Genomic DNA, 72,089 nt, shown 5'->3' on the forward strand with positions numbered 1-72,089 from the left:
AGCACTTAGCACAGTGTTCCACACCCAGTAAGTGCTCATTGAATAAATGAAACTGTCATGAATTTTACTCTGAATGCTAGCATACTAGTTAGTCAATCAGTCAGTTAGTCGTATTTAGTGAGCACTCACTGTGTGCAGAGCACTATCCTAAGCGTATGGGAGAGTACACTACAAGAATAAATGGACACATTCCCTGTGAGCCCACTGTTGGGTAGGGACTGTCTCCATATGTTGCCAATTTGTACTTCCCAAGCGCTTAGTACAGTGCTCTGCACTCAGTAAGCGCTCAATAAATACGATTGATGATGATGATTCCCTGCCCACAACAAGCATACAGTCTAGAGGGGGAGACAGACATTAATATACATGAATAAATGATTAGATAACTAGGAGAGGGTGGACATTGGGCTGTGTTGGAATGAGTGCCTTCCCGCTAAATGAGAGGACAGCTTTAATGAGCCAGTGTGTTGAATATTAGCGATCCTGTCCTTTTGTGTATGTTCCTGCTTCTCTGAGATTGTGAACAAGGGAGGTCGAATAAAGAAGCTTGTATTCTAAAATGACGAGGTGTGTCTGGTCTGTTTAATCCCGGCTCATACCGAGGGTGAAAGCATGATGCTCGAACTGGTGTCTTAACGACTGGCAACAGTGCACACACTAAAATGACATCAAACAATATGGGCGGTGAAATCAGAGCTGAGAGATCTTCTGAGTTAATGTGATCACAAGTATATCAGGGGCACGGCCTGGAGCTCTTGGGAGATGAATGACTGCCTCCTCTATGAGTCCATTTTTATTTCACCTGTTTTATGGATAACTTTGTGGATTTAACACTTCACACAAAAGAACCAACTGCCGCCATCTCTCTGTCTTCCCCTTAAAAGCTGATTAAGTATTGAAGTTCACTTGCCCAGGGCAAACTGTGGATTTATCAGTGTGTGCAAGGTAGGTTTGGAGACTTTGGCTCAGCAGGGACCTTTGCCAGCTAAAGGGCTAAAATAAAGATCTATGATTTCGTACAGATGCCGTGATGTTGGTCCAGCGCACGGGGCTGAAGTAAGGGCGATTCGACTCCAAGTACTTAATGCCTGAGATGGAGGCTAACAAAGAGGCCTGTCATTGACTTGGAATAAATCTGGGCACCACACTGAAGAAACTCAAGGGCTCAGTTTAGAAGTCTACACGTTTTCAGGTCACCGTGTCACATACACACCTGCTGTGGGGTTGTTAATTCAATTGTGGAAAATAATATGCAGTTCCTTTGTGGCCTTGTGGAGACAGCATGGGCCTGGGAAGCAGAAGGGTCTGGGTTCTACTCCCAGCTCTGCCACTTGTCTGCTGTGTGACCTTGGGCAAGTCAAATCACTTCTCTGTGCCTCAGTTACCTCATCTCATTAGACTGTGAGCCCACTGTTGGGTAGGGACTGTCTCTATATGTTGCCAACTTGTACTTCCCAAGCTCTTAGTACAGTGCTCTGCACACAGTAAGCGCTCAATAAATACGATTGATTGATTGATTGTAAAACGTGAGCCCTTTGTGGGACAGGAACTGTGTCCAACTCAATCGCCTTGTATCTACCCCAGAGCACTACAGTTCCTGGCACTTCATAAGCACTTAAATGATACAACACTTATTACTATTATTATTATTCTGGTGACGCACTGGACTGACTATTCTGAGTCATCCTTTTGCCTGCATTTCTGGGGGATTTTCCTGATGAAATGGGTTTTTGCAGACATCCCGGAGAATATCATTTCTCTGAGAAAAATTCCATCTTGATTGAATGTAAAATATCCAGAAATAATCATAAGGTAAGGCAGAAAAAGGAAAAGAAAACCACCATAATTAAGAAGAGATGGGAAAGATTATTCTAAATGCTGTAGCAGTACATATGAATAGTAATTATACTCCTAGCAAAAGATGTTTTGAAAGAGTGACATAATAAAGCTACCAAGCTACTGGGTATAATTTCCCCTGGCACCCAGGATGCATGAATAACATGGACACTCAAACAGAAGAGTAATCAGATTTGAAATATTTCTTTAATAATACGTTTGCCAGATCAAATATTAAAAATAGAAGATGGAGAAAAGGAACGGAGCCTCCCCAATGATATCAGCATCATAAATATTGCTTCATTAAGCTGTCCGTGCTTGTTCAAAGAGATGAATTTTAAAACATAGCCAAGGTTCCAGACTGTTTGTGGAGATTAGGTGTAAGGCTCACAGCTGCCGAAGTCACAGAGTTGCTGGGCATTGTGTGTGATCAATTAACAGCTAGAGCCAATATGACATCTGTCCAAAATAAACGTGTTTATTTATTTGGAATTCAGCCTTTTCCATCAGCTGCTGAAGCAGATCCTGTACCAGCCAAACAGAGGGAAATTAATAACGATGACACCTTGATTTTCTTTAGACCTTTCCTCAGTGGCTTTTGATGCTTCATATTCCTCCTGTCTGATGCCTTCTGAGGTCAGGACAGGGACAGATCCAATCTCCATTTTTCATGAAGGGAAATGGAGGCTTGGTTACTTGACCTCAGGCAAAGGGGAAAGGGCATAACCCAAATTAGAAGTCAAGTGTTCTAATCCTGGCAGCAGATCCATTCAACTTCACTGCTTTCCATCAATAAAATGCCTGTTGCTTCTCCCAAATGGTCATATGGACTTTGTATTACATGTGAAGAGCTCAAAGCAACCTGCACAGGGAAATGTGAACAGTTAGTCTCTTCAAATCCCTACTGAGTTAAGCAGTTACCCATTCAACAAATACTCAGCAGAAAAGGAATCCAAGCCTGTTAACGGAAACAACCAAAGTCCAGTCTGTTGATGTTCAGGAAGATGCATTAGTACTTATTGGTATTTGTTACGTGCTTCCTAAGTGCCAGACACTGTGCTAACTGCTGGGGTAGTTACAAGATATGCAGATTGCACACAGTACATGTCCCACATGGTGCTCACAGCCTTAATCCCCATTCTACAGATGAGGCTGCGGGGCAGAGAAGTGAAATGACTTGTCCAAGGTCACACAGCAGACAAGTGGTGGAGCTGAGTCTGGAACCCAAGTCTTTCCAACTCCCAGACCTGTGATCTATACACTTGGCCACAGTGCTTCTCTTGTCAGTCATTGTCTGTATGTCCCTTTTCTATCATTTCCATTTGAATTATGTTTCACAAATCAAGAGGAGAAGGATCATTAGTCAATCAAAAGATAGGCTCAAGGTCCATTTGCAATTTGTGACTAAACTCCTTCTGGGCAAAGATCACGTCTGCCAATACTATTATATTGTACTTCCCCAAGCACTTAGTACAGTGGTCTGCACACAGTAAGTACTCAATAAATATCATTGATTGATTTATCGATCTAACTCATTTTGGTGTGAAATGGGGCCGGTGGGGCGGGGGAAGGAACATAAGAACCTAAGGGAATTGGGTTGGGACTAGTGCTAAATTTGGTTAAGGAACTTGGATTTTGTGGTGAGCCCACAACAAGCTGCCTTATTTGTAATTGTTTGTGATCCCACACACAACAACAAGAAAAAGACTTTGCAAAGCCACTGATGAGCTCTACCTGGGACAGGTGATTGCTGGCCTGCGGGACTAGAGCATGGAGGGAGGTGTGGCCTTCTCTCCCTGTTCTACCTGGTAATGGGCCTGGCCCAATCAATGACTGCCAAATAGAGCCACAGCTGCAATGCCTTAGGAAGAGCAAAAGGGACACACCTGGAGAGAACATGGAAGTTTGCTGAGATGCAGAGAGAAACAATCCTCGGAGCAGTAGGAGAGCAGCACTTGGAAGCAGAAAGAAGAAGCATTGGTAGAATGGGCTTCTTTGACTACAGAATGGTATTGGATCCTTGGTGGAGTAAGTGTGTGTAGATGTCACTCCCTTACACCCTGGTAAAACTAAATATAAAACTTTCCGCAGTAACCTTGGTGATCAGAGGAGTGGTTTGCCTTCTACTACTTGTCACTGAGGCTCCCCTGGTCCAGGAAGGTCTCTGGTTGGTATGAACCATGGACTCGTGATGGATTTGAGACTCATTCCAAAAAGTTTTGTGGGGCAGGTGGACCATGAGAAGAGAATGGAGCATAGTAGGGTAACCAAGCAGCTGCTTTACTTAGGACAGGTAGTGGACAAACTCAAACATGGAGGGCCCAATCAGTGCTTTAAAAAATGAAGCGTGCTGGGAGACAACTGAAGCAGGCTGACCAGCCTGAAGGGTGGCATTCAGGAGTAGGGAAGGTCTCCTGGAGCAGAGGCAACAGGAAAATTGGGAGACCAAAAGACAGATGTTGCAAGGGGCACATGCACTGGTGCAGCAAAGGACAGTATTTATCTGCACATAATGTGCAATGAACTTTTCAGCTATATGTTCCATGCATGGATATAGCTCACTTTCAATTGCTCCTCTTCAAATCAGCTTTGGTGTGTGCACAAACAGTTGGAACTTTGAGTCCCATATCAGCTTTCTCAGTGACTTGCAGTCCTATTGGTGAATTGACATCTTTGAGTATTGAGCCCCCTCTTTTTCCCCCACTTTTTTCCCCCCCTTTTTCCCCCACTCTCTCCCCCCATTTCCCCCCTCTTTTACCCCCCTTTCCCCCTTTTCCCCCCTTCTCTCCTCTCTTCCCCCCCCCCCTTTTCCCTCCCCCCCTTCCCCCCTCCTTTTCTCCCTTGTATCTTCAGTAGGCAGAATGGTATTTCCATTATTTGACTTTGGGCAATAGAATAAGGGCATATCTGAAGTTAGTTCCCAAGTCACCCTATCTGAGTGTCAAATCCAGTAAATTAATCTGCCTTCCACCAGTAGTATGCTTGTTGCTTCTTCCTGGTAACCATACAGACATTTGCATTCAGAGTTGGTGGATAGAGGTGGAATTGTGAAATTTAACAAAAACTCTTTGGCCAAAATGAAGACATCACTATTACTTGTAGGAAGTTTAAGATTCTCATGGGAGTCTTACCTGACCCTGACCTCTTAAGAACAAATCATCTGGTGCCCCAGAAAGTGACTCTAGTACATGAAAGCATCGCTAGCAGAGGAATTCCCTGAACATTATACAAGAAATTTCCTGAATGTTATCCAATATTCATTGCATAATATATATTAGGGTCAGACTGTCAGTCAGCCATTATTAAGGTACCACCTAACGCAGATCCTGTTTGCAGAAAGTGGTCTATGAGTACTCAAGCTTTCCAGAAGCCTCCCCAGAAACTGTGACTTTCACTGGCTGCTCTGGGCAAGCCCCAGCCTGGGGTTGAGAAGTCATTTTCCTTTTAATAGTGAAACCTGGAGTACGTGACAAGCCTTCAGGAATTTCACTCTCTCATATGGTCTTATACTTCCTGGGGCACAAGGGCTCTGAATCCATAGAGACTTGATAGTTTCCAGGAAAGGGGGTCAGGTTAGCTCTGCCTTGGATTTTCATTAATGGGTGCAATAATATGCCTACAAAGCACATATTGAATCTGTCTCTGGCTTCAGTGGACTGACATGGGGCCTCAGCCTAAGGTTTTAGCCTTTTGGCCTTGTTGACTGTACTGTGGATTCTGAATAGAGAACGGCTGCGGGTTCAGCTTCTTGATATTTGTCGTCCTGGGAATATGAAGGGAATATGTTTGTGAAATGATTCGGGCTGACATAGGCAGGCAGCCTGGTTAAAAAGCCATACATCAACATGGTGATAAATTCCCATTCAGAGACATTATAGGGAACATTCTTTTTGCCAAGATTTTTGAAGTTTCTATCTCCAGAGAACATCCAAGGAGCTGTCACTTAATGATATGTAAGGTGTATGCATAATAATTGTTGATGATGATGGTATTTATTAAGCTCTTACTATGTGCCAAGCATTGTTCTGTTAGATTGTCAGCTGTTGGCAGATAATGAGGTTATTAGTTTGTACACAGTCTACATGGGGCTCAGAGTCTAGGAAGGAGGGTGTAGGATTTAATCCCCATTTTACAGATGAGAACACTGAGGCACAGAGAAGTTAAGTGACTTGCCCAAGGTCACACAGCAGTCAGGTGGTGGAGCTGGCATTGAAGCCCAGATCATCCCACTCCCAAGCCCAGACGTTTTTCACTAGGATACACCACTTTTATATCCCATATATTTCACGGATTACCGTGAAATGTCCTACATGAGAGAACACCATGTCTAATTTTACACTGAGTATGAATGATTTGTCATGCAGAACTGTCCATTAGCTCCAAACCATTACTAAAAACATTCAGGATAATAAATCATCATTTTGTATTAAATGAAGAAGCAGCACCTTTCTCAGTGTGGTTGTTCACTCATAATCATGATAAATGGAAAATCTAGGACAGGTAAATTTTAATAGGCATACAAATGCACTTAGATTAATTAGATTACATTTTAAAAAAACTTTTCTCTTTTGCTTCATAAATTCAAATAGGCACCTTAAAATATAATAACTATCCATGTACTAAAATGCATTATGGCATCATAAAATATTATCGATGCACATATGCAGTGTTAGATGTTCTACTGAACAGGCCAGGCCAGCAAGGAATTGCCATTGTCACTTTGAAAAAAATAATTGCAGACTCTGTTTAATGTCATTTGTGGGTGAAGTTTCTCCAGTCCAGTATGGAGTGAAAGAAACCTGGAACATATTTCTGTCCTTTCAATGGTGCATTTCCAAATGCCTCATTTTCACTCTTCCAAACCTTTAAGAAAGCTTGGAGGTTAGGGTAGAGGTACTGGGGCTGACCTGATCATACGTCACAGCTCTGAATCAGAACTAAAGGACATAGATCAACAGCACAAAATGGACACTGTTTGGAGAAAAAAAAAAGGATCAGACAGATAATGAGATTTTTAAAGGCAGCTGGCCTGGCCAGACCTCTCAGATTTAGCAAGAAAGTTGCAATATTTTTGGTAACACAAAGCCAAAAAAGCCTCCTACAAGTTTACCAACTTTGTTATAGTGTACTCTCCCAAATGTTTAGTACAGTGCTCTGCACACAGTCAGTGCTCAATAAATATAATTGATGAAAAAAAAAATACCGAACAGTCAGCCACCCAGGAATGTTAATGGCTCTTCAATTAAAACTCAGATAGGGGAAGTAACTACATTCAGAGTTTTACCTAATTGACAGCTCAGATTGTTATCAATATTCAATTCCAATATGTTCCATGTTTCACTTAATGGTATTTGTCAAAAAGTGACTTTGTGCAGAGCACTGTACTCAGTGCCCAAGAGAGTACAGTAAGTTAGACCCAATCTCTGCTTTCAAGGAATTTATCATCTAATGAGGTATGGGGGACAGACACTGAACTAAAGCTTAACTCCTCACCCAGTTTCAATGATGGCCAACTAGGATTCAAACATAAGGAGCAGGAGGCTAAAAGTATCTACTGCTATTTCATTCTCTGGAGTGTTTAATACATAGTAAAGCAAAGAAGTGCGGCCTAATGGGTAAAGCAAAGGCCTAGGAGTCAGATCCCCTCAGGGTCACAGCTGGAGAGTTTCCAGAAATCTACCAGTCTCGACTATGAGAGGGAGAGATGAGGAGAGGCATAACCAATCCATTTCTAAGGCAATGTGCTACCAGTCAAAACCCACCTGTGCTGGGCAGCAGTGGCTTAGGAGAGAGTCGAGGGCAGAGACTCATGTGCACTGCGTGGAAGGAGGCAATGGTAAACCACTTCTGTATTTTTGCCAGGAAAACTCCATGGATCCACAACCAGAACGATTGCAGATGGAGGTGGGGAATTCTGGGGGGGAAGTGTCCATGGCGTCGCTATGGGTCGGAGATGATTCCACAGGGTAAGACAAGACAAGGAGTCAGAAGGACCTGGGTTCTAATCCTGGCTCCTCCACTTGACTGCCGTGTGTGACTTTGGACAAGTCACTTCACTTCTCTGTGCCTTTGTAATGTCATCATCATCATCATCAATCATATTTATTGAGCGCTTACTATGTGCAGAGCACTGTACTAAGCGCTTGGGAAGTACAAATTGGCAACATATAGAGACAGTCCCTACCCAATGGTGGGCTCACAGTCTAAAAGGGGGGGACAGAGAACAAAACCAAACATACTAACAAAATAAAATAAATAGAATAGATATGTACAAGTAAAATAGAGTAATAAATATGTGCAAACATATATACATATATATATACAGGTGCTGTGGGGAAGGGAAGGAGGTAAGATGGGGGGATGGAGAGGGGGACGAGGGGGAGAGGAAGGAAGGGGCTCAGTCTGGGAAGGTCTCCTGGAGGAGGTGAGCTCTCAGCAGGGCCTTGAAGGGAGGAAGAGAGCTAGCTTGGCGGATGGGCAGAGGGAGGGCATTCCAGGCCCGGGGGATGATGTGGGCCGGGGGTCGATGGCGGGACAGGCGAGAACGAGGTACGGTGTCATCTGCTAAACGACGATTAAGACTAAAATCCCTATGTGGGACATGGACTGTGTCCAACCTGCTTACCCTGTATCTACCCCAGAACTTCGAACAGTGTCCAACACATAGTAAGTCCTGAACAGATACCATAAAAAAGGGTTCTGCAGGCAGAGGCACTCGATAAATACTACAGGTTGATCAATTAGCCACCCAGTGGATCAGAGCATTTTAGGTCCCCATAGGAAGTTCATCTAGCTTGTTGAACAGTTTCGTCAATGCCCCAGTGAACAATAAAAAAACATTAGATATTAGGATAAGAACATCAGCAAAAGTTTCTGGAGTAGCCAAGTCACCAGCTTTGAGGCAATACTCATAGTCACCTGGTGACTCTAGACAGATCATGCAAAGAGATTGGTGGGTGTTTGGTAGATCCTGAATGTGTGAAAGGAAATGGAGTAGACAAATGCTTTACAGACATAGGGAAGCTCAGTCTAAAACATTATGGCGCACCAGTAGACTGTTGGAAGAAAACTAAAGTAGAAAGACCAGCCTGAAGAGCATTGTTCAGCCCTGGGTTTGAGCATGGAGACCAAGATGCACATGGAAGCAGTGTGGCTTAGTCAGAAGGACCTGGGTTCTATTCTCAGCTCTGCCACTTATCTGCTGTGTGACCCTGAACAAGTCACTTAACTTCTCTGTGCCTGTTACCTCATCTGTAAAATGGGGATGAATGTGAGCGCCATGTGGGACAGGGACTGTGTCCAACTGGATTAAGTTGCATCTACCCCAGTGCTTAGAACAGTGCTTGGCACATAGTAAATGCATAACAAGTACCATAATATTATTATGCACAGCTTAAAACGGAGACAGATACTGTTAGTGGCGAATGCATCAGCATGGCCAAAAGATAATCTTTACTTGCCCACTGCCGCCACATACACACTACACACACAGATTGAGAAGCAGCATAGTGTAGTGGATAGAACACAGTCCTGGGAATCAGAAGGTCATGGGTTCTAATCCTGACTCCATCAATTGTCTGCTATGTGACTTTGGGCAAGTCGCTTCACTTCTCCGTGCCTCGGTTACCTCATCTGTAAAATGGGGATTGAGACTGTGAGCCCCACATGGGGCTTTGTCTGACTCTATTTGCTTGTATCCACCCCAGTGTTTAGTACAGAGCTTGCCACATAGTAAGCATTGAACAAATACCATTATCACCATCACCTTTTCAGTCACTCCAGCATGAGAGGTGAGGTCCTCATTGACAGTATAGTCATCTTACTCTCAACAGCATCATTTTGCCTCAAGACACGTCTGTTATTGAAAAAGGTACTCTTCAAAGCATAAGGAATATTCCATCATGTAAAGACGTGCCATTCATCCCAACTGTTGAGGAAGTTACAGCCTTAAAGTCAAGAAAAGTGGCAATACATGTGGATCTGGTTGAAATATGTGAGAGCTACAAGCTTATTTGAGCACTGTCCAATGTCCTAGAGATGGTCGTTAGAAAAGCACCCACCCAAAAAGACATTTCAGTTATTAAAAACCATTTCACCAGATCAGCCAGGCATTAATTATAGCTTGACCATAGTCTAAAGTAAACAGAGATAATTAATCAATCTGCACCAGAGAAAGCCATATGCACAACCAAAAATCAATATAGGTAACACAGAGCTAATTACTGCTCCAGAATTCTGTTACCTAGACAGCTAAGTGACCAATAATGCAACAGTCAATCAATCAATCAATCAATCAATTGTATTGAGCGCTTACTATGTGTAGAGCACTGTACTAAGCGCTTGGGAAGTACAAATTGGCAACACATAGAGACAGTCCCTACCCAACAGTGGGCTCACAGTCTAAAAGGGGGAGACAGAGAACAGAACCAAACATACCAACAAAATAAAATAAATAAATAGGATAGAAGAGGTATGCAAGCAAATCAAGAAGGCCGGGGCACCTTTAGGGAGTTTATCAGAGTGGTGGCAATAAGGCATTAGACTCCAGACCAAATTAAAGATCTACTGACCTGTAGAGATGCCCAACCTTCTTTTCTGATGCCCCAAATAACTCCTTGAGCAGTTCCAGGAATTTAATTTACCGGCCAGTCTCAACATCAGATGTTAAACAGCAACAACAAAATCCTGTTGTTGCTAGGCCAGCCTCCTAGCGTTACGGATATGCTTACCCCAACACAACTTCCCTGGATAGGACTCGTGAGGGGAAATGGATGAGAGTAAGGTACCCCAAACAGCCGCTGGATATGATGAACTGAAAGCGAGACGTTGAAAACAAGCACGACCGATGAAACATTTTAAGGCTACAGTAAATCAAAGTCTCAGACAATGTGGCACCTCAGCTGAAAAGGGGGAGTCACTTGCCACAGATGAACGAGATGGCACTCTGTAGGCAAGAAAGGAGCAGTTCTTTTCTAGCGGAAGTATTTTAAGGATTTTGAGACAGAGGCAAAAACCAAAGTAGGCACTGCAAACAAACAAATAAAAAAAATGTTAGCACAAGGGACGGTCTTTGTGTGCGTAGAGTGTGACTGGAGCTGTGGATCCTGCATTGGCCTTTCAGTCCCACACGCATCCGTAGACATCAATAGAGTCTTCTTCAGTCACAAAGGACAATTGTACATGTTTAAAAGCATCCTCTTGGAATACAGTCTGCTGTAGTGAGTTCTTCCAAAATGCATCTTTTCACTGTGCATTTTTGATAGAACACTTAGGGAATTAGGGAACTTTCTTCTCAACTTTCTATGCTAATAGAGAAGCAGCGTGGCCTAATGGACAGAACACAGGCCAGGGAGTTAGAAGGACATGGGTTCTAATCCTGACTCTGCCACCTGTCTGCTGTGTGACCCTGGGAAAGTCACTTAACTTTTTGGTGCCTCAGTTACCTCATTTGTAAAATGGGGATTTAGACTATGAGCCCCATGGGCGACATGGACAGTTTCCAACCTAATTAGCTTGTACAACTAGGTCCCTAACCCCAGCACTTAAGGCAGTGCATGGAACGTCGTAAGTACTTTAGAAATATAAAGAGTGGACAGAATCCAGGCCTGGGAGTAAGAAGGACCTGGGTTCTAGTCTCAGTTCTGCCACTTGGCTGCTGAGAGACCTTTGGCAAGTCACTTGACTTCTCTGTCCCTGTTACCTCATCTGTAAAATGAGAATTAAGACTTTATGAGGGACAGGGACTCTTTCCAACCCAATTTGCTTTTATCCATCCCAGCACAAAGTACAGTGCCTGGCACAAAGTAAGTGCTTAACAAATACCATTATTATTATTACTGTCGTTATAATAATAATTGGGTAGAAGAAGATGTGATGTTGGAAGAAATGGTTGTATGCACATGTGTGGCATCAGGCAAGGCACACATATTACACCCCGAGTATTTCTTAATGTGGGATTCATCCCAGCATTAAGCACTCCACTAGAAAATATTTAATGGCTTACATATTTATACAAGACATATTTAGAAGGAAAATACAAAGCTTTTCTGTTCAAAATGGCATGTGGCTTCCTTCATTCCCCTGAGCTTGTTGAAGTAGGCTTCTTAATCCAGAAATAGACACAAAAAAGGAAAAGAAAAAAAATAGAAAAAGAATTGACAACTGGATCTACAGCCATATACCGTGCAGTGTATTGGTGAAAATACTCCTCTTCCACCCCTTCTCCTAATTGTCTTTCCAGTCAACGACTGGCTAATTGAAATCCATGATCGATATTCAGCCTTGTTGAAGGCCAACCCTGTTTGAATAGACATTTTCTAATCAGTCCAAACGTCTTGGCCTATAGGAAAATCCTATTATTCCTCTGGTATCTTTCTGATCAAACGACTCTCTACTGAGGCAAATAGAATGTGTGTGTCATTTCAAACTGCAGACAATATTTGTTTCTCTGCGTTCCAGATGTTCCCACCTCTTTTTGTCCTGATAGCATCTGCAAAGGATACAATACGTATTAGAATTATATTTTGAATCTCTCTCAGTCTCTCTGATCTATTGCCTCTTACGGAATTATACCCCACTGTTTAGTTTTTCAACCAGTTGGGCAATAGTTTTCTACTAAAAGGCTCAGCTAAAGTGAGTGTGTATATTTAAACACCATAATAAAGGGACTGTCACTCAGAACTCCCCTTCCAGACACCATCTTGGAAGTTTACAGGTTGACAGCTTTGACTCAGGCTCTATTTTGAAACTTGACATCTCCGTCCTCAGCTTAGAAACAATGTTTTTAGTTATGTAAGTTCACTTTTACTTTCAAAAACATGAACGTGGGAGCCCAGCCCAGTGCATGAGCAGCTATGTCAGGAAAGTTGTATGAATTCTGGCGAGCTCCAGGGAAAATCCACTTGACCCAAACTCCATGAGACATGGTAGCCTTAGCGGAGGATTCGGATGGTGGGCAGAGTTAGACACCTTAATCCAGCAGGCTGACAAATTCCCAATATGCCAGACACAAGGGGTTCTGAGGATTGGTAACCACCCGGTGATGTCACTAGGAGATAGGGTGGAGAATTGACCCATAGCTGCTGATCATCCCATTTCTCTCTGGGAGAATGTCGCAGTGGACTGTGGCCATCCGACCAATTAAGGTTGTCATTCCACCGCTTGGAGGAAGATATGTTAGTCATAAGAGAGAAATTTGGTCCATTTGATACTGACAGGATTTAGACTAGAGCCCCCTTTTTCCTCTCTTCCTCTTCATCCCCCCACCCTACCTCCTTCCCTTCCTCACAGCACCTGTATATATGTTTGTACAGATTTATTACTCTATTTTACTTGTACGTATTTACTATTCTATTTATTTTGTTAATGATGTGCATCTAGCTTTATTTCTATTTATTCTGATGATACCTGTCCACATGTTTTGTTTTGTTGTCTGTCTCCCCCTTCTAGACTGTGAGCCCGTTGTTGGGTAGGGACCGTCTCTATATGTTGCCAACCTGTACTTCCAAGCACTTAGTACAGTGCTTTGCACACAGTAAGCGATCAATAAATATAATTGAATGAATGAATGAATCCCCACAGCAGGGCTGGTTAGTGGTACAGGGCACAGGATTATATGTAAGTTCGTTATGGACTTAAAATTTGCAAGTCAAATGGAATTCTATACCTGGGATTACCCTACTAAACAGTCCCCCGTTGAAGGAACATTTAATATAGACAAAAGTTCCCTCTAGACTGTAAGTTCATTGTGGACAGGGAATGTGTCTGTTTAGTTGTACTCTCCCAAGCGCTTGATACAATGTTCTGCACACAATTAGTGCTCAATACGTACAGTGCTAAAGGCTTAGTATGGTGCTTTGCACACAGTAAGCACACAAATATGATTGAATCAATTGGTATGATTGAATTCATTCGTTCATTCAATTATATTTATTGAGTGTTTACTGTGTGCAGAGCACTGTACTAAGTGCTTATAAAGTACAATTTGGCAACAAATAGAGATAATCCCTCCTCAACAACAAGCTCACAGTCTAGAAGGGGGGAGACAGACAACAAAACTAGGCAGGCATTAATAGCATCAATATAAATACATAGCATTATAGGTATATACACATCATTCATAGAATAATAAACATGTAAATATATACATAAATGTTGTGGGGCAGGGAGGATGTTAGAGCAGAGGGAGGGAGTTGGGGTGATGGGGAGGGGAGGAAGAGCAGAGGAAAAGCAGGGCTCAGTCTGGGAAGGCCTCCTGGAGGAGGTGAATGAATGAATGGCCCATCCAGACCAATATTCTTTTTCCAATTGTGGCGCCAGGCTGTTTGGAGGAGTGGATGCCCCATCACCTATCTCTAACTCTCTCGTTTCCATCCCTAACTTTCCTCTCAATCATTCACTATAGATCTACTTCCCATGAATTTACATCCAAATCGCTGTTGAATCTGTAAGAAACTTTGTGTGATAGGCCATTTCTGGGTGTCAAACAAAATCAAAACACACTGAAACCTAAAATCCTTAGAGGTAGTGTCCAACACTGCTACGGACCTGCGAGTAGACATTAAGCAAGACACTGAACTAATCTGTGCTGTGCAAATTCATGAAATTACTGCTATGTACCTACTAGTTGAAAAAACCAGGCCTATACCCTCTCCACTGATCCACAAATGATGGATGGGCCGTCAATTGATTCTTAAAACTTTATTAAAGGTCAATCTTTGTAATGAATTCACCTTAGATTAAAAGGTACAAAACTTCAGCTTTCGCTAAAATGTAGAAATAACGAAGGCAGGGTATTTTGTAGAAGGATCTGCCATGAAGTCCATACGTTGGGTAGTTTCCGTATTTCCTGTTTTCTCAACTGGAGAATATTTCCTCCATTTAGTCCAGATCAAAAGCCAAAGATTACATTTGTCCTGTTTGATTGTTTCTGCCTCTTTCGGGTGCAGAGCTCAAGATGTGATTTATTTGATCTGCTGCAGTCCATAACCCAACACTGTATATTGTTTTTGAACATGAACGAAGAATTCTCTAGGGACTTCACTTCCTGGTGTCTCAGAAGGGAAGAGAGTTGATAGAATTGGTTCCTTGGAATTCCCTTTGTTTCTCCTGAACTCTCTAGATTTCAGAAAAAGATATTTACTGCAAATACATTTTTTTTTTGTTATTACTGTTGTTACATTATTCTCTTTTTTAAAATAAAGGGAAAGGGGCAGAGTTTAGGACATTGGAGAAGAAAACTGCCGTTGGGAATGTCTGGGGAAATCCAGCTGTGGTATGTTCAGGGTTTGTAATGAAAATTCACCCTCTTAATCCAACCCCAGGGAGATGTTTTGGCTTTTTTTATGGAATTTGTTAAGTGCTTACTATGTGCCAGGCACTGAACTAAGCTCTGGGGTAGATTTAAGCTGATTGGTTTGGACACAGTCCATGTCCCATGTGGGGCTCACAATCTTAATTCCCATTTTACAGATGAGGTAACGGAGGCACACAGAGTTGAAGTTACTTGCCCAAGGTTATATAGCTAAGATTAGAACTCGGGTCTTCTAACTTTCAGACCTTTGCTCTTTCCACTAGGACACTGGTTATGAGGGATTATGTCTATTATTTCTATCATACTCTCCTATATGCTTAGCCCAGTGCTCTGCACACAGTAGGTGCTCAACAAATACTATTGACTAAATATCCCCGAACTCTAAAATGGGGAATGTTCTGACCGGTAAAGAACTGATTGGCTATTTGGACACGGCTTAGCAGGTGGGAAGAGTGTTGTAGACAGGGAGATTGCATGTCCAAATCAGTGTACATCTCTCTCTGTTCGTAGTGCAGAAAAGATGGGAAGGAGAGAAGCAGGTGGAGGGACTTCAGCAGCTCACGTGAACTCTGAGACCTGGCAACCTAGCACATAGTTAAATCAGGTCCTCATCCTCTGACTCTGCTGATGCTGGCACCAGGAGAAAATGGTTGAAGCTTTGGCAGTCACTCTGGCTCATCTATCCTATCCTGGGCAAGCTGCCTTAGCTATTGTGATTTGGGTCATCATGGTGGTGGCAGAAACAATAAGAATGGCACTGGAGACTGAACATTTTCCTTTTCTAGACCATGCCCTCTCCTTTCCCCCCCCCCCCTCCTTCATTTTCTCATTTTATTCTTCCTCCTTCCCCCTCTACCCACTACCCCTCTTCATTTTTCCTACTTCCCCTCACTCTTCTCTTTTCCTTCTTCCTTCATCTGGTTTCCTCTTCTCTCTTATTCCTTCAATCGTATTTATTGAGCGCTTACTGTGTGCAGAGCACTGTACTAAGCGCTTGGGAAGTACAAGTTGGCAACATATAGAGACAGTCCCTACCCAACAGTGGGCTCACAGTCTAGAAGGGGGAGACAGAGAACAAAACAAAACATATTAACAAAATAAAATAAATAGAATAAACATGTACAAATAAAATAAAAAGACTAATAAATATGTACAAACATATATACAATTATACAGGTGCTGTGGGGAGGGGAAGGAGGTATGGCAGGGGGGATGGGGAGGGGGAGGAGGGGAGAGGAAGGAGGGAGCTCAGTCTGGGAAGGCCTCCTGGAGGTGAGCTCTCAGTAGGGCCTTGAAGGGAGGAAGAAAGCTAGCTTGTTGGATGTGGGGAGGGAGGGCATTCCAGGCCAGGGGGATGCCGGTGGGACAGGCGAGAATGAGGCCCGGTGAGGAGATTAGCAGCAGAGGAGCGGAGGGTGTGGGCTGGGCTGCAGAAGGAGAGAAGGGAGGTGAGGTAGGAGGGGGCAAGGTGATGGACAGCCTTGAAGCCGAGGGTGAGGAGTTTCTGCTTGATGCATAGGTTGATTGGTAGCCACTGGAGATTTTTGAGGAGGGGAGTAACATGCCCAGAGCATTTCTGGACAAAGACAATCCGAGCAGCAGCGTAAAGTATGGATTGAAGTGGGGAGAGACAGGAGGATGGGAGATTGGAGAGGAGGCTGATACAGTATTTATTGAGCACTAACTGTGTGCAGAGCACTGTACTAAGATGCCCCCACCACACCCTTCTTCCCCTTCTTTCCACATATTTCACTTTCTCCTTTCCTCTTCTTCCATTTTCTCCTCTTCTAAATTTTCTTTTTCCACACTTTCAACACCGCCCCCTCCACCCCAACCTCTGTCTTTCTCTCTACTCTCCTGTGGCCTCATCTCACCTATCCTCCCTAGACATGGTCAGGGATCATGTCTACCAACTATGTTATATTGTACTCTCCCAAGTGCTCAGTACGATGCTCTACAATCAGTCAATTAATCAATCAATGATATTGAGCAATTATGTGCAGAACACTGTACTAACTACTTGGAAGAGTACAATACAGCAGAATTTCTCTGCACACAGTAAGTGCTCAATAAAAGATTGATTTACTACCTAAGGTGCCCTGAATTCCCTTTTTGGGTTCTTCTCCCAGTGCCTTTATGCTTTGGCATTGAAATCCCCAAATTTGTCCTCTAGCAAGGAAGCTGTAAAGCCTAGAGGAAAAGGTGGCCCGGGAGTCAGGAAACCCAGGTTTTAGTCTCTGTTTGGCCTTCAGCATACTGTGTGACTTTGGGCAAGTTACTTAATTTCTCTGAGCCTCAGTTTCCTCAAGTGCAAAATAAGGATGACAGGCGTGAGCTCTATGTGAGAGGGACTGTACCCTGTTTGAAAGCTTTGCCTCCTACTTCAGAGCTTAGCACATAGTAAATTCCTGATAAATGCCAAAATTACCAGCTTTATCATTTTTATTATAGACAGTGCCGATCTCAGTGGGTGCTTGTGCTAATCAGTGCTATCACCACACTGGATATATCTGCTCAGCAGACACAGCAACGTTTAGTACAATGCCTGGCACATAGTAAGAGCTTAACAAATAAAGTTAAAACCCCCCACAACAAACAGGAAGTAACAGGAGAAAAAGGAGAATAAGCCTACACAATATGAATGAATTCCAGATTGAGACAGCACACGGTAGCATCTAGGGTGGGGCAGTGAGTTCCCCATTTCATACGCCTTATGGTAGGAGGACAAATTGTCACCAATTCAAAGAAAAAGGAAATGAATGTGCCTTAAACTTATGAATCCAGTAGTGAAGCGACACCCATCCAGCCCATCCTCAGGTGGAGAAGCTGCCAAGGGCTGATGAGGTGAGGTAATCACTAGCCACCTCTGCTTTGTCTGAGTTTAACGAGAGCAAATGGAACCTACCCAAAGCCTTTGTTCGCCAGGCAATTTGTCAGGACAGTAACAGCAACTTGAAATTGCTGTTTCACGCGACAGCCAGAACTGCGTGTCAGTGAGGAAGCAGGAAGAACAGCCTCACACCGGGACACTGATTTGACTTCCAGTCCCGAGGCCAACAGAGCTGGAAAACCAGCCTGCTCCAAAGTGGCTGCATTGGACACACTTGCTAATTGCCTGTGTTGGAGAGCCAGCTCATCTGGGAAAGCTCCACTGTCCACAGAGTGAATGGGATTTAGGCCCTTTATAGGCCGGGCCAAGCCAACAAACATGGCAGGGTTTCTGAGTCTCATCAGGAGGAGAGCCCAGAGAGGCACTGAAACCAAGTCACATGGGAATGGAAGGATAGACACCTGCTTCTTCTAGAGACACTCCAGAGGGGGTGACCCTCTAGGCAAGAAAACTACCTCCATTTTCCTCACAGCTTGAGAGCACATCTCTGCTCTGGGATGTGGTTCTCCCAGGCAGCATAGCATAGTGGATAGAGCACATTCCTGGGAGTCAGAAGGTCGTGGGTTCTCATCCTGACTCTGCCACTGATCTGTTGTGTGACCTTGGGCAAGTCATTTCACTTCTCTGGGCCTCAGTTCCTTATCTGTAAAATGGGGATTAAGACTGTGAGCCCCACGTGGGACAGGAACTGTGTTCCACCTGATTTGCTCATATCCACCCCAGTACTTAGTACAGTGCCGGGCTCATCAAAGTGCTTAGCAATTATTATCATCCACCATGAGTTCCCAGAGGATTGAGTGATTGAGCTGAGTGAACAGCCTCAGTTTCCAAGCTCCAGCTGAGGATAAGATTCTGCTGCTCCCAGGCTCATCCTCATCTCTAGTCTACAGAGGATTGGTTGAGAGACTGAGAGAACATTTCTCCCCAGAAACTCCAGTGGGCCTAAAGGGGGTCCAGGGTGATATGCTGGAGACTACCATCTCCCATTCCATGGGAGACAAAATCTGTCTTCCTGGATTAACATTGGATTTCTTGGATTCATTGTTCAATCAGTTCATTTATTCTGATTTTCCCACTTTTAATGTTCATAAATCTGTTCCCCTGTTAAGCTCTTTGTGGGCATGGTATGTTTCTCATACTTCTATTGTACTTTCCCAAGTGTTAAAACATTAAATTGCTCTGATGGATGCTCTGTAATTACCTTTACTAGTACTACCACCACTACCAACTAACTTTTGCTACTACTACTATCATTGTTATTATTATTTTTAAGTGCTTACTGTGTCAAGCACTGTTCCAGATGCCAGAAGAGATACAAGTTCATGTTGGACATAGTCTCTGTCCCACAAGGGGCTCACAATCTAAACAGGAGGAAAACAGGTATTGAATGCTCATTTTATAGTTCATGAAACTGAGACTCAGAGAAGTGAAGTGACTTGCCCAAGGTCACTTCGCAGGCAATTGACAGAGCCAGGATTAGAATCCAGGTACTCTGACTCTCATGCTTGCACTCTTTCCCCTTGACCAAACTGATTGCAGCTGATTGATTGTAAGATCCTTGAAGGAAGGGATTATATCTATTATTATACTCTTCCAAGAACATAGTACAGAGCACTGCACACTGTAAATACTCAGTAAACACCATTGTTTGATTAATTGATTTTGAGAGCAAACCCGAATGTGTAGTAGACAGCACTATGGAGGGCAATTTTTCTCTGAAGCTGACGTCCCCTCAGAAATTAGTCAAAGGAAGGCCATCTTGACTGATATTGGCCAGAACTCCTGAGTTGAATCATTAGAAAAGCAGCGTGGCTTAGCGGCAAGAACACGAGCTTGGGAGTCAGAGGCCGTGGGTTCTAATCCTGGCTCCGCCACTTAGCTGTGTGACATTGGGCAAGTCACTTAGCTTCTCTGTGCCTCAGTTACCTCATGTGTAAAATGGGGATTAAGACTGTGAGCCCCATGTGGGACAACCTGATCACCTTATAACCTCCCCAGTGCTTAGAACAGTGCTTTGCACATAGCACTTAATAAATGCCATTATTATTATTATTCTCTGTGCCTGTTACCTCATCTGTAAAATGGGGATAAAGACCGTGAGCCCCACGTGATTACCTTGTATCTACCCCAGGGTTGGAACAGTACTTGGCACATAGTAAGCTCATAACAAATACCATCATTATTATTATTATTATTATTATCACATTGGCATTCATCAGCTCTAAGACCCTTGTGACATCAGAATGTTTGGCCTTGTACGGTACAAAAAAGAAGCTCAAATGGGATCCCTGGGCTTGAACTCTCCCAAACCCTTTAGCTCTGAACCAACGAAAGATAAAAGGAAAAAGAGAAAATCATCGCCAGGTCCTCCACACCCAATTTATCTCCTCCTCCTTGGTAGTCTATTCCATCTTACCTTGGAGGCAATATAGGCAGCACCAATTGAGAAGCTAAAATTTTTTCATTAACTTTAAAAATACATCTGTTTTTAGATACCTGCAATCACCAATTTTCTATTTTCAAAACATTCATTGAGAATAGAAAAGTATTATCGACCCTCTCAAGGATGTAAAGCAGATACACTGGAAATTTTCAAACGCAAACAGTACTTTTGACCTTCTCTAAGCTACTCAAGGAGTAAAGAATTCCTGTAATGATTAAGCCAGGAATATCAATAGTTTTCTGAACAGGAATATCAGGCAATGCAAAAGGATTACATGACAATCAATCATATTTATTGAGCGCTTACTGTAGGCAGAGCACTGTACTAAGCACTCAGAAGAGTACAAAATAAAAGCTGGTAGGCATATTCCCTGCCCATGGTGAGCTCACAGTCTAGACAGAGAGATATTGATGTAAATAAATTATGGATATGTAAATAACTGATGTGAGGGTGAGGTAGGTAGGGGTGAGTAAAAGAAGCAAATCAGTGTGACTCAGAATGGAGTGAGAAGCCTCTTGGAGAAGGGCCTCTTGCCTTCAATAAGACTTTGGAGTTGAGGAGAGTAATTTCTGTCAGATATGAAGAGGGATGTGAGGCAGGATGTGGGCTAGAGAAGCAAAGTAATATTGACTGTGGTATTTAAGCGCTTACTATAGGCTGAGCACTGTATTAAATGCTGGGGTAGAGTCAAGATTTCAGGTTAGAAACAGTCTCTAAAGGAAGAAAAACAGGCATTGAATCCCCATTTTGTACAATGGGCAAGCAAAGCAGAGAGAAATTAAGTGACTCGACTAAGGTCACCCAGCAGGCAAAGGACAAAGACTGAATCAGAACCCAGATCATCTGACCTTCAGGCCCGTGCTCTCTCCACGGGGTTACTCTGTTTTTCACATTGTTCTTCCATGCCAGAGGTGAATTTAGGCTTTTTCAGTTTCCCGGTCTTCATCTTTGAGCAAAATTTACCCACTTTCCTGGGTAAGACAAAGAGAGACATCGTGGTCTTCTAGACAGACCATGGGCCTGGGACTCAGGGGACCTGGGTTCTAATCCTGGCTCTGCCGCTTGTCTGCTGTGTGACCTTGGACAAGTCACCTAACTTATCTGCGTCTGGGATTAAGACTGTGACCCTCATGTGAGACAGGGACTGTGTCGAACCTGACTAGTGTGTAACTACTGCAGCACTTAGTACAGTGCCTCGTTTATATTAAGTGCTTAACAAACAAAACAGAACAACAAGAGCTGCAACAAAACCGAAGAATGGACTATTGGAGAACACCTAAAGAAGCCCCCATTGTAGGAATGTGCAAGTAGGGAGGGTGAAAGAAATGTTGTGAAGCAGTCTCAAACTACGGTGGTAACATGTGAGCGGACTTGCTTAGCGGGTAGCATTCAGGAAATCGATACCAAGAGGAAAAAACAAACCAGCAATTAGCAAATGTCACAGCACAGAAAAATGGCACTGTGGAAAGGACTGTGCGTTATGTATCATAGCCCACATATAGGAAAAACGCAGTGTGGTCTAATGGAGAGAGTGCGGGTCTGAGGTTAGGACACTTGGGTTCTAATCCTAGCTCCACTTCTGGATGTGACCTTAGGAAGGTCACTTAGCTTCTCTGTGCCTCAGTTTCTTCATCTGTAAAGTGGGGATCAAAATGCCCATTCTCCCTCCTCCTTATACTGTGAGCCAGCCCCATGTTGCCAACTTGTACTTCCCAAGCACATAGTACAGTGCTCTGCACACAGTAAGCGCTCAATAAATACGATTGATTGATTGATTGATTGGAACAGGGACTGTATCTGATTGGATTGTAGTGTATCTACCCCAGCACTTAGCATAGGGCTTCTTGTCTTGTCTCACGCCATCGGGTCATCTTTGACCCATATCGACGCCATGGACACATCTCTCCCAAAATGCCCCACCTCCACCAGCAATCGTTCTGGTGGTGGATCCGCAGAGCTTTCTTGGTAAAAATATGGAAGGATTTACCATTGCCTCTTCCTGTGCAGTAAATTTGAGTCTCCACCCTCGACTCTCTCCCATGCTGGCTGCTGCCCAGCACAGGTGAGTTTTGACTTGTAGCAGATTGTTTTCCACTCACTAGACACAGGCCAAGCTGGGAATGGAATGGATATGCCTCTGTCTGACTCTCCCTCCTGTAGTCGAGACTGGTAGAGTACTGGAAACTCTCCAGGTGTGACCCTAAGAGGGGAGCACAGGGCTTAGAACACAGTAAACAATCAACAAATGCAGTAATAATAATAATAATTGTGGTATTTGTTAAGCACTTATTATGTGCCAGGCACTGCACTAAGCACTGGGGTGGATACGAGCAAATCAGTTTGGACACAGTCCCTGCCCCACATGGGGGTCAGTCCCCATTTTCCAGATGAAGTAACTGAGGCCCAGAGAAGTGAAGTGACTTGCCCAAGGTCACATAGAGGAGAAGTGGAGGAACCGGGATTAGAATCCATGACCTTCTGACTCCCAAGCCTGTTCTCTATCCACTATGCCAGGTTTTTCCCAGATGTCACAATCATATCTAGTGTCAAAGATAAAATCAAACCCTTTAGTGTCATCTTCAAAACAAAACAGCTCGGTTAGCGTGCCAGCACATGGATTCATGTGTATGTGCACACGTGTCTACTCGTGTGTATGAACATGCATCTTTCCCTTAACAGTTTCTCCCAAATGATTTTAGCCAGCAGAGAATACAGATTTAATGATGACTGGCAAAACAAAAGAGCGTGGGTGGCACTGCCTAAAGCCACTAGCTCTGTAAAGAGCATGGGCCTGGGAGTAGGAAGGTCAAGCATTCTAATTTTGGCTCTGCCACTTGTCTGCTGTTTGACCTTGGGTAAGTCGTTTCACTTCTCTGGGCTTCAGTTACCTCATCTGTGAAATGATAAATGAGACTGTGAGCCCCACTTGGGACAGGACTCCAACCTGATTTGCTTGTTTTCGCCCCAGCGCTCAGTAGAGTGATTGGCACATAATAAATGCTTAACAAATACCATAATTATTATTATTATCATTGTCCCATACCCTCACTTGCCATCCATGCAGCTCACTGTGGCTTCGTGGAAAAAGCCCGGGTTTGCGAGTCAGAGGTCATGGGTTCTAATCCCGGCTCTGCCACTTGTCCACTGTGTGACATTGGGCAAGTCACTTCACTTCTCTGGGCCTCAATAGCCTCATCTGGAAAATGGGGTTGAAGACTGGGAGCCCCACGTGGGACAGTCTGATCAACTTGTATCCTCCCCAGCACTTAGAACAGTGCTTTGCACATAGTAAGTGCTTAATAAATGCCATTATAATTATTATTGTTATTATAGTCAACATTGTTCCATTAAGACCCTGGCTCAGTGATAATAATAATACTTGTGGTATTTGTTAAGCTCTTCCTATGTGCTAGGCACTGTACTAAGCTCTGGAGTGAATGAAAGCAAATCAGGTTAGACAGCATCCCTGTTCCACATGGGTCTCATGGTCTTAATCCTCATTTTACAGATGAGATAAAAGGCAAAGAGAAACAAAATGACTTGCCTGGGGTCGCACAGCAGACAAGCGGCAGAACTGGGATTAGAACCCAGATCCTGCTGGTTTCCAGGCCCATGCTCTAACCACTGTGCTAATTGTGATTTCTGCATATTTGCTTGAACCGTGGCCCTTAAAGTGAAAAGACCGTGACCAATTATGTAAGACGAAATGGGAAGTTAGCTTATTTAGTCCAGTAAATCTATTTACAGTGAAGTTCCTGCAGAATTTTTCTGGAGCAATTTGTACTTCGACAATAACAAACAGGATTGAAGGTGAGTGAAATTAATCCGACAGACTGAATGGCTTATTATTATTAATATTCATTAAATAGCACGAAACAGCCTCAGGGCAAGTCCAGTGTTCTGTATCAGGTAAGGGCTCAATCAACACCATTGATTGATTGATGGATTACCTGTGACCATCATAAGCCTTCTCAAACTTGGCTCAGTGTGACCAAATCAATCCTTGGGTCTTCCCAAGTGTTGTCTTTCCTCTTCTCCCACTCCCTCTGCGTTGCCCTGACTTGCTCCCTTTATTTGTCCCCACTCCCAGCCTCACAGCAACTACATCCATATCTGTAATTCATTCATTTACATTAATGTCTGTCTCCCGCTCTAGACTGTAAGCTCCTTGTGGGCAGGGAATATGTTCACTATGGCAGTATCTCCCCAGTGCTTATATAATGCTCTCCACATAGTAAGCACTCAATCAATATGATTGACTGACCACTTAGATCCCCAGACACCGGATTGCTACGAAGTGAATCCCTCGTCTCTCAACATCTTATTTGGTATAGGCACACCCGTTTCCCTCTGAGGCTAGAGGGGTGAGGCCCGGAGAGGAAATTCAGAAGGGTTAAGTGGATTGCTTTGGGGTCCATTAATCTATTACAGGTTCAGGATTCCTGTTTTCAAAGTCCTTGGCCATGAGCAGTTAAGCCAGATCGTGCCTGCGGGGTGTTCCAAACATGGCCTCCGCTTTGAATTTCATGAAGGAATCGATTTCTTGGCTCCTTCTTAACAAACATTAATTCTCTCAACAAAATTGTCTGTTAAAGCAGCATATGGCTCATTCATCAAGTTGAAATCTTCTTCCGTGGTGAGTAGAATAATTGTGACTGAGGAAGAACCCTTGGTTTCCAAACCTCCTGATGACTTGGGAGGGGGAGGGGGAAAAAGACAAGAAGGTAGGGGTGGAAGCGGGAGAGAGAGAGACAGAGACGAGTAGATGAGACAGAGAATGGGAGGGAGGGAGGGAAAGAGAACATGTAAATAACAATAATGCAAAAGGAAAGGTCCTAGAATAATAATAATTGTAGTATTTGTTAATCACAGCGTGGCTCAGTGGAAAGAGCCTGGGCTTTGGAGTCAGAGGTCATGGGTTCAAATCCCAGCTGTGCCAATTATTAGCTGTGTGACTTTGGGCAAGTCACTTAACTTCTCTGGGCCTCAGTTCCCTCATCTGTAAAATGGGGATTAAGACTGTGAGCCCCACGTGGGACAACCTGATCACCTGCATCCTCTCAGTGCTTAGAACAGTGCTTTGCACATAGTAAGTGCTTAACAAATATCATTATTATTATTATTATGTGCCAGGCACCGTATTAAACGCTGTGGTAGATACAAGCTAATCAGATTGGACACAGTCCATGTCCCACATGAGGCTCACAGACTTGATCCCCATTCTATAGGTGAGATAACTGAGGCCTAGAGAAGTTGAGTGACTTACCCAAGGTTACACAGCAGACAAGTGGAAGAGCTGGGATTAGAGCCCATGTCCTGATTCCCAGGCCCATGCTCTATCCACTAGGCCATACTGTTGCTCAAGTAAACTTTATTATTCGTATAATACTTGTTAAGGGCTTACTATGTGCCAGACACTATACTAAGAGCCAGGATAGATGTAAGATAATCAGGTCAAACACAGTCCCTGTCCCACATGGAACTCACAGTCTAAAGGATGCAGGATTTCCCTCCAAATCACCTTCCCCAACTCCATGCAGTGTTTAGCTCCCTAACTACCTGCAATCCCAGGAAGTTTGGAAGCAGAGAGGAACAGCATGGCCTCAGGAAGCAGTGTGGCTTAGTGGAAAGAGCACAGCCTGGGAGTCAGAAGACCTGGGTTTGAATCCCATCTCTGCAACTCGCCTGCTCTGTGATTGTGGGCAAGCCATTTCACTGGTCTGTGCCCCAACTTTCCTCATGTGTAAAATGGGCATTTAATATCTGTTTGCCCCTGTACTTAGACCGCGAGCCCCATGTAGGACAAAGACTGTGTCTGATCTGACCATGCTGCACCTAACCCAGTGTTTAGTATAATGCTTGGCACACAGTGAGCACTCAAATACTGATAATAATAATAACAATAATAATAATAATGGTATATATGTGATTAATATGGATCAGGCACTGTACTAAGCCCTGGGATAGATACAGCAAAGTGGTTTGGACAAAGTCCCTGTCCCACGTGGGATTCACAGTCTTAATCCCCATTTTATAGATAAGGGGGGTGAAGCCCAGAAATCAATCAATTGTATTTATTGAGTGCTTACTGTGTGCAGAGCACTGTACTAAGCGCTTGGGAAGTACAAGTTGCCAACATATACAGTCCCTACCCAACAGTGGGGTCACAGTCTAAAAGGGGGAGACAGAGAAAAGAGAAAAAAGAGAAAAGAGAAGTGACTTGTCCAAGGTCACACAGCAGACAAGTGGCAGAGCCAGGACTAGAACCCAGCTCCTTCAGATTCCCAGGCCTGTGCTCTATCTCTGCGCCACGCTGCTTCTCGGATTGTCATTCACCATTTCAGCTACCGTCTCTTGCTAAATGGTAGCAGCACAATAACCCATTCTAAGAACCCCATGGCTAAGATCCATCCATAATCATTTTCACAAGCAACCATTAAGGAGTACGTAATAACCACATGTTAGAAGCCCAAAGGATTTCTAGAGAATGTGATCCCTGCAAGTCTCTAGCCCTGGTCTTTGTAATCATCGCTATTACCCGCAAGTCGGAAAGTGCACTGTAATAAAGAATGGGGAATATCAGCTGGATTGCCTCACTCGGTCTGCAAACTGTTGGGAATGGCACTGGCCACTAGTGCCAACTGTGAGAACCAGTTTAGCCTCGTGGGAAGAGCATTAAGCTGGAAGTCAGAAATCCTGGGTTCTAATACCACTTCTGCCCCGTAACAATAATAATAATATAATAATAATGGTATTAAGAGCTTAATATGTGCCAAGCACTGTTCTAAGCACTGGAATAGATACAAGGTAGTCAGCTTGTCCCATGTGGGGTTCACAGACTTGATCCCCATTTTCCAGATGAGGTCACTGAGGGCCAGAAAAGTGAAGCAATTTGCCCAAGGTCACGGAGCTGACAAGTGGCGGAGTTGGGATTAGAACCCATCACCTTCTGATTCCCAGGCCCATGCTCTATCCACTATGCCATGCTGCTTCTCATACCTGCTGTATGACCTTAGGCAAGTCATTTCACTTCTTTGGGCCTCAGTTTCCTCAGCTGAAAAATGGAGAGTTAATAATTAGTCTCCTACTTGGGTTGTGAGCTCCATGTGGAACAGGGGACTGTGTCTGACCTGATGGTTTTGAATCTACCTTCATGCTTAGTACAGTGCTTTGCTCATATAAACATTAGCCAAGTCACAATTATTCAAATTTATTTTTATTTTCATCTTGAAATGAGGGGACGGACCGGTTCCAGGGATTTTACAGGGATTGGGACTGGGAAGGCAAAGGGTTCAAAGAGCTAAGACTCCCCAAATCCAACTATTTGAAGTATTTTCAGCCCTGACTGGAAACTTTCAGGTTTTGTTAGAGACCTGGGAATTAACTAGTTGGGTTTTCAGTTCAGAATACTATAGGGGCTACAGTGAAGCAGTGTGACCTAATGGTAAAAGCACAGGTCTGAAGACTCAGAGGACCTGAGTTCTAATCCCCCGTCTGCCACTTCCCTGCTGTGTGACCTTGGGTAAGTCACTTAACTTCTCTGTGCCTCAGTTTCTTCAACTGTCAAACAAGAATTCAACACTTAGACTGTGAACCTCATATGGGACAGGGACTATGTCTGACCTGCTTAATTTATGCCCACCCCAACACCTAGAACAGTGATTGACATGTACATAGTAAGCACTTAAATACCATTAAGAAAAAGGGAGAGGGAGGGCATTGTCCCTGTCACTTAAATAGAGTAGATTAGCTGGGCACCAGGATATCCTGCTCTATGATTACCCAGCTGACCTTCCCTGCCTTGTTCTTTGGCTTTCCTGAGAGTCCCAGACTATTTGAAATCTGGATTCGGTGCCAGGATTTGCTCTCCCTTGGCCGATATTTTTGCCAAGTTGATTTTACATCAGAAACTAAGAGAGTCATTTAAATCCGCTCCCTTCAGAAATGATTTTTTTGAGGACCTAGGATGCGGCAAATTTGGAGTTGAGCATTGTCATGTCCTGAATATTTATTTATAGCATAACATCCTGCTCATTGACCAATATCACTCGTCACCGATGCTGTTGCCCTCAAGATGTTGGACTGGTTATAAAGATTTGCTATCCCTATCGCTTCCTGAACATGTCATTTTGTCTTTCGTTCTACATTTAAAATCCGGATCATCTAAATGACATCCAAGAGTCTGTGTGGAATAGCTTATTTCTTCTCCAAATAACAAGGCTCCTCTCTGGCACTTGGCACTGTCCCATAATTCCACTCCAAGAGGAAGCTCATTTCCCCGTGGCAGAAGTGGAAGGAGTTAATTCAACGACGTGGCTCTGAATCAGAACCCTGCTAGGCCCAGCAATGGGTCAAGATAAGTGATCAATGGCTCTGATATTAATGGGATCTTCAGCTCCCATCTGCATGGATGAAACTCCTAATGCAGGGACGAAACTGGTGTTGTCAGGTTACGCGAAGCAGGCAATAAAATGGATTAGTCCCCCCATGCTTCAATTAATGGTTTTAGTTCCCAGTGGCATATCGATGTCTGTCAAATCCGACTTCCTTGTCAAAAACAGGCAGGCAGTAACAGCGTTTGTTGCACTTAATTTACAGAGCTTGTAAAATCTTGGAAGTAAGAATTGACAGAAACATCCAATTTTACCTCAGGACAACATATAAATCATATCCCGCCGCTCCTCCTCATCGCCAAAGCTCCTGGCTAGAAGGGTCGGTAATTCAGTGGTGCTGAGTGAAGGTAGAGCTTGGGGTGGTCATTACCCATTCAATCATGTTGACCAGGGTTAAAATAAGGGGAAACAATTTCCTCTCCTCTTTGGATTTGTGATGGCTAAATCGTCAATTGTAAAATAATTTTATCTCGTTACAATTGGGGCACGTGTCTCTGAGAGGCAGGCTGAGGGATGGTGAAAGAAATATAAAGTGGTTTCCATACCAAGGGTTCTCACTGAAAATGACATTCAGAGAAAGCTTTTCAAGACGCAGTGGGCTCAGGTTGCAGGAGAAACCCTGTAGAAAAGTTATCCAATCCAATTATCCAGAGTCAATCAATCAATCAGATAATCAGTCGTATTTATAGAGCACTTAGTATGTGCAGAGCACTGTACCAAGAGCTTGGGAGAGTACAATGCAACAGAATTAGCAGACATGTTCCCCACCCATAACGAGTTTACAGTCTAGAGGGGGAGACAGCAATATGAATAAGTGATTTATAATATTTATTTTAAAGATATGCACATAGGTGCTATGGGATCAGGGCTGAGGAGAATATCAGGTGTCCAAAAGTCACAGATTGAGGTGCATAGATGATGCAGAATGGAGAACCTGCTGGGGAAAAGAGGGCTTAATCGGGGAAGGACTCTTGGAAGAGATGTGACCTTAGTAATGCTTTGAAGGTGGAGAGACTGGTGGTCTGGCGTATACAGAGGGGGAGGGATTTCCAGGCTAGGGGGTTGATGTGAGAAAGGGGTTGGCGGCAAGATAGATGAGATCCGGGCACAGTGAGTAAGCTGGCGGCAGAGGAGCGGAGTGTGTGTCAGCTGGGATAGGAGGTTGATGAGATAATAAGAACAATCATAATGGTATTTGTTAAGCACTTACTATGTGACAACCACTGTTCTAAGCTCTGGGGTAGATATAAGGTAATCAAGTTGACCCACGTGGGACTCACAGTCTTAATCCCCATTTTACAGATGATGCAACTGAGGCACAGAGAAGCAAAGTGATTTGCCCAAAGTCACACAGCTGACCTCTGACTCCCAAGCCCATGCTCTTACCACTGAGCCACGCTGCTTCTCGAGGATGGGGCAAGCTGATTAAGTGCTTTAAAGCCAAAGTGCTTTGATCTGGAGGTGGATGAGCAGCCATTGGTTCTCGAGGAGTGGAGACATGAACTAAATGTTCATAGCTCCAGATCCCATGTAGACAAATGGAGTGGAAACAAACCAGCCACCTGCTCATTTCTGCCCATTCTGTTTGTTTCTCCAACGGCTTTGGGTCCAGATGTGGAATCGCAGGACACCCCCAGTTTTCCTCACTACAAGGCAGTTCTTTCACTGGCTGAAGTGGATTTGAATCTAGATTCATTCATTCATTCATTCAATCATATTTATTGAGCACTTACTGTGTGCAGAGCACTGTACTAAGCGCTTGGGAAGTACAAGTTGGCAACATATAGAGACGGTCCCTACCCATCCTTTGGGAGACTGACAGAGTACAGCAACATGGCATGGTGGTTTGAGTTCTCTGGAGGAATTGGAGCATCCAACTTTCTTTATGGCTGGAAGAACTAGCACAACTTTTATCGTATGCTCCCAAGCATCTAGTACAGTGTCCCGCATACAGTAGGCGTTCGAGTAGTCATGATAATGCTCCTGTGGCTGCTGATGATATTGGTGAAGCACATGTCTGCTGTGTGACCTTGGGCAAGTCATTTGAAGCTCAGTTCCCTCATCTGTAAAATGGGGATTAAGACTGTGAGCCCCACATGGGACAACCTGATTACCTTGTATCTACCCCAGCGCTTGGCACATAGTAAGCATTTAACAAATACTATTATCATTATTTCAAGAGCTGTCATTTGAGTTGCAAGGTGAGGTTACCAATTGTGAAATTTTATTGGGTGCATAAAGTGATCCCCTAGCCCTTTGCTGTACTGTTATATTGGTTACTCCTAAGTGTCATTTAAATCTCCTCCTCTTGTTGTCACGATCTTCCCCAACCCCTGGGGTAGAATGTCATCTCTTTTCTAATTTCTGTCAGCCATCTCCCTCCCTCCTGCTGTTGCTCCCCTGCAATCCACACTCTTCCACCTCATTTGAGGTTTTGCTTCACTGTGTCTTTACAGAGTTTCATCTACGCACCTTGTTTACTAATGACTGTCCATCCATCTCCGCATCCAGCAGAAACTCCTTACCATCAGTTTTAAGGTACTCAATCAGCTTGCCCCTGCCTACGTAACCTCGCTAATCTCTAGCTACAACCCAGTTTGCTCACTTCGCTCCCCCAGAGCTGATCTACTCACCGTACCTCTACTTCATCTGTCTCGCCGACAACCGCTTGCTCACGTTTTCCCTCTAGCCTGGAATTCCAAGAGGCCTTCCCTGAGTAGCCACTCTTTTCCACACCTAGTTGCCCCCACATCTGCTTCACCTATGCACTTGGATCTGTATCCCTTAAGCACTTTGATTCTCTTCCTACCCCAGCCCCACAATATGCATAGTCTTTATTTATTTCAATTTCTGTATCCCCTACTGGAGTGTAAGCTCCTCAAGGGCAGGAATCCTGTCTACCAACTCTATTATACTGTACAGCTATTTGGGTATTGGGTTTCCATACATGCTCCCCATATGTCCCTTCCAGGGAAGGAAAAATGGGATCAGCATTTCTTTGAGGCTGATGAGGCCTAAGTTTTCAATTAATCATATTTACTACTAATAATGATGATAATGGCATTTAAGCACTTACTGTGTGCCAGGCACTGTACTAAGTGCTGGGATGGGTACAAGCAAATTGAGTCAGACTCAGTCCCTGTCCCATGTGGGGCTCACGGTCTCAATCCTGGTTCTGCAGATGAGGTACTTGAGGCACAGAGAATGAAGTGCCTTGCCCAAGACCACACAGCAGACAAGTGGCAGAGTCTGCATTAGAACCCATGACCTTCTGAATCCCAGGCCAGCCAGTGCTCTATCCACTATACCATGCTGCTTGTCTTACTGAATGCTTATTGTGTGCAGATCACTCTACTAAACACTTGGGAGAGAACAATGAAATAGAGTGGGTAGACCCAATTCCTGCCCACAAGGAATTGAGAACAAACTATTCCGAGTGGAAATAATAATAATAATAATGGCATTTGTTAAGCTCTTACTATGTGCAAAGCACTGTTCTAAGCACTGGACTATTCTAAGTGCTGGGATAGCCTGGGCCTGGGCATCAGGGGACTTGGGTTTTAATACTGACTCCACCACTTGTCTGTTGTGTGTCCTTGGAGAGGTCACTTAGGTTCAATCTGCCTCATTTATCTCATCTGTAAAATGGGCTGTAAGACTGTGAGCCCCATGCGGGACATGGACTGTGTCTGATTTAATTAGCTTTATCCAGTGCTTAATACAGTGCCTGGTGCATAGAGAGTGCTTAGCAAATACCATTTAAACAAAAAAAGAGCTCACGGTCTAGAGGAACTGTAGTTTCCAGTCCTCAGTATTGTGATCCTATCTTGCCACTCAATATTACATATTAAATGGAGGGGATACTAGTGAGCCCTCCCTAGAAATTGGACAAATATTTCATTTGTTCATTCAATCATATTTATTGAGCGCTTACTGTGTGCAGAGCCACAGTATTTGACCAATCTCCTCTGTCCTGAAAGGACTTGATCTTTTCAGAGCTCTGTTTACAGCTGTTTCTAAATCTACTTGAAATGACTGAATTCTTTTTGGTCCATTTCCAGTTAAAAATCCATATACTTTGTGGATTGCTAATGGAGGCAAAGTCCAAGACTTTGCCAAATGACCCAACTGGCGTCTTCAGGGTCCAGAGAGCCAGCTAGAAACTTCCACAAGCCTTCGAAATGTCCCTTTTACTCCGAGCCATCCAGAGTGGAATGCCCTTCAAGTAGCCTCCCTGAGAACCTATTTGTTACCTGAGTAACTCCCAGGAAACACCACTAATTGGGTGGCCCTGCAGATTCATTCATCAGGACACTGAATTCTAGGGTGAGAGGGCCAGATTCCTAATGCGCAACAGCTGAGGAGATTGAAATGGCAAGTGTCTGACAAAAGGCCCTATTTCAAATCCACAGCAGTCAAACTATGGGGCACTTTAAGCTGCAACCAGTCATCAAGTCTTAAATCACGGAAGTGCTCAGAGCTGAAAATAATGAAGCCTAGTTCTAGCCCAAAACTTAACCCTAGTCACAACCTTAACCTGTGTCCTAACCTTAGCCACATTGCAGTTTTTTCTAGGTAAAGGATATTGTCAACTCAATGGTCCCGAGTTCTAATTCTGGATCTGCCAGTTGCCTGCTGTCTGACCTTGGGCAGGTTGCTTAACCTTTCTCTGTCAGTTTTCTCATCTGTAAAATGAGGATTAAATACCTGTTCTCCTTCTTACTTAGACTGTGAGCCCCATGTGGCATAGGGACTGTACCCAACCTCCTTACCTTGTATCTACCCCTGTGCTTAGAACAATGCTTGACACATTAGTAAGTGCTTAACAAACACCATAAAAAATTTTAGATGTAATTGTCAATGCTTGACCATTCAATGACTTGATTTACAACTATGGTATTGTTTTTTTTCTTTTATATGGCATTTGTTAAGTGCTTACTATGTACCAGGCATTGTTCTAAGTTCTGGAGTCCATACAAGTTAATCAGGTTGGAGACAGTCCGTGTCCCACATGGAGCTCTCAGTCTTGATTCCCACTCTATAGATGAGGTAACTGAGGCAAATACAACTAAATAGAGTAGTTCTTGTCAGTGTTAATTAAGGGCAAAGTCACTCATCTACTCCCCTATTCCTAATTTAGGGAGCTGAAAGGTGAGTCCCTTACACTTCCAGGCTGTATGTGCAAATTCCCTCCTCCTTGCCAAGAGCCTGGGGCAGACTAAATCTCTGGGGCTTTTCCAGTAATGGTCTATGACTAAGAGACCCTGTCAATCAATCTATCAATGGTATTTGTTGAACTCGTACTATGTACAGAGCACTGTACTAAGCTCTTGGGAGAGTACAACAGAATTACCAGACACATTCCCGGCCCATAACAAGCTTGCAGTCTAGACATGCCTTTGCTTTGATAAAGTCTGGGAACAGGAACATTTTGGTCTTTACCCAAAATGACTGATCAGCTTAGCAGCTCTGGAAAAGCAATATCAGAAATTAGGCACATCTTGTGCTGACAACAGAGCCAATGATATATTCAGAAGTATGAGCAGAGTTGGATATTTAGTGATTCTTTCCCCATGATCCTTCAAAGCTCAGATCAGGGTTGAATCCTTGGGTCTAATTAACAAAAGGTGGATTTCACATTTTCAACCTTCACTGAGAAATCAAAAGTCCTTTTTAACTTTTGATACAGCAGCCAACCATGGATTAGTTTCCCACTGTAGTAGGCTTTTAAAATATTCAACCACCGAGAAGTTTAAGCCAGCAGCAGTATTTTACAGGATTACTGCCATTAATGATTCACCACAACAGCTTCTTTAAGCCATAACCCCATTATCTTTTGGCTGTAAATACTCATCTGATAACTCAGGAAATGTTTCTCTTTGGTGGTTCTTTAAAGCACACATTCAAACCACCAACAAGGTGGGTTTCATCTTCATTACTGAGTGGGAGTAAAAGGAAGCATTCCAGCCAGCATTTTTGAGAACTCAAGAGACAGCATTCTAGCCTCATGTAAAGGGAGGAGAAAGGTGAAAGAAACACTAGGGAGTGATAGTTTTCACAAGACTTAAGAAAAGCAAAGAAGTCTAAGGGTGGTTGAACCCCTCTGCTCTTTTCCTGACCCCATTATCAGATTGCAGAAAGGCAACCAGTTTTAGAAGTCATGGCTATGCAGATCCCAGCTCACAATCCTCCAGTTTGGATGGGTCCGAAATGTTGATTTGCTGACACGAGTGGGCAATAGAACCACAAAATCAGGCAGAGGTTAAAAACATGGTGTTGTCTGCCAAGTGCCAGCCTTTTCTGACTGAGCGGTTCTGCTTCAAACAGGAAATTGTAAGTCCGGCTGTGCAGCCCTGCCTCACTGAGTCTGTGGAAACGTGCTGCCAGATAAACTATATCACTCTCCATTCTCCTTCAAGAAAAAACAAAACTGCCCTCATCCACTTTCTCCCTTTCCCCTTCCCTTCTCTTCCTTCCCAACATCAAAAACCCTGCGAAGGTTCAAATGCAGGAGATGCTTCCAGTGACTGAGGAGATTGCAATTTCAAGGACAAAATGAAAGATCCATTCAGGAAAGATTAGTCTACCAACTCTGTTATATTGCGCTTTCCCAAGCGTTTAGTAATTATAATAATAATAATGGTATTAAGAGCTTACTATGTACCAAGCACTGTTCTAAGCACTGGGTAGATGCAAGGTCAGCAGGTTGTCTCACATGGGGCTCACAGTCTTAATCACCATTTTACAGATGAGGTAACTGAGGCACAGAGAAGCTCAGTGACTTGCCCAAAGTCACACAGCTGACAAATGGCGGAGCCGGGATTAGAACCTACAACCTCTGACTCCCAAGCCTGGGCTCTTTCCACTAAGCCACGCGCACTTTGCTTTAGTTTGCTGGGAACCTATCACATCAAGCTTCAGTGAGTTGGAACCTGATTTGAGTTGAGAACCTCATGATGGATGGGATGTGAGTTGAACTTGGAACTGCTGTTCACCAAGTCCCTCAAGGCGAGTGATGAGGGAGAACTCTTCAAGCTGCTGCCCAAATCATCTTTGTGCAGAAACGCTCTGGGCATGTTACTCCCCTCCTCAAAATTCTCCAGTGGCTACCAGTCAACCTATGCATCAGGCAAAAACTCCTCACTCTTGGCTTCAAGGCTCTCCATCATCTCGCCCCCTCCTACCTCACCTCCCTTCTCTCCTTCTACAGCCCAGCCCGCACCCTCTGCTCCTGTGCTGCTAACCTCCTCACTGTACCTCGTTCTTTCCTGTCCTGCCGTCAACCCCCAGCCCACGTCCTCCCCCTGGCCTGGAATGCCCTCCCTCCGCCCATCCGCCAAGCTAGCTCTCTTCCTCCCTTCAAAGCCCTACTGAGAGCTCACCTTCTCCAGGAGGCCTTCCCAGACTGAGCCCCCTCCTTCCTCTCCCCCTCCCCATCCTCCCTGCCCTATCTCCTTCCCCTCCCCTCAGCACCTGTATATATGTTTGTACAGATATATTACTCTATTTTACTTGTACAGAGTTACTATTCTATTTATTTTATTTTGGTAATATGTTTTGTTGTCTGTCTCCCCCTTTTAGACTGTGAGTCCATTGTTGGGTAAGGACTGTCTCTATATGTTGCCAACTTGTACTTCCCAAGCTCTTAGTACAGTGCTCTGCACACAGTAAGTGCTCAATAAATACGACTGAATGAATGAATGAACTCACTGAAGCTTGACTTGGTAGTTTCCCTGCAAACAAAAGCAAAGCACAGTACTGAGTGCTTGGGAAAACACAATATAACAAAGTTGGTAGAAACATTCCCTGCCCTCAGTGAGCTTACAGTCTACAGGATGGTAAGCATATGGCATTCATGAACTCAGGAAGGTCACTAGGCTCAAAATGTCAAAATTTTAAGAAGGGGTTGGATAAATGAACGCACATCAGATATGGATTTATTATTTACATCTACTCTAGGGTTCTTTAACTATTGTATGTTTAAACAGGTTATATTATCTTGTTTTTCCCTTAAATTGTAAACTCCTCAAGGGCAGGGAACACATCATGCTTTTTCTGTATGTTCCACAAGTTCTTTGTGTGGTACTGTGTACAGTGAATACTTTTGCTACCAATCGAGGAAAAATTGAGGGACATTGGTACCTCTGCTGAAGACCCTAGCCTGCGTTGGAAGAAACATGGGTTTGGCCTTCTAAGTACATCCCTTTTGTTTTTCTACTCTTACATGCTGCGGGAGGCATAAGAGAATCCTCCAAAGAGACCTAGATCCTACCTTTATAGCTCTTCTCCTTCTATGTCTATCCTAGCTCCATATCTATCTATCCCACTATAAGTAACAGGCTAGTGGACAGAGCCTGGGCGTCAGAAGGACCTGTTTTCTAATCCCAGCTCTGCCACCCGTCTGCTGTGTGATCTGGGGCAAGTCTCTTAACTTCTCTGTGCCTGTTTCCTCATCTCTAAAAGGGCGATTAAGACCGTGAGCCCTATGTGGGACAGGGACTGTGTCCTACCTGGTTAGCTTGTATATACCCCAGTGCTTAGTATAGATAAATGCTGGAGTAAGTGTTTAACAAATACCATAAAAGAACTACCGCTTTCCTACCTATTCCACTGCCCTGACTCTCCCACCTTCCTGCCAATCTCACATCTGTATTTATCCCACTTCCATGCCTTTCCCACCTACAAATCTATCCCTATTCCATGTTTATCTCTTTACCATATCTATCTCACCACCATGACTATCCCTCCTCCATGTAGTGGATAGAACGCAGACTTGGGAATCAGGTCATGGGTTCTAATCCTGCCTCTGCCACTTGTCTGCTGTGTGACCTTGAGTAAGTTCCTTCACTTCTCTGCACCTCAGTTATCTCTTTTGTAAAATGGGATTGAGATCGGGATCCCCATGTAGGGGACGGGCTGGGTCCCACCCGATTTGCTTGTAATAATAATAATAATAATGGTATTTGTTAAGCGCTTACTATGTGCAAAGCACTGTTCTATGTGCTGGGGAGGTTACAAGGTGATCAGGTTGTCCCACAGGGGGCTCACAGTCTTAATCCCCATTTTACAGATGAGGTAACTGAGGCACAGAGAAGTGACTTGCCCAAAGTCACACAGCTGACAGTTTGTGGAGCCGGGATTTGAACCCATGACTTCTGACTCCAAAGCCTGTGCTCTTTCCACTGAGTCACACTGCTTCTCCATCCCAGCTTTTATCCACCCCAGCACTTAGTACAGTGCCTGGCATATAGAAAGTGCTTAATAAATACTAGTATTTTTATTACCCCTCCTCCATAGCTATCCCACTTCCACAGCTGTGTCCTCTTCCCTATAGCACTGGGCAGCGATGCTAATGTGCATTGACTGTCAGAGTCCTGTGGCGATTAATCAGAGACTCACCTGAAAGGAGGAATGTGGGAAAGGAAAGGCAAAAAGTCTGGCCCCTAAGGAGAAACCAGGATTGGGAAGGAAGAGAAATTGATCAAAGTACAAAGGCATTTGGGGCTGATGTGAAGCAGGGACTTAAAAAGCAAGCAATACTACAAGGACACACTGAAAGGTTCTGGCTCACAGGAACTGAAGATAGAAACGGCCTCTGGGGTCACTGGTATGCCCTCCACTTGCTGTCTGGTTCCTCAGCAGACAGCTCTGCCCACTTTTAAGCGACTCATCAAGTTTTCTCTTCCAGATCATAAATATCAGGTGACCCTACACCATAGACAGTCTAATGGGAACCGTGAGAAAGGGGACAGATATAGTGTGGTCATCTGCAGCTATTTAAAAAGACAACATTCCTATTTCCAATAACATACACTACTCCTAGCTGAAGGGAACCATTATTTATTGTATTCATCTATAGCCGTAAATTACTATCATTGCCCGGAATGTGTTTTTTGTGGTTCAGTGTTGCCTAATGCTCTATTAAAAAGGATAGAGCTAAACATCCAGGGAAGATTAGAAAAGAGCTGCAACTCAGACACTAATAATTAATATGGCAGCTAGAGTCTTACTGCTGAATTATGCCAGAACATTTCTGGACAGGCTCCTTTTTGAAAGAGCAGTGGGATTCTCGCTAGTCTGTACAAGCCCACTACTCTTTCAACTCCTCGATCAGCTTGCCCCATCCTACTTCACCTCACTTATTTGCTACTCCAGCCCAGCCCACAAACTGTGCTCCTTTAGCACTGGATTACTCACTATGCTCCAATCTCATTTATCTCACCACTGACCCCTTTCCCACATCCTCCCCTTAGCCTGGAACTCCCTCCACCTCCCCATCTATGCCAAACCACCACTACCTCCACCTTCAAAGCATTTTTAAGGTCACATCTCCCCCAAGATATACGCTCAATAAATACGATTGCAAGAATAAACGAATGAAGCCTTCCCCCATTAAGCCCTCTTTTCCCCAGCTCTCTCTACCTTTGGCTTTATCTACGCACTCGGATCGGTGATCTTTGGACAGCTGGTATTCACCCCAACTGCACAGCATTTATGTACTTACCTTTAAATTAGATATTATAAATTATTTATTCCAATTAATGTTTGTCTCTCCCTCTAGGCTGTGCTGAACCCTGGCCCAGGTCCTACCTCTGGCCTGGAATGCCCTCCCTCCTCAAATCCACCAAACAGTTATTCTTCCCCTCTTCAAAGCCCTACTAAAGGCTCACCTCCTCCAAGAGACTCAGCCCCCTTTTCCTCCACTCCCCATCCCTTTCGCATCACCTTTACCCTCTCCTTTTCCTCTCCCGGCCCCCATACCTGCCCCACAGCACTTATGTATATATGTAGAGAGAGAGAGAGAGAGAGAGAGAGAGAGAACTATAATTCTATTTATTTGTATTGAAGCCTGTTTTCTTGTATTGCTGTCTGTCTCCCCCCGACTAGACTATAAGCCAGTTGTGGGCAGAGATTGCCTTTCTCTATTGCTTTATGGTACTTTCCAAGCACTTAGTTCAGTGCTCTGCACACAGTAAGCACTCAATAAGTATGATTGAATGAAATGTGTCTGTTAATTGTGGTGTATTGTACTCTCCATGTGCTTACTACAGTGCTCTGCCCATAGTAAGCATGCAGTAAATACCATTGATTGACTGATTGATTGAAGCTCCTCTTTGCAAACCCTGCATTGGTAGAACCTAAGTCACCAGAGCAGTCAGGTCTACGAACTTGGGCCTGGGAGCCAGAAGGACCTAGGTTCTGATCGTGGCTCCAACACTTGTCAGCTGGGTGACCCTGGATGAGTCGTTTAACTTCTCTGTTTCTCAGTTACCTCATCTGTAATAATAATAATAATAATGGTATTTAAGTGCTTATTATGTGCAAAACACTGTTCTAAGCACTGGGGTATACAAGGTGATCAGGTTGTCCCATATAGGGCTCACAGTCTTAATCCCCATTTTACAGATGAGGGAACTGAGGCACAGAGAAGTTAATTGACTTGCCCAAAGTCACACAGCTGACAACTGGCTGAGCCGAGATTTGAACCCATGACCTCTGACTCCAGAGCCCATGCTCTTTCCACCGAGCCATGCTGTAAAATGGGGATTGAGACTGGGAGCCCCATGTGGGACAGGGACTGTGTCTACCCTGATTGGCTTGTATCCATCCCAGAGCCTGGCACATAGTAAGTGCTTAACAAATTCCATAATTATCATTATTGAAATGCAACCTGGTCCTGGCCCCGTGGCTCAAACCCTCTAGACTTTAAGCTCATCATGGACAGCAAATGTGTTTATTATTATATTGTACTCTTCCAAGTGCTTCGTACAGTGCTTTGTGCACAGTAAGCACTCAATAAATACAATTGAATGAACACACTATTGGCAGTGGGCTTCAGGATATGATACAGAGCTAAACTTCTGTGCCTGTAGACAGGAAGCTCAAAAATCAAGTAAGCCAGCCTGGCTTTCTACAATTGAGCCAGAGAAAGCCTTGTGGCCGAAGGATTAAAGACATTGATTTTTGCAAAAAAAACTGCCCTCAATTCCCTGTCTATTCTGCCCATGATTACCTCACATCCTAGGGCTTTGGTTATTTTTCTGCTCAACCAACCTCACTGTCCTGAAAGTGTGTTTCCCGCTACTTAGCTTAATTCCTCCTGCCCCCTCTGCCTATCCCTGTGGGGGCTACTGCGTGCAATTTCCTCTTGCCCTCTTCATTAATTCTTCACAGGTCCCTGTAGACAATTACTCTGCAGTCCATTAGTCATCTTTCTTCTGGCCTGGGCAAATTCAGCTCTCTTGATAGCAATGAATCATGAGACAAAGTGTATTATGTGCATTTACATTACACGTTCCCTCTTTCAATCAAACTCTGTTTTTACAGCACCACATTGCAAGTCTCCTTAACATCTCTCTGTTCCGATCCTTGAATTCTAAACTACGATGGCAGAGAGCCACTTATTTTGTCCATCAACCACATTTTGTGACACACAAGCTCATGTAGACTGGACTGGAGAAAGAGTTGTTCTCTCCAGTCTGCCTTTTATTTTGTGTCTGCTTCACGAAACACTTTGGGAAAGAGGAAATGCAGATCAAGAATTGCTCGAGAGCTGACAAAAATTGATAATAATGAGCCAATTTACATGGAGAGAGACTCATTATCAAGCCAGTTACCAATACTTTGGATTGTTGGAAGCCTGCCAACAAATTGGGTCTCCTGCAGAGGATGACTTTTTTCATCCACATGGAGGAAGTCTTCCCATTTCAAAGAGACTTCAGGGAAATCATTTTTACAATTTAAAAGAGAACAGTTAGTACCCAAGTGTGGTATGCATATTTGTTTGCACATGTGGGGGGCATATACAAATATTCAGATGTATTTATACTATACAAGGGAGTTCCACTTTATATTATATAAGGGAGTTCCATTTTTCTGTGTTTCATTACGGTTATGTAGCTACCCAGCACAACAAATCTCATCTGCCACTGGTTCTTGAAGGCCTGTCAGAAATATTTCTTGCTCACCATTTTCCATGCAGCGATCTCAACCACTGAAACTAAAAATATCGCCTGTCTTCAGGTGAAGCCCATGTGATTTTGAGATTGTGAACCTCACCAAAGAATTTCCTGCTCTGAAGTGAAGAAACTGCATTTAGGGACCTGAAAATTCAACTGTAATGATCCTTAGAGAATGAAATGACAGCACCTACCAGGTTCACTTTTCTGGAATGTAGAAACTTTGAAATGCATCAGAGGAAAATAGGTTGGATTGACTCGAATAGGGTTATGTGCTGAAGCCAATTCGGACCAGGCTTAAAGTGCTACAGGTAGTGGGATTTCTATAAATAGATAATAAATACATTGATCACTGCCCTTCTTTTAGGGATATGACTGATGTCATGTTGGAGTATAAAGTTCTTACCTATAAACAATAAAGCTAAATTACAACCAGCCTATAGAGTTGGCATTTTGGAAGTTCATTTGAACCTCAAGGACAATTTTGTGTGGTATGAGGACATATTACTGGAGAAGATAAAAATAAAATTGAAATATCTTTCTTGATAACATTTCTGTGAATTTTATAAATTCATTTAAGATTCAGATCAGTTCTTGCTCCTTCCAGAATAATAGATCTTTCTTTATCTCATTTTGTCCTCACACTCTTTCTGAGTGGTAAAGAGGGACAGCGGTAGTTATCCCCATTTTACAGATGGAAAAACTGAGGCTCAAAAGAGGTTAACTGACCTGGTTCAGGCCCCGTAGTGAGTGAGTAGGAGAGAGGGGATCAGGATCCACATTTACAGGTTAACAGGCATTAGTTGAGCATCACTTTAGGCATAAAAACTTTCCTAGTTGCCAAAGATGTCTCTTCCCCACATGCTTCCTGGTCAGATAGGAAGATGAATTTCTAGTCAAAGAGAAAAACAGAGCTTTGGGTTTGGATAAATCCCCTGAAGCTGGAAACACATTCATGAGGTGAAATAGAGAACTGAGGTGGTAATCTGAAGAACTGATGCTAAATCAGTGCATTCACCTCCATTCCCAGGATATTTCAGCTGAAATCTGGAAATGGTGTGATGTTGGATCAATGTCTCAGCTTTCTTCTTTCCTTTTTAAATCATGGACAAGGAGCTGTAAGTCAACTCTGGAGAGTTTCCCCAGGAACTGGACTTGAATACTCTTAATAACAGCAATTGTGGTTTTCTTTAAGTGTTCACCCTGTACCAAGCACTGTACTAAGTGCTGAGAGTAGATTCAAGATAATCAGGCCCCCAAATGGGCTCACAGTCTAAGTAGGAGGGAAATGGGTATTGAATCCCTTTTTTTGCAGAAGAGGGAACCGAGGCACAGAGAAGTTGAGTGACTTGCCCGTGGTCATGCAGTGATAAGTGGAGATTAGAACCCAGGGCTTCTGACACCCAGGCCCCTGGTCTTTCCACTTGACCATGCTACTTCCCTCTTAGACTGTGAACCCTGTATGGGACAGGGACTGTAACCAATCTGATTATATGCTGGATTTCTTTCATTGCTTAGCACAGGGCTTGGAGCATTATAAGCACTTAATAAAAACTATAGTTATGATCACCAGAAAGCTAAATTATAGAATAATAAGCAACCAGAGGCTTTCTAGTCCATTTTCCAGTTCCAAACAGGGGCACACTTCAAAGGCCTCCTAAAGATGGGAGTCAATCCTCAAATCAGGTTTTAATTTAGGCCTGGGGATTCTTTCACTCCAGAATCCTTGGCTTCCAGATCTGAAGTCAGAGTTTATGTGTCTTTGAAGTTTTTGTTTGTTTGTGCTGTGTACTATCAAATTGGAGTTTGGGATCTTTGCAGAGTTTATGGTTTATGTTAGTCCAAGAGACCACATCCCCCTTTGGAGGTGGGCAAAGGGGTTACACAGTTCAGGAGACAAGCGAGACAAGTTACATAGCTCCAAATCACTCATACAATCTGACAAGGACCTTCCTGGGGACACTGAAAATTGGGGTTATTTTTAAGTTCAGGTTTTTACACAAAAACAGCTTTGAATAGGAGCACAATATTGTGATTTTCCACTAATGGAGGTTAATATGGAACTTAACATGATTGAGGTTATCTCATTCATCCCTCATCCCTCCCAAGGTAATTTATTGGCTTAATTATCACTCACTCAGGGAGTGTGCTGCGCTCCTCTGGTCTAGAAAAACGTCTTCAGTCTCCAGTCAATGAGAAAAGAGGGCTTTGATCAAGTGAAAGTATCGTCGGAGTTTTAATCTGGTTTAGAAAGTCTTACCATGTTTAGATTTCATGCTGGAGATTGGAGAGGGTAGACCCAATTGTTATGCACTGGAGTCTTTGTTTTGTCTAAAGCTTACTCCAGAATTTTAAGATTTCCAATATTTCTTTTCCCCATATGCTTACATAGGACAGTGTTTATGTCAGACTTCCTTGTCCTTGCGGAGAATGGAAATAAACAAGAAAACACTTTTCCTTTTTGATTAGAAGGAATATGGTTCCCTGAGTGGGACAGTGACCTGGAAACTGGGGAAGAAGCACCAGTCTAAACTGTGACTTCACAGTGCCCAATTTAAAATTGCTTTTAATACCACACTTTTAAAACTTTATCCATCAGTCCAGTTCTACTTCAAATGTATAGTTTGCAGTGAGGCATAGTAGATGGAGCACGGGGCTGGGAGTCAGAAGGTCATGGGTTCTAATGCCATTTGTCTGCTGTGTGACCTTGGACAAGTCACTTTGCCTCTCTGGGCCTCAGTTACCTCATCAGTAAAATGGGGATGGAGACTGTGAGCCCCGCATGGGACAGGGACTCTATCCAACTCGATTTGCCTATATCCATCCCAGGTCTTAGTGTTGTGCCTGTCACATAGTAAGCGCTTAAGAAATGCCATCATTATCCTTCTTATAATTTTCCCCCACAGATGAAATTCCTTTACAAAAAAAAAAAGCCAAGTTCAAATTCAACTTTCTTTTCAAATGATCTAGCATAAACAGCACGGCTGGATTTTACAGCTCAACTACTGAAGCTAATTTCCATGCTTAGCCCCATCCCTGATTTAGTCTACAAATGCTAAAAATTAATAAAACATGAGAAAAACCAACTCTAATGCTCAGTGATAGAATTTATTCTACTTTCAAATAATTCCTGCCAAGGAGCTGCGCTTGGAGATGAGTTTTATTTAAGTGGGTTTGGGAATAGTGTAAAAGGGGCCAGTGGGTGATTGACTCCCCAGTCAATTATGATGGTGTGACCAGTATCTTCAGGTATTTTGGAAAACACGGGTTCTTCTGCCCCATCTTGTCACTGCATCCCAGGGCCTGAAGGAAGATAATCTTGAGGCTGCCCGAGAAAGAACAAACTAACATAAAACTAACAAAAACCTCTACCAAAGTGCTGCAAACAAAACTCCGAACTCAAAGTTGGGTCTCAACTTCCTATGTCCTCGAGAAGCACACTTCATTTCGCAGAAGTGGTTATTTTCAGTCAATCACTCAATCCATCAGTGGTATTTACTGAGTGCTTACTGTGTGCAGAGCTCTGAACTAAAACTAGTAACAGTAGAGTTGGTAGATAAATCCCTGCCCTGGAGGAGCTTACTGTCAGAATTGAGAACTTAAATAATAATAATAATGATAATAATAATAATAATAATAATAATGGCATTTAAGTGCTTACTATGTGCCAAGCACTGTTCTAAGCGCTGGAGGGTCATTACAAATGTGAAAGTAGTCATAGTACTAGTGATAATATATATTAACCTCTTGTACATATTCTATTTATTTTATTTTGTTAATTTGTTTTCTTCTCTGTCTTCCCCCTTCTAGACTGTAAGCCCACTGTTGGGTAGGGACCATCTCTATATGTTGCCAACTTGTACTTCCCAAGCACTTAGTACAGTGCTCTGCACAAAGTAAGTGCTCAATAAATACAATTGAACGAATGAATGAATGCATGAATTACTATGTGCAGATCTCTGAACTAATGCTTGGGAGAGTGCAGTGCAATAGAGGTGGTAGACAGGAACCCTGCCCTCAAGGAGCTTGCAGTAAGAACTGAGAGATTTTAGGGCCATTGCAACAGTAAAAGTAGTAGTAGTAGTAGTAGTAGTAGTATGATGATGATGGCATCTGTTAAGCGCTTACTATGTGCCAAGCACTGTTCTAAGCGCTGGGGTAGATACAAGGTAATCGGGTTGTCCCACATGGGGCTCACAGTCTTAATCCCCATTTTACAGATGAGGTAACTGAGGCACAGAGAAGTTAAGTGACTTGCCCAAAGTCACACAGCTGACAAGTGGCCGAGCTGGGATTTGAACCCATGACCTCTGATTCCCAAACCCGTACTCTTTCCCAGTGAGCCACACTGCTTCTCAAGTAGTAGTAGTAGTATAGCAGCAGCAGCAGCAGCAGCAGCAGCAGCAGCAGCAGCAGCAGCAGCAGCAGCAGCAGCAGCAGCAGCAGCAGCAGCAGCAGCAGCAGCAGCAGCAGCAGCAGCAGCAGCAGCAGCAGCAGCAGCAGCAGCAGCAGCAGCAGCAGCAGCAGCAGCAGCAGCTTGGGGATCAGAAGTCATGGTTCCAATCCCAGCTCCACCACTTATCAGCTGTGTGACTCTGGGCAAGTCACTTAACTTCTCTGTGCCTCAGTTACTTCATCTGTAAAATGGGGATTAAGTCTGTGAGCCCCATGTAGGATAACCCAATTACCTTGTATCTACTCCAGTGCTTAGAACAGGGCTTGGCACATAGTAAGCATAGCATTTAACAAACGCCATTCAATAATACTAATAATCATGATGGCATTTGTTAAGCGCTTACTATGTGCAGAGCACTGTTCTAAGCACTGGGGGGGGATACAAGGTGATCAAGTTGCCCCACGTGGGGCTCACAATCTTAATCCTCATTTTACAGATGAGGTAACTGAGGCTCAGAGAAGTTAAGTGACTTGCCTAAGGTCACACAGCAGACATGTGGCAGAGTCTGGATTCGAACCCATGACCTCTGACTCCAAAGCCCGCGCTCTTTCCACCTAGCCATGCTGCTTCTCTATGCAGTAGCATAGAGATTGAAGCATTGAAGCAGCATGGCCTAGTGACAAGAGCCCAGGCTTGGGAGTCCGAGGTCGTGGGTTCTAATCCTGGTTCCACCACTTGTCTGCTGTGTGACCTTGGGCAAGTCATTTAACTTCTCTGGGCCTCAGTTATCTCATCTGTAAAATGGGGATTGAGAATGTGAGCCCCAAGTGGGACAACCTGTTTTCCTTGTATATACCCCAGGGCTTAGAACAGAGCTTGGCACATTGTAAGTGCTTAACAAATACCATAATAATAATAATAATAGTAGTATTGGGATTTACTACTGGGGATCGTTCTTCCTCATTTAATTGTTGGCATACATCACTCATGTAGTTGAGTTCTTATATAGTTCCCAGGCCCTAGTACATTGCTGTTCACATAGTGGGCACTCACTGGATACCACTGAAGTGAAATGAACAGACTAAAAGTTGTGCATAGATCTTTTCAGAAGCACAAACACACACACACATACTGTTGGGATGTTACAGTCGGTAACATCATTTTAGAATCTCCAAGACAGTTACATATTTTCCATCAAGGACTAATGTTGTCAAGTGCATAATCATTATTCCTCGTTGCACTCTTGAGCATGACTGAATAGCATATGCTGAGCAAGATGCTTTAGAAACAAAATGAAACAAAAAACCTCAAGTGACGTGGCAGAGAAGAGAGCAGTTGGGACAAAAGAGCAGCCGACAAATCAGTCTGGTGATCAGCAATTAGAACTGGGGCTTTGGGAAGGCTCAGAAACCAAAAGGGAGTAGCAAAAGCAACAGAGCAGTCTTCAGATGCCCAAGACGAGGAGAGGTTTGTCGGCTTTACATTCACCTCCTAGCCATAGTCATGCATACTGATAATCTCACTGTCAGCAGCACCATTTTCAACCATCAGCGCTTAGAACAGTGCTTTGCACATAGTAAGCACTTAATAAATGCCATTATAACCCCAGAGAATAGCCGTATGTAAGCTTATTATTATTATTATTATTATTATTGTATTTAGGTGAGACCTCCGTGCTCTGCATTTCAGTGCTTTCTTGATTTTTAACTAAACAGCGACAGTTTATTTGGGGATCTCGGAGCCCTTTTAGCTTGGGAAGGGAGCATGGATTTTTGGAAAAAGCATGGACCCGGCAGTCCGAAAACATGGGTTCTAATCTCAGCTCTGTCCCTTGCCTGCTGTGTGACCTCAGGCCAGTCACTTAAGCTCTCTGGGCTTCATTTTCCTGGTCTGTAAAATGGGGCTATGATCCCTACTCTCTCTCTTAAACTGCAATCCCTATATTGGACAGGGACTTTGATCTGATTATATATGTGCCCGCAATTAGCACATGGTAAGTGCTTAGAACAGAGCCTAGAGGTGTCTAGAATAGTGCTCGACGTATAGTACATGCTTAACAAATACCATAATTATCAATGTATTATTATTATTATTATTATTGTTATTTTATTGTCCCTTAGAAACTTACTGTCATCCTGTCCCTACTGCTCTCACTCTATGGCCTTAATGATGCCTAGCTTCTCATCTAATCCTTCTACTACCGCCCCAGAGTGAAACATCCAGTGGTTTTACTCCAGGATAAAGGCTCCTGCCATCACTGGGCTTGGCAGAGGGGCACTGACAACAGTTGAACATTGGCTCTGGTGAATGCGTGACTCTGGATGAATTCAATATAAACTGCTGCCTTAATACCCTTGCCCTGATCACATTACTAGAGGAACGATCCAAATAAATAGAATGACACACTGGCTCTGTGCGGCTCACATTACACCCATCAAATTGTTTCTGAATTTATGACTTTAATCTGCTTTCCATGAGGTATTTGGATTTGGAAAGGTCTGGGGGGGAAGAGTTGTTATTTGAGTTGATTTTGATGATTGGAGTTACCTTAACGTGTTTTTAGAGTCGTTTTTATTCTTCAATTTGTAGGCTCTTGTTTATATTTTTTATATTTAACTGCAAAGTTAGAACGAAAGCTAAGCTAAACCTAGAAATATGCCCTGAATAGCCCATTAACCAGGCTCCAGCAAATACCTACCAGTGAAATATAATTGAATTTCCCTTTTAAAGAGTGATTTTTTTCCTCCCATTCTGAAATTCTGTTTATTCTTACTGCACTAAGAATCGGTTTTGTTAAGGGTATAATCATTTTCATACCTGAGTGGGACTTTGGAGTTCTGCATTACATTGTTTTCTTGGGTTTCACTACACTGTGCTCCTTTAAGGAACCAGTGACTCTCGGCTGGATGTGGCAAAATCAGATGGCCCGATAATTTTGCCTGAACCATACAAATTGCCCTGAGGGCTTATAATTATAAACCAAATGCCTATCTAGAACAAATCTGTAAGTTTTTGATCATCTGGTGAGTTTCGACCTCACAGAATGGGTTTGGTCCTACCATTTTGAACTGCTGCATTCATTCATTCGGTCGTATTTATTGAGCACTTACTGTGTGCAGGGCACTGTACTAAGAGCTTGGGAAGTACAAGTTGGCAACGTATAGAGACAGTCCCCACCCAAAAACGGGCTCACAGTCTAGAAGAGGGAGACAGACAACAAAACAAAACATGTGGACAGGTGTCAAGTCATCAGAATAAATAGAATTAAAGCTAAATGCACATCATTAACAAAATAAATAGAATAGTAAATATGTACAAGTAAAATAAATAGAGTAATAAATCTGTGCAAACATATATTCAGGTGCTGTGGGGACGGGAAGGAGGTAGGGCCGGGGGATGGGGAGGAGGAGAGGAAAAAGGGGGCTTAGTCTCAGAAGGGGGTACACAGCAAGCATGCAAATCCAATAAACTACAAATTGCTGAGGTTCTTAACCTGCCAGTCTTCAATCACATGATGGCAATCCACAAACATGCGTTTTCTTCGTGGAAGCATAGGCAGGGATTTGGTGTGTAGTTGCCATCCTGTTGGTCCACTGAGCATGTGAACCTCCTCCAAGGAAAGATGTGTGGGAATCAGGGTCTCCCAGGGGGAAAGATGGTTGGTAGAATCTATCACCCACAGGGAAAGATATATGGTAGACAGACTCCCTTTCCGACAGGGAAGAGTGCAATTCCTACTCAGCAAATTAAACATGTTACTGGAACAGGTGGGCCTATCGCCAACTGATATTGGCTCCAATGAGTCCTCCCCCCTCAGGATGTTCCTGTTTCTTTCATTTCTCAGCTGGCAGGTGGGTGGGTTTGGGAGACAGTAAAAACTTCACAGGAGAAATCACAGGATGTCAGGCTGTTCAGTTCAGTCTCTCACACTTGAAAATAAGCGGCATCCCCCAAAGGACTCTGGGAATCCCCTGATCAGCACAACCAAGCAGCCCAATCTCCCGGTAAGTGAGAGTTTGTCTCTTTCTTCCCTGTTAGGATAGTGGCTGTGTGCTGGCTTGAGCTTTTGATTGGAAATTTCATTACTTTGCTGGTGGAAAGGCCTCCAGGTCTCTAGAGTGGTTTTGCTGTCTTTTTAGGTCTCGTGGGGGAAAATTGTACAGCATCATGGGCCCAAGGACAAACCCTTGGCTGGCGATTGAAGCTTCAGAGGTGAAAATGATGTTGGAATTAGAGTGGATGGCTTCTGTAGGTAACCATAGTTAGCCATAGGCCAACCTGCTCTGAGGGAGAGTTAAACAGTCTACTTCTTTCTTCTTTCAAGAAGCACATAAACAGAAAAAAATATCTGGGCTCAAGCTACCAGTGGAGAAGAAATTTCCATTTGCCAATCTGGGGAATTGGCACTTAAAGGGGATGGTAGGAAGAGGGGCCCTCGGGATACAGATTTCATCCTGGATGCCAGGAAAAGATTCTAGGATGAATGAGTTTGGATACCAAGAAAGCCCACGCCCCTGAGAGGGGGATGTCACTTCCCTCTGGCAAAGCGGTAGGATGATGGTGATGTTGTATTCTCCCCCTCTAAACTCTAAGTTCCATGTGGGCAGGAAGCATGGCTACCAACTCTGTTATATTATACTTTCCCAGGTGCTTAGTACAGCGTTTTGCACTCAGTAAGTACTCAAATATGGTCAACTGATTGTGGAAAGGAGTAACTGGGGTTTGGACAGGAGATTGACAGAGACTTCAGCTTTGGGGGTCATGCCTGAAGGGCAAAATAATTGTCCTCTGTGACCAGAATATGAGCAATGAACCTTCTCCTACTGTCCAACATTAAATGGGAACTTTGAGATCATCAATTGATGGTGTTCACTGAGAACTTACTATGTGCTGAGCACTGGACTTAGGGGAGTACAATACACTTAGTACCTTCCAGGAGGAGAGATAGATTTTTATAATAAATTAGAGGTAGGGGGAAGTGCCAGTCTATCAAGGTGGGATTGCAGGAAGGAAAAGTGACTTTAAAAGATTCACCAAATAGATTTCCAAAGCTGCCTTGCTACTGGACAACCTAAGCACACTGAGCTAGGAAGGGTGGATGACATGGAAAACAGCATGACCTATGGGAAGCAGCATAGCCTAGTGGATAGAGCCCGAGCCAGGGAGTTAGAAGGTCCTGGGTTCTCATCCCGGCTCCGCCACTTGTCTGCTGAGTGATCTTGGGCAAGTCTTTTCACTTCTGTGCCTCAGTTACCTCATCTGCAAAATGGGGAGTAAGACTGTGAGCCCAATGTGGGACAGGGACTGTGTCCAAGCTAATTAGCTTGTATCTACCCCAGTGCTTAGAGCCCATTGTTGGGTAGGGACTGTCTCTATATGTTGCCGATTTGTACTTCCCAAGCGCTTAGTACAGTGCTCTGCACACAGTAAGTGCTCAATAAATATGATTGAAGGAATGAATGAACACTGCCTGACACATAGAAGTGCTTAACAAATGCCATCATTAACATTATGATTGATGCTTCCTCAAACACTCTTCAATAGAGCTCCTTCCAGGGGGAGATGAGGAAACAATGGTTTACCCTAGGCTAGGTATCCAAATTTGGTTTCATGGACTGTTCAGAAATGACAACCAAGCTGAATTTAATCCACCCTCTGAAGGTGACCCATGTCTACATGAAAACAATGAATTCACATAAGCAAACTTCATTAGACCCACTGATGAACAGTAAGGGTGGTCTCTTTCCCCTTGACTTAGTTATCCCCCTTCAACACCAATCAATCATTTGTTGAGCACTTACTGTGCACAGAGCACTATACTAAGCACTTGGGAGAAGAGAATGGCATAGTAGATAGAACACTGGTCTGGGCATCAGAAGGTCATGGATACTAATGCCAGCTCCACCACCTGTCTGCTGTGTGACCTTGGGCTAGTCACTTCACTTCTCTGGGCCTCAGTTAACCCATATGTAAAATAGGGATTGAGACCTTGAACCCCACATAGGACAGGGACTCTGTCCAACCTGATTTGTCTGTATCCACCCCACAGCTTAGTACTGTGCCTGACACATAGTAAGCACTTAACAAATACCATTAGTATTATTATTATGATTATTACAATATATCAGATTTGGTAGACACAATCCCTACCCACAATGAGCTGACAGGTCTCCACTAAGCCACTTCCTCCCTCACTTTCAAAGCCCTCTTCAAAAGCGACCTCCTCCAGGAGGCATTCTCAAATAATCGCCAATTTCCTGGTCACGCTGCCTCAATAGTCAATCAATGAATCTATGGTATTTATTGCATGTTTACTATGCGCAGAGCATGGTACTAAGCATTCCAGAGAGACTGCATTGTAAGCTTGTTGTGGGCAGGGAATGTGTGTGTTTATTGTTATATTGTACTCTCCCAAGCTTTTAGTACAGTACTTTGTACACAGTAAGCACTCAATAAATACAATTGAATGAATAAGAGCAATGGTATTAATCAATCAATGGTATTTATTGAGCTCTACTATGTCCACAGCACTGTTCTAAGCACTTGCAAGATTACAGTTCAAGAGAATTAGCATACACGCTCCCGGCAAATAAAAAGTTTACAGTCTAGAGGAGGATGGTAGACACATTACTTGCCCACAGTGAGCTTACAGTCTCCTTAGCATTCATGGGCATGGTTGTTTATTTTTTACCTATTCATTCAAACCCCCTTTCAGAATAGCACTTGGCAAATTTCCTGTACTCTACCAGTCTTGACTATGGATGGGAGGGAGAGTCAAGCAGAGGCCTACCCATTGCATTCCTAGGTTGGGCAGTGGCTAGCGAGTGGAAGGCAATTTGCTACAAGTCAAAACTCACCTGTGCTGGTCAGCAGAAGTTGGGGAGAGAGTTGAGGGTGGAGACTCAATTTTACTGCATGGAAGGAGGCAATGGTAAACCAATTCCGTATTATTATAAAGGAAACTCTCTGGATCCACTACCGGAATGATTACAGATGGAGAGTGGGGCTTTCTGGGAGAGCTTTGTCCAGGGCGTCGCTATGGGTCAGAAACGACTCGACAGCATAAGGCAAGACAATTCATTCAAATACTTAATAGCTTATTTTTGTTTTTACCTTCCGCATCTATGCTCTTACTCCTTTACCAGCCATATTTGAAGCAGCATGGCTTAGTGGCAAGAGCACAGGCTTGGGAGCCAGAGGCCATGGTTTCTAATCCCGGCTCTGCCACTTATCTGATGTGTGACCTTGGGAGAGCCACTTAGCTTATCTGAGCCTCAATTAGCTCATCTGTAAAATGGGGATTAAGCATGTGAGCCCCACGTGCCCCAAGTGCTTAACAAATACCATCATCATCATTATTATTATTATTATATTTTGGGGGTGTTTGTCTCCCTCACTAGATGGTAAGATCCAAAGCAGAGAATGTGTCCCTCCTATTTAGATTGTGAGCCCCTTGTGGGATGGGGATTGTGTCTGACCTAATAAACTTGTGCCTACCCCAAGTTTAGAACAGTGTTTGACAGTGCTTAAGGAAAACCACAAAAAAGTGTCTTTTATTTCTGTTGTGTTTTCCTAAGTGCCTCATACAGTGCTCTGCACACAGTATCTGCTCAATAAATGCTGTTGTTGATGATCTTGTGTAATAGGAGGAATTTCTAGGCCCACCCGGATTTAAGGTCCTACAGTGAGACTATGAAGCTAGAGCCTAAACATTGAATTTTCTCCCCCTCCATAGAACATTGAACCACATCTTGCCTTCTTCTCTGGAAAGACAATTGCAAATATTAGTCATATATTTCTCATTAAACCTTCTCCAAGTCCCTTAAGCAGAGAAAAAGCAATGAGATGTGCATTTGGGGGAAGAGGAGCTAGGGACTGAAATACATCACTTACCTAAATTAGTAGGTGGATGTCACTGTCATTCTGAAGCACTTCAGCACAGCAGCAGATTTTTGGTCTAAAAAATACCTGCTGAAGAAAGTACCTTGACCATAAAACCTTAGGAAAATTGGCATATTTCAACCAGAAATACACCCTTGTACTTGGAATATGAGCAACGTGTATTTGTCCAATTAACCTGGGAAAGCATTGACATAAAAACCTCCACTCACCTCCATGTGATGTTCAGGTTGGGTAATAATAATAATGAATAATAATGCCATTTATTAAGCACTTACTATGTGTAAAGCACTGTTCTAAGTGCTGGGGAGGTTACAATGTGATCCAGTTTTCCCATGGGGGGCTCATGTCTTAATCCCCATTTTACAGATGAGGCAACGGGGCCCAGAGAAGTTAAGTGACTTGACCAAAGTCACACAGCCGACAAGTGGCGGGACCGGAATTTGAACCCATGACCTCTGACTCCAAAACCCATGCTCTTTCCTCTGAGCCATGCTGCTACTCTAACCAGCAAGACATTTAGTGACTAAAGGTGGTTGGGACTTGGGCATACTTGATGACACGAATTGATACATTTTAACCCACAGAACCATTTCAGTGGGTTTGAATTGAAAGGATCCCTTGAAGATTTCCTGGTAAGCCGTTGTTCTTTAAATTTCCTCAGACTTTCCAAAGTAACCCTCTCCCTGCTATAGCTCCTTGTAGGCAGGGAACCTGTCTGTCAATTCTATTATATTGTACTCTCCCAAGCATTTAGTAAAGTGCTCTGCTTGCAGGCAGGGAATGTGTCTGTTGTTGCATTGTACTCTTCCAAATGCTTAGTATAGAGCTCTGCATGCAATAAGTGCTCAATCATTGTAATCAACTGACTCAGTAAATACCATTGATTGATGACCGTAGCTCCTTTTCTTTTTAATGGCATTTCTTAAGCACTTACTATGTGTCAGGCACTGTACTAAGCGCTGGGGTAGATACAAGCTAATCGGGTTAAACATAGTCCATGTCCCATGTCGGGCTCACAGTCTTAATCCCCGTTTTACAGATGAAGTAACTGAGGCACAGAGAGTGAAGTGATTTGCCTAAGGTTACGCAGCAGAGAAGTGGTGGAGTCAGGATTAGAACCCAGGTCCTTCTGAAACCCAGGCCCTTGCTCTATCCATTATTCATTCAATCGTATATGTTGAACGCTGTGTGCAGGGCACTGTACTAAGTACTTAGAAAGTACAGTTCAGCAATAAAGAGAGACAATCCCTGCCCACAACGGGTTTACAGTATAGCAGATCCATTAGGCAGCCCTGCTCTTTGTAGGTAGGGAACATATCTACCAGCTCTGTTACACTGTATTCTCCCAAGTGCCTAGTATAGTGCTCCACGCACTGTAAGCACTCAATAAATACCACTGACTGACTGATTGAATGTCCTTAGCTGGAAAGTAAGGCTAGAAATGATTTTTCTAGTAAAGAAATAAAAAAAGCTGCAAGTCACAGGGAGACTGGAGAGCCCATTGATTTAAACCCAGATTATCATCAAAAAGAGTTCAGCGGTAATTGCTCAGATTTCCCTAGCCCACGGGGGAATTGTGTGTCTATGAATAATTTACAGTGTATGTGTTTACTTCACTTGTCTGTCAATGCAAGCGGACAATATTCAAATACTATATATCATTTTTATTCATTTGCTAATTGCTCAGCCACTTTAAAACCTCCTGGTGATCAATGATGTTTACAGCTGCGGATTTAAAGGAGAATTTAAACATGTGCATTTAGGATACATTCAGTTACTTCCCCTAATCTCTTTCTCCAAAAATAGTGTGGTCAAGGCAACACTTTCACGATGAATCCGCATTTGACAGGCGAAAGCATTTATTTCAAATCAGTAATAAGGAGAGTTACTATTAAGAAACAAATTGCTTTCTACTCTTCTAATTATGAGGGTGCAGATACTTTTCAGACCTGAAATGCTCTGTATTCTTAACAGCTTATTAAAATGACTCTTCTTCGGAGTTAGTTATCTTCTAAGATCCAAGATATAATTACAGTCGGAGGAACTCCTAATCTTTAAAGGACCTTAGATTTGATCTTTCATCACATCATTCTGGCCCTTGGATTTTCTTCCTCTTCTGTGTACAGTGATTCACGCTTAGTTCGGGTGGAGTAGTCCGATTGTGCGTTATCTAAATTGGGTCATGGGAAGATTATTCATCGGATCAGGGATCTATAGTATGGCCCCAAAATTCAGATTAACTTTTCGTGAGCTGAGAGGACTTGTAACATGAGTCTGCTTAGTTTTCTGATGCTGAGTGGCAGCGATGGGGTAGATACAAAATAGTTCAGGTTGGAACTGGTCCATGCTCCACAGGGGGCTCGGAATCTTAATCCCCATTTTATAGATGAGGTAACTGAGGCAAAGAGAAGTGAAGTGACTTTCCCAAGGTCACACAGCAGACAAGAGGGGGAGCTGAGACTAGAACCTTTGTCCTTCTGTCTCCTAGGCCCGTGCTCTTTCCGCTAGGCTGCATGGCTTCTTACCAGGATAATGCTCAGGGCTCCTAGCCAAGTCGGGGGTTATGGGGCTGTTGGGGAGGGAGAATGTATGTGGGGAGTTAAGGGGGATTAGATATGGTCAATTGTTCTGGGAATCCCTATGGAGTGTTTGTTTTAGCCAGGGCTGCTCTATTATAAAACTTGCCTGAGCCTTTGATTAAAAAAGGGGCAGATGTTGATTTGTTCATTATCTTGCAATTGCACATTTATTTCTTGTGGCCTTCCTTCTCGATTTATGGCCTTGCAGCTACCTGAAACATCTCTGCCTGGGTTCAGCCTCATCAACCCCATCTCTCCACTGCAAGAAAAGATTGGCTATTTCCCCGGTCACTATGGGCTAGTAATCCACAGTCCTCCAGTCACTGGCATTTCCTCCAGCACACAGCCTTCCTAAGTGAAATTTTATGCTATTTCAACATGCCTGAAAAACCTGCTCTCTATGGGGAAGGTTTTCCCAAACTGTGTGGGAGCTTTGCTATTTAGAGAGAAGGATGGGTTTCCACAAGGACGGGAGTCTAACCCAAGAGCTTGTTGTGGGCAGCAAAAGTGACTACCAACTTGGTTATATTGTATTCTCCCAAGCGCTTAGAAGCTACTTAGAAACAGCGTGGCTCAGTGGAAAGAGCCCAGGCTTGGAAGTCAGAGGTCATGGGTTCGAATCCCAGCCCCACCACTTGTCAGCTGTGTGACTTTGGACAACTCACTTCACTTCTATGGGCCTCAGTTACCTCATCTGTAAAATGGGGATTAAGACTGTGAGCCCCATGTGGGACAACCTGATTACCTTATATCCTCCCCAGCGCTTAGAACAGTGCTTTGCACATAGTAAGCGCTTAACAAATGCCATTATTATTATTATTATTATTACAGTGCTCTGCACATAGTAAGCACTCAAGAATTATCACTGATTGAGTACATAGCACAGTGGATTAGGAGTCCACCAGGTTTTCTACTGATCTATCTCATCTGCCGTGCTGCCGTGAGCAGCTGATTTGATAGTTGCTAGCTGTTCTGGATACAGGGGAAGAGAAGCAGTGTGGCTCAGTGGAAAGAGCCCGGGCTTAGGAGTCAGAGGTCATGGGTTCTCATCCCGGCTCCACCACCTGTCAACAGTGTGACTTTGGGTGAGTCACAACTTCTCTGTGCCTCAGTTATCTCATCTGTAAAATAGGGATTAAGACTGTGAGCCCCACGTGGGACACCCTGATCATCTTGTGTGTCCCCCGCCCCAGCATTTAGAACAGTGCTTCGCCATGCTTAACAAATACTATCATTATTATTATTACAGGAGAGCAAGGAATCACAACTAAGAAAGTACACATTCCCCTCGTCCCCCTCTCCATCCCCCCGTCTTACCTCCTTCCCTTCCCCACAGCACCTGTATATATGTATATATGGTTGTACATATTTATTACTCTATTTATTTATTTATTTATTTATTTTACTTGTACATTTCTATCCTACTTATTTTATTTTGTTGGTATGTTTGGTTCTGTTCTCTGTCTCCCCCTTTTAGACTGTGAGCCCACTGTTGGGTAGGGACTGTCTCTATGTGATGCCAATTTGTACTTCCCAAGCGCTTAGTACAGTGCTCTGCACATAGTAAGCGCTCAATAAATACGATTGATTGATTGATTGATTGATTGCTCGTAAATTTCACAAGACCATTTGACGTCATTACCGCACTAGGCTCTGACAACTATTAGAGCTTTGTTACCCCAAGAAGTCTGTTAAGATTCTAAGCTAGTTCCATGATGGATTGACACATTTTGCACTTGGATGCATTAATCAGGCTAAAACCTTCAAGATGATCCCATAAGTGAGTGACTTATAGCAGCTCCTGCTCAATTGTCTTCATAGTTTAAATTCCAAATTGGGGAAGCACCGTGGCCTAATGGGTAGAGTACGGGACTGGGAATCAAAACCTGGGTCCTAGTCCCAGCTCCACCATTTGTCTGCTTCATGACTTTGGGCAAGTCACTTAACTTTTCTGTGCCTCAGTTTCCTCATCTGTAAAATGGGGAGTAAGACAGTGAGCCCCTTTTTTATGATATTAAGCGCTTATCATGTGCTAAGAGAGTACAGTATAACAATAGGCAGACACATTCCCAGCCCACAGCAAGTTTATGTGGGACCTAGACTGTGAACAACCTGAATAACTTGTATAATAATAATAATGATGGCATTTATTAAGCACTTACTATGTGCAAAGCACCTAGTACAGTGCTTAGCACATGATAAGTGTCAGAGCCGGGATTAGAACCCATGACCTCTGACTCTTAAGCTTGTGGTATTTCTACTAAGCCACACTGCTCACTCCCAAATACTACTTTTTTTGGAGAGGGAGGGGGGATTTGTTAAATGCTTGCTATATTCCAGCCACTGTATTAAGCACTGTGATAAACAGGTTGGACACAATCCAAGTTCCACATGGGGTTTAATGGTCCTAATCCTCATTTTACAGATGAGGTAACTGAGGCTCAGAGAAGTAAAGTGACTCACCCAAGGTCACACAGCAGACAAGTGGCAGAGCCAGGACCAAGACCCAGGTCCTTCTGATCCCCAAGGTGGTGCTCTATCCATTAGGCCATGCTGCTCAATGCTAAGTAGTATATTATTAGAGAAACAACGTGGTTTAGTGGTAAGAGCCTGGGTTTAGGAGTCAGAGGTCATGGGTTCTAATCCTGACTCCCTCACATGTCAGCTGTGTGACTCTGGGCAAGTCACTTCACTTCTCTGTGCTTCAATTCCTTCATCTGCAAAATGGGATTAAGACTGTGAGCCCCACGTGGGACAACCTGATTACCTTGTATCTACCCTAGCGCTTAGAACAGTGCTTGGCACATAGTAAGCGCTTAACAAATTCCAACATTATCCAGCACTTAGAACAGTACTTGGCACATAGTAAGCACCTAACAAATGCTATTATTATTATTAAATGTCAGCGGAAATGCAGGATCACCAAAAGGATTAGAGTGGGTTGAAGTCAACCAATCCACTGGCAGGGAAATATTGCATGTCACATCAACCTTGGCTGGGAGGGTCATGGGAGATGCTGAAGAAGGGTTTTAAGAGTGCAATGAAGTAAAACCTCCTAACCATTTGATCGTATTTATTGAGCGCTTACTGTGTGCACATCACTATACTAAATGCTTGGGAAAGTCAATAAACAGTCTAGAAGTGGGGGAGACAGACATCAATACAAATAAATAAAATTGCAGATATGGACATAGGTGCTGTGGGGTTGGGAAGGGGGAAGAGCAAAGGGAACAAGTCAGTGCGACGCAGAAGGGAGTGGGAGATGAGGAAAATTGGGGCTTAGTCACGGAAGCCCTCTTGGAGGAGATGGGCCTTCAATAAGGCTTGAAGTGGAGGAGAGTAATTGTCTGTCAGATTTGAGGAGAGAGGGCATTCCAGGCTAGTGTGACATAGACCTGGAGGATTGGGAGACCGCAGAATAAGGAGATGAACCTCCCATTCAGCAATTAACAGTGAGATGAGTTTCTTAGAAAAAAAAAATCTTTGAAAATATTTTGAGACAGGCAGAGAGACTGAAATGACGCATGGTACTACAACTGGTAGTAAATGCCAAAGTCAATCAATCTTCTCAGCCATACAGATACGATGTCATCTAATTTTGCTACCAGTAACTTCTGTGAATCCGGAGGACAACTCTCTCTCTCTTTCACGGGTTCGTGATCATGGGTTCAAATCCTGGCTCCGCTTCTTGTCAGCTGTGTGACTTTGGGCAAGTCACTTAACTTTTCTGTGCCTGTTACCTCATCTGTAAAGTGGGGATTAAGATTGTGAGCTCCACATGGGACAACCTTATCACCTTGTATCCTCCCCAGCACTTAGAACAGTGCTTTGCACATAGCAAGTGCTTAACAAACACCTAAGTCATTATTATTATTATTATTTCTCTCTCTCTTGCATATGTTTATTCACATTTATTTTTGAGAAATAAGCCCTTGGAACCCATTTCAAAAAAGTCCACCTTTATCAGAGAGGAAGACCCCATCCTGAAAACCGGGCTGAGATGTTAGTATTTCATTGTGAGAGCTAGGTTTGAATGCCAATGGCTTACACATTCCAGCCTTTGTCTAAACTGGAATCCAGACCCTGAGGGTGTTTCTTGTAGCACAGACTTCTGTTATATTCTCCCAACTGTTAGCACAGTGTTTCTCACTTGGCAGGTATGACGTGGCTCAGTGGAAAGAGCACGGGCTTTGGAGTCAGAGATCATGGGTTCAAATCCCGGCTCTTCCAACTGTCAGCTGTTTGACTTTGGGCAAGTCACTTAACTTCTCTGGGCCTCAGTTACCTCATCTGTTAAATGGGGATTAAGACTGTGAGCTCCCCGTGGGACAACCTGATCACCTTGTAACCTCCTCAGTGCTTAGAACAGTGCTTTGCACATAGTAAGTGCTTAATAAATGCCATTATTATTATTATTATTATTATTATAAGTACCATTGACTTATGGGTTGTACATGTACCTTCAACTCTTGGGTTCTGATGGGAGTGTAAATTAGATACCCGGAGTTCTGAATGTCCAAAGTGGTGACTGTTTCCAACACTTTGTCCCCTGTTAAGTTTCAGAACTAAATTTAAATGCCTTTCAAGAAAGGGGAGAACTGAAATTGGAGAATTTGCGAATGGCTCCACACAGTTACTGTCCATTCCATTCTGCTGCACTGAATCAATGCCATTAGTATTTGTATTTAATGGATGCAACAAATCACCAAACTCACTTTAAAAATTAAAAAAAAGATTTTATGCAATCTCATGTTTAAGTGGTTGCACTGGCTTGTTATCCTCTAATTTTATTCCAATAACAGACAGTCTTCCTCTCCCCTTCCTCTCTCATTGATAGATATGGAGAATTTGCAGTGTGCAAAACACTGGATTGATCTGATATCGATCACTAGTAAATTATGGTGCCTTCAGGTAAAATGTTTCTACATAAACATAATTTAGAGGCTGCTAGAAGTTGTGCCAGTTCAAACATACCCTTCTTGGCAATCTTGCAGGAAAACAATCGATACTTAATGTTATTACTAAAAAGCATGAGAGATTTTTTTCCATCCCCCCCCCACCCCATTTTGTGTAATCCAGAAAGTATCCATGCTTCAGATGCGAAGGGTAGAGAGAACTGTCTTCCTGAGGCAGTTCTCCATTGAGGGAAATTAAAATTGCTGGATTAATGAACCATCTTTACTAGTCATTTGTTGTTGCCTTCAAATGGAGCCAAACATTAGATCCCAAACGGATTCACTGCAGATCTGAAGGGCCTGAACTCTTGGGTGCGTCTAAGAGGCCAACTGATTACTAGAGGTTCCAGGGAGCAATTCTTCAAATGCAAGAAGATTCCTAGAAATTGACATTAGGGAAGCCTGCATTGTATGCCATTTACCCTGAGCACAGACAACTTCATATTCCGCTGCTGTGGGTCATTAACTTGTGAGTACAAATAGCTTTTCCTCTCCCCTCCCTCCTCTGACATCCCTGAGAAAACAAGCCTCTTAAAGACATCTTTAGCCTGTGATTCTTCTCATGCAAATGTGGGCAAACTTGTTGATGAAAATGTTTAGATGCTTGGTGATCTCTGCTGCTTGAGGGAGAGAGAATATTTATGATCCTGCAGATGCTTGGAGGGAATTCCATTGTCTGCGCTGAAAGAGAGGCGGGTGCAATGTACAGTATTTATTAAAATGGATTGCAGCATGATGGAGAATCAAAGATGGTACTGCTTCTGTAGACACTGATTTTTTTTTTCCCTATTTCTACTGCACTGACTTCATTATTAAAGAGAGCAACTGCACCTCTTATATTTCAGGCCCAAGCTGGTGAAATGTCTTGGTATTTGTTCCCCTGCTTTCCTTCCTGCTAAACTACAGGGCTCAAATGCGTGATTTGTATTCTGAGCTTGTAAAAACTTAAAGGTCTATATTCACCGGTGATAATTAATTTGGGGGGATGGAAGGGGACGGAGAAGAACCACTTAAAGACTCGCTGTCTTTGAAAGCGGTAGCAGAGCTATCGAGTCAGTAAAATTGGGGAATAGATGATAAAGCTGTGCTGTATTTTTCCCCTAGTAAATTATTCAGCACCCTGAAAGAGAAAATGTCAGTATTTCACTCAGCTGTTTCAGCCCGACAGCATCCCGAATGGCACCCCAGATACAGTTGCAGTCCAGATGTGGACCAGGGATTTGAACTCCCTGCTCAACAAAATCCCACGGCTCCGTGATGAAAGCCAGGCCCAGGCACCTCTGTTTATCATCATCATCATCAATCGTATTTATTGAGCGCTTACTATGTGCAGAGCACTGTACTAAGCGCTTGGGAAGTACAAATTGGCAACATATAGAGACAGTCCCTACCCAACAGTGGGCTCACAGTCTAAAAGGGGGAGACAGAGAAGAAACCAAACATACTAACAAAATAAAATAAATAGAATAGATATGTACAAGTAAAATAAATAAATAGAGTAATAAATATGTACAAACATATATACATATATACAGGTGCTGTGGGGAAGAGAAGGAGGTAAGATGGGGGGGATGGAGAGGGGGACGAGGGGGAGAGGAAGGAAGGGGCTCAGTCTGGGAAGGCCTCCTGGAGGAGGTGAGCTCTCAGCAGGGCCTTGAAGGGAGGAAGAGAGCTAGCTTGGCGGATGGGCAGAGGGAGGGCATTCCAGGCCCAGGGGATGACGTGGGCCGGGGGTCGATGGCGGGACAGGCGAGAACGAGGTACGGTGAGGTGTTTACCTATTAGGTCCTTGAATTTCAAGATCGAAAGGGAGAAGAGCAGCCTCCGTTAGCCTCTTTGGGATTGATACTCAGGGGTGAGCTTTGAAGTCAATTTAAAGGGGGGTGGGGAAGAGGTGGCTGGGGAGAAGGTTTTGAGGAAAAGTGAGGCTACAGGCCCTCAGTACAGCCCCACAGAGAGGGATTAAGTGTAAACAGAGGGCAGAAATGAACAGGGAGGAATGAAAGCCACTACTAAGATACCAAAGCAGAGCGATGAAGGGAGAAAGAAGTTTCACACCTCTGATATTCCAACCTGATATGGAACTTGTGTGGGGATAACCTATGATTTAGGAAGAGGTCAAGGCTCTGTAATAATGCTGAGAAGCAGCATGGCCTACTGGATAGAGCCCGGGCCCGGGCTCCAGAAGGACCCGGGTTCTACTTCTGGCTCAGCCACTTGTCTGCTATATGACCTTGGGCAAATCCCTTAACTTCTCTGTGCCTCAGTTCCTTCATCTGTAAAATGGGGAATTAAGACTCGAGCTCTGTGTAAGCCTGGGACTGTGTCCGACCTGATTAGCTTGTACGCACCCCAATGCTAATAAACACTTAACAAATGTCAGTATTATAATTTTTACTAACTAAGGGGACTGACCCCCAAACTAAATTCCAGGAGACTAATAGTTATCTATTCCTTGCTAGGTGACCTTGAGCCAGACATTTAACTTCTCTGACCCATAGTTTTCTCACTTGCAAGAGAAGTTTTTTTAAGAGCTTTTGGGTAGCTGGATAGCCATTTAAGAGTTAAGAAAGTTCCAGAAAGAGGCAGAAAATACTACTGCAGAAGGTAGGGAGCAGAGAACTGCAGCACCAGCAGATGAGTGTTTGAGAGGTACTTGCTTGTAAATAGTTAAGTGCTATAAATAAAGCAGCAATTTGTTGTTTAATAAAACATGCCGTGACTGGATTTCTCTCAGTGAAGACACAAAACACCTGCCTTCTGTTTTGGGTCCTGGGACCCAGTGAGAGATTAATGAAATTCGGGACTGTTTTCTTCCAGGTCCTAAAATACTCCCTGGGAGGGGAGTTATCTTTTGAAGCTGTATTCATGCTTTCAGACCACTGGAGGCCATTTTGCAAGTAACAGCTTCAGACAAGATTCCCTTAGCGGATTGAAGGAATTGAAATAACTACTTAAATGCTACCTGGGGTCTCTCAGCTATAGAATGCTCTGTTCTAGCCTCTTTTTTCGTAATGCCATCAACGTTCTGATTGTCAGGGGGAAGACTGGGCTAGTTTACCCTTAATTAATCCATCTATCAATGGTATTTATTGAGCATCTACTGAGTGTGAAGCACTGCACTAAACCCTTGGGAGACAGAGAAAGAAAGGTACACTTTCCCTTCTGAGCTGAAGGATCTGGCAAGCTAATGCAGGAGGCAGGCAGACAAAAATAATTTCTAAGTTGTGGAAAGAGGAAATAGACTAGAGTACTACACCTCACACTTACAAACACACTAGGGATCACTCATACTTAAAAGAAGACTTACCTCCTATTGTCTCAGTGGGATTTGGAACAAAAAATTTCCCACTATATGCTTGGGAGCGTATAATATAACAGAGTTGGTAGTCACTTGTTGCACTGTTTAAAATTCCCTATTTGCCAGTAGACTACACCTCTCCTCCTCTCTGGTCTGGAGAGGGGACAGACCAGTGGGAAAATCAGACAGACTTTCAGGTATAATGGTCGGACTGTTCACCCTATCAACGTTGAAGCATTCGTTGGACTTGCCATTTTGGAATCTGAGGAGATTCTTTCATTAGAGATCAAACAGTGATAGGAATGAAAATGTGGGCCCAAAGTCACTGCAAATGACTTTAAAATTAAGTTAGATGCTGAAGTTCATTCATTGTCTATGCAGCTGGTGGGGAAATAGCAGTAGAAAGGCCATGTGACAGGTGGCAACCTAAACTTGACTGGAGGAGATCAAATATGAAAGAATGGCAGTAGAGGGAGAGTGGAAACAATATTACACTGATAAAATTAGGTAAAAGGCATCAACCACAGAGGTGTCCTGAATCTGAAAGAGTGGTTCCTTGGGCCTGATATTTTTTCTTTAGTTTATAACGAGAGGAATATGGGAATTGGGAGAAGCAGCGTAGCCCTGAAAGTCAGAAGGTCATGGGTTCTAATCCTGACTGTGCCACTTGTCAGCTGTGTGACCTTGGGCAATTCATTTAACTTCTCTGTACCTCAGTTTCCTCATCTGTAAAATGGGGATTAAGACTGTGAGCCCCTTGTGGGACAGGGATTGTGTCCAACCCGATTATCTTGTATCTACCCCAGCACTTAGAGCAGTACATAGTATAATTTCCCGAAATAATTGGCATTCCAACATGAGACTCCACACAGTACAGTGAGTGTCTTCCTAAAGGAAGCACTTAACAAATGCCATAATTATAATTATTTTTATTAATTAAAGAGAAGTAACAGGTACTATTTATTTAAAATGTCAGCAGGACCCTGAGTACCCATGGGAAACAAAAAACAAGAATGTAGATTATAAAGAGAGTTTAATCATAATAGGAAATATAAAACCAAATGGAACACAATAGCCTGGAAAATAAAGCTATTACTAAATGGAACTAAAGTGAAGTTACTCCTAGAAATGGCTGCCCAGGTAAATACTGTGCCAAAATACAAATACATTAAACCAAATCTCTGCTTGTGTTCAAAGAAAATGCTGAGACCAGACAGTGGAATTAATATTCTAACCATGGGTTCTTGTACAATTAAAAGTTATAAGGAAATTGTAAAATTCATTGCTGTTAAGGAAACTAGTATGACAATTTTGGAATTAAAAACATGTTTAGTGTTTGGGTTAATTAAGTGTTTAATCGCCAGAGGACAGTAAAGCAAACATTGAAGATGGACATCAAGAGAAATTTGAAGCTACACCGAAGTTATTTACCAGTTATAAAAATGAGTTTATAATCTGGTAACATACCTTTAACTAGAGAAGAAAATTATTTTAAGAGAACACAAATTAGAAATATAAGTATTATTAAAGAAAGTATGGAGACCTACAGAATGGTTAAATTCAGAGCGTAGCTCAGTGGAAAAAGCCCGGGCTTTGGAGTCAGAGGTAATGGGTTCAAATCCCGGCTCTGCCACTTGTCAGCTGTGTGACTTTGGGCAAGTCCTTTCACTTCTCTGTGCCTCAGTTACGTCATCTGTAAAATGGGGATTAAAACTGTGAGTCCTCCATGGGACAACCTGATCACCTCGTACCTTCCCCTGTGCTTAAAACAGTGCTTTGCACATAGTAAGTGCTTAACAAATACCATCATCATCATCATCAAAATAAAAGATTGGAAGATAAAAGATTGATTGTGTCTGGATTCAAAAGAAAAGAGGAAGGATATTTAAAGGGAACTTAATCTTCATGACAAGGAGAAAGAATATTTTGGAATGAAATTGCTTTTCATCTCTAAGGGAGTCTATCAGATATCTGCTGCCTGGATTATCTTTTTTTAAAACTGTTCAGTTCATGTTTCCTCACTCCTCAAGAACCTCCAGTGGTTGCCCTTCCATCTCCACATCAAACAGGAACTCTTTACCATCAGCTTTAAAACACTCAATCACCCTGCCCCCTCCTATTTTACCTCCCTGATTTCTTACTACAACTCAATCCCCACACTTCAGCCCTCCAATGCCAATGTAATCACTGTACCTCAGTTTCATCTATCTCACTGCTGTTCTTTCACTCCTGTCCTATCTCTGGCTTGGAACACTCTCCCTCTTCATATTCATTCATTCATTCAATCGTATTTATTGAGCGCTTACTGTGTGCAGAGCACTGTATTAAGCACTTGGGAAGTACAAGTCGGCAACATATAGAGAAGGTCCCTACTCAGCAATGGGCTCAAAGTCTCGAAGCGGGAGACAGACAACAAAACAAAACATGTAGACAGGTGTCAAAATCTTCAGAACAAATTCGATTATAGCTATATGCACATCATTAACAAAATAAATAGAATAGTAAATATGTACAAGTAAAATAGAGTAATAAATCTGTACAAATATATACAAGTGCTGTGGGGAGGGGAAGGAGGTAGGGCGTGGGGGGATGGGGAGGAGGGGAGGAAAAAGGGGGCTCAGTCTGGGAAGGCCTCCTGGAGGAGGTGAGCTCTCAGTAGGGCTTTGAAGGAGGGAAGAGAGTTAGATTGGCAGATGTGTGGAGGGAGGGCATTCCAGGCCAGTTGTAGGCCGTGGGCCGTGGGGGGGTCAATGGTGGGACAGGCGAGAACGAGGCACAGTGGGGAGGTTAGCAGCAGAGGAGCTGGCTGGGCTGTAGAAGGAGAGAAGGGAGGTGAGGTAGGAGGGGACGAGGTGATGGACAGCCTTGAAGCCGAGAGTGAGGAGTTTTTTTGCTTGATTTGTAGGTTAACAGGCAACCACTGGAGATTTTTGATGAGGGGAGTAACATGCCCAGAGTGTTTCTGTACAATGATAATCCAGGCAGCAGAGTGAAGAATAGACTGAAGCGGGGAGAGACAGGAAGATGGGAGATCAGAGAGGAGGCTGATGCAGTACTCCAGTCAGGATAGGATGAGAGATTGAACCAGCAAGGTAGTGGTTTGGATGGAGAGGAAAGGGCAGATCTTGGCAATGTTGTGGAGGTGAGGCCGGCGGGTTTTGGTGACGGATTGGATGTGAGGGGTGAACGAGACAGCGGAGTCGAGGATGACACCAAGGTTGCGGGCTTGTGAGATGGGAAGGATGGTAATGTCGTTTACAGTGGCAGGAAAGTCAGGGAGAGGGCAGGGTTTGGAAGGGAAGATAAGGAGTTCAGTCTTGGACGTATTGAGTTTTAGATGGTGGGCAGACATCCAGATGGATATGTCCTGAAGGCAGGAGGAGATACGAGTCTGGAGGGAGGGAGAGAGAGCAGGGGCAGAGATGCAGATTTGGGTGTCAATCATTCATTCATTCAATCATATTTGTTTAGCACTTAGTGTGCAGAGCACTGTACTAAGTGCCTGGGAAGTACAAGTTGGCAACATATAGAGACGGTCCCTACCCAACAGTGGGCTCACAGTCTAGAAGAGGGAGACAGAGAACAAAACAAAACATATTAAGAAAATAAAATAGATAGAATGAATGTGTACAAATAAAATAGAGTAATACGTACAAATATATATACATATATACAGGTGCTGTGGAGAGGGGAAAGAGGTAAGGTGGGGAGAGGGGAAGGGGGAAGGGGGGAGAGAAAGAAGGGGGCTCCGTCTGGGAAGGCCTCCTGGAGGAGGTGAGCTCTCAGGAGGGCTTTGAAGGGAGGAAGAGAGCCAGCTTGGCGGATGTGTGGAGGGAGGGCATTCCAGGCCAGGGGGATGACGTGGGCCGGAGGTCGATGGCGGGACAGGCAAAAATGAGGCATGGTGAGGAGATTAGCGGCAGAGGAGCGGAGGGTGCCGGCTGGGCTGTAGAAGGAGAGAAGGGAGGTGAGGTAGGAGGGGTGTCATCAGTGTAAAGATGATGGTTGAAGCTGTGAGAGCGAATGAGTTCACCAAGGGAGTGAGTGTAGATAGAGAACAGAAGGGGACCAACAACTGACCCTTGAGGATCCCCTACAGTAAGGAGATGGGAGGGGGAGGAGGGACCCACAAAGAAGACTGAGAATAAATGGCCAGAGAGACAAGGGGAGAGTCAGGAGAGGACAGAGTTTGTGAAGCCAAGGTTGGATAGTGTGTTGAGGAGAAGAAGGTGATAAACAGTGTCAAAGGCAGATCCAGATTCACATCCGACAGATGATGGATCACTACCTGTACCTTCAAAGCCTTACTGAAGGCACATCTCTTCCAACTGGCCTTCCATGACTTAGGACCTCATTTCTTCTTCTCCCACTCCCTTCTGCATTGTCCTTACACTTGGATTTGCATCCTTTATTTACCCTCCCTCAGCCCCACAGTACTTATGTACATAGCCAGTATGTATTTATATTAATGTCTGCCTCCCGCACTAGACCGTAAGCTCATTGTGGGCAGGAATAATGCATACCAACTCTATAATATTATAATCTCCCAAGCACTTAGGACAGTGCTCTGCACAAAGTAAGCACTCAATAAATATGAGTGTTTGATTGATAGATTCTCCAAATGAGTAGGCTTAAGACCACATCTCTCTTTTGAGAAGTCATCCCTTGCAGAAAATGATTCTAAGCCTCCAGTAACAATTGAAAAGAAAGATTTGTGACACACCCCCAGAATTGTAAAGACTATTTTTTAAACTACAGTTATATGATCTAAAGTTGCGTTAAGCTCCAGGGAGATCATTATTTATTGCAGACATACTCTCCAGGGCACAAGGCAAAGAACTTATTGGAGAGCCTGAATTAGGAGTTATACAAATGAAAGGCCACTAGCCCTAGTTACAAGAGCAAGGACTAGGGGTTGGAAGACATGTATTCTCTACAGAGTTGTGCCGCTTGCCTGCTGTGTGACCTAGGGTAAATCACTTAACCTCTCTGAACCCATTTCCTCATCATTAAAATTATGATAAGATGTACTCTCTCCTTTCCTCTAAGATTTGTAAGTCCCATCTGGGATAGGGACAGTCACTGATCTAAATTCTGTGTTTCTACCTCAGTCTGAGAACATAGTGTTTGGAACCCAGGAAACACTTAATGTTGTAATTATTTTAACGTAAACATATTGAAAAAGCAAATTGTAACAATGGATAAATTGTGAAAGATGTTTTTCAGAGGCTACCCAACCAGGTAACAAAATGAAAAAAGTTAGGAATGAAATTCAGTTGGGAGTTGTCACAAAGAGAATTATATGACCCTGGTGGGGATGTAATGATGAATTAAGCATAACAATGGAAGACTTTTCAAAGGTGGTTACATAGAGTGCTAACAAAAGATTAGAAGCTGGGGAGAGGGTGTTTAAAGATGGTGTCACTTTTTACACATTAAACGCAAATGTAACATTGAGCACCTTCAATACATTTAATGTGTAAAAAGTGACACCAACTTACTGATGGTGATAAAGGTATTTCCAGTCTAGGATAGGCTCAGTCTGAGAAGAGCAGAAAGTAGGGTCAAAATAATTAAATTAATAGTAGTTTGCTTGTTAAGTACTTACTCTGTCAGGCACTGTGGTAGATACAAGAAACCCAGGTCAGAAACAGTTCCTGCCCCACATGGGATTCATGATCTAAGTACAGGGAGAACCAGTATTGAATCCCCACTTTACAGCTGAGGAAAATGAGGCACAGAGAAGTTAAGTGACTTGCCCAAGGTCACACAGTCAACAAGTGGTGGAGGCTGGATTAGAACCCATATCCTCTCTTACTAGACCTCTTTCCCCTATCCCAGACCACTTCCCCTTATCTGCAATCAAAAGCTTTGTTTATCTCAGTGGAAAGAGTAAGGTCTTGGGAGTCAGAGGTCAAGGATTCTAATCCCGGCTCCGCCATTTGTCTGCTGTGTGACTTTGGGCAAGTCACTTAACTTCTCTGTGCCTCAATCCCCTCATCTGTAAAATGGGGATTAAGATTGTGTGCCCAACATGGGGCAACCTAACCACCTTGTATCCCCCCAGCGCTTAGTGCTTAACAAATGCCATTATTATTATTATTATTATTATTATTATTATTATTATTATTATTATTACCTGGAGCAGTGGGAAATCTGAAGGCTGGTCATTTCCAGTAACCAGTCATTCATCTTCCTTGACATTGTTGTCTTGGTTTGTTGACTGTTGCTTGCAACTGTTCGTAAACCATTGTTACAGTTGGTTTCAGTAGAATTTTTGTTTGATCTTTTATATTTGTTAAGCAGGCATTAACATAATAAGCACTTCATAAAAACCAAAATCGCCTCACTGGGAGAATTCCCTTATTTGCTATTATTAAATTACCCAGCCCTCCTTTGGCAACAAATGATCGTCAGCACAGTTGTCAAGTGGAAGGAAAGTCAGTGAGAACTAGACTTCCAAACAGTTTGGAAATGAAGCAAGTGATAGGGAGATTTAAAAGAGCCAGAATGACAAAACAATGAATAGAAAAACAATAGAATAGCAGTCAGAATCATAAATTACCTAACAAACTGAGAGTGATGAAGTGGGTACCCAATAAATATGCAGTTTACTAATCTACAGCTTTCATTCATTCATTTAATCATATTTATTGAGCACTTACTGTGTGCAGAGCACTGTATTAAGCACTTGGCAGAGTACAATATAATAATGATAATAATAATGATAATGATGGCATTTTTAAGTGCTTACTATGTGCAGAGCACTGTTCTAAGTGCTGGAGAGGTTACAAGGTGATCAGGTTGTCCCACGGGGGGCTCACAGTCTTAATCCCCATTTTACCGATGAGGTAACTGAGGCACAGAGAAGTTAAGTGACTTGTCCAAAGTCACACAGCTGACAATTGGTGTTACTGGGTAGGGACCGTCTCTATTTGTTGCCAACTTGTACTTCCCAAGCACTTAGGACAGTGCTCTGCACACAGTAAGTGCTCAATAAATACGATTGAGTGAATTAACAGACACATTCCCTGCCCACAACAAAGTTACAATTCCCAAGACAAATGAAAGGCTTCCAGGAAGCCTTTATTGTTCAGATTCTTTCTCTTTTGAAAACACTGGT

At 43.4% G+C, this 72,089-nt stretch overlaps 1 non-coding gene across 1 annotated transcript; it reads right to left on the reverse strand.

Annotated features, from left to right (window-relative positions):
* Positions 1 to 22,553: 22,553 nt before the first annotated feature.
* On the reverse strand, positions 22,554 to 22,691 carry LOC119935302. Its single transcript, XR_005453187.1, has one exon. It is a non-coding gene; the product is annotated as a small nucleolar RNA SNORA7 (small nucleolar RNA).
* Positions 22,692 to 72,089: the final 49,398 nt, after the last annotated feature.

Source organism: Tachyglossus aculeatus, chromosome 11 (genome assembly GCF_015852505.1).
Source record: "Tachyglossus aculeatus isolate mTacAcu1 chromosome 11, mTacAcu1.pri, whole genome shotgun sequence".
Lineage (NCBI taxonomy): Eukaryota > Metazoa > Chordata > Mammalia > Monotremata > Tachyglossidae > Tachyglossus > Tachyglossus aculeatus.